Source organism: Crinia signifera, unplaced genomic scaffold (assembly GCF_055691185.1).
Source record: "Crinia signifera unplaced genomic scaffold, ASM5569118v1 HAP2_SCAFFOLD_76, whole genome shotgun sequence".
Classification (NCBI taxonomy): Eukaryota; Metazoa; Chordata; class Amphibia; order Anura; family Myobatrachidae; genus Crinia; species Crinia signifera.
This window is the reverse complement of record NW_028142664.1, coordinates 300,002-372,090: the sequence shown is the minus strand read 5'-3', so window position 1 is coordinate 372,090 and position 72,089 is coordinate 300,002. Positions and strand designations below refer to the sequence as shown.

The 72,089-nt window shown below is 47.0% G+C and overlaps 1 protein-coding gene across 1 annotated transcript; it reads left to right on the top strand.

Annotated features, from left to right (window-relative positions):
• The first annotated feature begins 41,456 nt into the window (after window positions 1-41,456).
• LOC146056230 (tyrosinase-like) lies at window positions 41,457-61,327 on the top strand. Its single transcript, XM_083168363.1, has 3 exons — window positions 41,457-41,623; window positions 45,457-45,580; window positions 60,761-61,327. Exons 1-3 carry the CDS (start codon window positions 41,612-41,614, stop codon window positions 60,976-60,978), a joined length of 354 nt encoding a protein of 117 aa, XP_083024489.1. The 5' UTR covers window positions 41,457-41,611; the 3' UTR covers window positions 60,979-61,327.
• The last annotated feature ends 10,762 nt before the right edge of the window (window positions 61,328-72,089 follow it).

Here is a 72,089-nt window from a genome sequence, read left to right as displayed (position 1 = left end):
TATGTGAATTATGTAGGAATATCACCCTCTAATTATAAAATTAAGTACAGATGTAAACGGGAAGCATGCATAAAGACCAAGTCTGACACAAGAAGACAATTTAAAAGGCTTACAGGAAGAGAACTCACAGTACCTAATCTTCGAAGAAATAACCAAATTACTTAATTATCCAGATATTTGGTCTGATTCATACCCTTAGAGCCAAAAACAACTTCCCTCCCTGTGTAAACATCTGAATTATACATTCTATGTATTTTATATGTTTAATATGCTCTGTATGTTCTGTTTGGACATTAAGTGCCCATGCTCTCTATGATCCTTATACTCCTACACTTTCACACTTGTATGTGTATACCGTCTATATTTTTCATTTACTGTTGATGTAAATTCATCTGTAATTCAATAATAAATAAAAAAACGTATTTAAAAAAAAAAAAAAAAAAAGACAATGTAACGAAATCTGCTGCACTATATAAGACACACTGTAATGGAATCTGCTGCGCTATATAAGACACTGTAATGGAATCTGCTGCGCTATATAAGACGCTGTAATGGAATCTGCTGCACTATATAAGACACTGTAACGGAATCTGCTGCACTATATAAGACACTGTAATGGAATCTGCTGCACTATATAAGACACTGTAATGGAATCTGCTGCACTATATAAGACGCTGTAACGGAATCTGCTGCGCTATATAAGACGCTGTAACGGAATCTGCTGCGCTATATAGCACACTGTAATGGAATCTTCTGCGCTATATAAGAAACTGCAACGGAATCTGCTGCGCTATATAAGACGCTGTAATGGAATCTGCTGCGCTATATAAGATACTGTAATGGAATCTGCTGCGCTATATAAGACACTGTAATGGAATCTGCTGCGCTATATAAGATACTGTAATGGAATCTGCTGCGCTATATAAGACACTGTAATGGAATCTGCTGCGCTATATAAGACACTGTAACGGAATCTGCTGCGCTATATAAGGCACTGTAATGGAATCTGCTGCGCTATATAAGACACTGTAACAGAATCTGCTGCGCTATATAAGACACTGTAATGGAATCTGCTGCGCTATATAAGATACTGTAACGGAATCTGCTGCGCTATATAAGAAACTAACGGAATCTGCTGCGCTATATAAGACACTGTAATGGAATCTGCTGCGCTATATAAGACACTGTAACGGAATCTGCTGCGCTATATAAGGCACTGTAATGGAATCTGCTGCGCTATATAAGACACTGTAACAGAATCTGCTGCGCTATATAAGACACTGTAATGGAATCTGCTGCGCTATATAAGACACTGTAACGGAATCTGCTGCGCTATATAAGGCACTGTAATGGAATCTGCTGCGCTATATAAGACACTGTAACAGAATCTGCTGCGCTATATAAGACACTGTAATGGAATCTGCTGCGCTATATAAGACACTGTAACGGAATCTGCTGCGCTATATAAGACACTGTAACGGAATCTGCTGCGCTATATAAGACACTGTAATGGAATCTGCTGCGCTATATAAGACACTGTAATGGAATCTGCTGCGCTATATAAGACGCTGTAACGGAATCTGCTGCGCTATATAAGACACTGTAATGGAATCTGCTGCGCTATATAAGACACTGTAACGGAATCTGCTGCGTTATATAAGACACTGTAACGGAATCTGCTGCTCTATATAAGACACTGTAACGGAATCTGCTGCGCTATATAAGACACTGTAATGGAATCTGCTGCGCTATATAAGACACTGTAAGGGAATCTGCTGCGCTATATAAGACACTGTGAAGGAATCTGCTGCGCTATATAAGACACTGTAATGGAATCTGCTGCGCTATATAAGACACTGTAACGGAATCTGCTGCGCTATATAAGACACTGTAACGGAATCTGCTGCGCTATATAAGACACTGTAATGGAATCTGCTGCGCTATATAAGACACTGTAATGGAATCTGCTGCGCTATATAAGACACTGTAAATAAATAACACCATGTTACGTACAGCATTAGTGATGTGCTAAGGTTGTTTGTACGCAGATATCTTCCACAGCTCAGCACAGGGTGGGGGGGATCTTAGTGTAGTCCTCCATATGCATCAGGGCATTACCCTGTCACCTTACCAGGCCCCTGTACTCATACCTAAATAACATAGTGGCGATTGGAACCAAAACCAGCATACATGGCAGTGGGTGCAAGAACGGACACAAACAATAACCACGCAGACACGATTGTTGATGTTATATTATGATGGTATATATTTGTTAGATGTTACACGGTTGGTATTAATGTTATACAGATGTTATACAGATGGTATTGTACGATGGTAAATAATTAGTACACAGATGTTACATACACCGGTAAGGTGGTGAGGTGATGTACGGTCAGACACAGCATTGTTCCAAGCCATCCCCAAGCAGATCTGGGCTGTGCCGCCATGTTTCTGGCTACCTCAGTGTCGACCTTCTTACACTTCCTGCCCAGCTTGGTCTGGACCCCGGTCTTCACATAGGCTTTGGTATTATTGTTCATGGAAACATCATTGGTGGCTTCATCTAGGATTTCATGGCCAGGAGAAGTCTTCTTGGTGGTGGTGCCAAGAACATCAGGGAAAACATTTTTGAGTGTCTGGATCTCTCTCATCAGATTGAGGCTGGGAGGTCTTTTTTTGCCTGAAGATGTCTCCTTGGTGTTATCCCCCCATCCATCCCTCACCTCTGGGTGGCAATTATCTGCATCAGTACCATGGATTACTATGACTTTGTCACCTTTCTCAAAACTGCAGAGATCTTCTCCTGCACTGACCTTATCCATATATCCATGGTCTGGGATGTTGGGGCTGGACATGTGGAGATGTTTCCCAGCATCAGATGTAACTGCGTCCCTGCCGTCACCTTCACCATTGGCATCGCCAGTACAGAATATGGCCGTTGGAAGTGATGTCTCTGCACCCTCTGGCAGTTCCTCTTCTATGTATGTCAGGCTGGGAGATCTTTCTTCCTCACCTAGAGACATCGCTGCGGTGACATCCTCCTCCTCTTCATCATCATTATCCCCTGTGTAATAGACCACCTTCCCTTCACCAGGGGAAGTGAACATGGTGTCATAAGTCACAGTGTGGTAAGTGACCATTTGTAAATAAGACTCTTCAGCCATCGACTCCTCTTCTATGTATGTCAGGCTAGGATGTTGGTCTTCCTCACAGAGATACATCTCTGCGGTGACATCCTCCTCTTCATCATAATCATCCCCTGTGTAATAAACCACCTTTCCTGCACCAGGGGATGTGAACATGGTGTCATAAGTCACAGTGTGGTAAGTGACCATTTGTAAATAAGACTCCTCGGCCATCTCCTCCTCTTCTGTGTATGTCAGGCTAGGATGTTGATCTTCCTCACAGAGATACATCTCTGCAGTGACATCCTCCTCTTCATCATCCCCCGTGTAATAAACCACCTTTCCTTCACCAGGGGATGTGAACATGGTGTCAAGAGTCACAGTGTGGTAAGTGACCAGTTGTAAATCAGGCTCCTCGGCCATCTCCTCCTCTTCTATGTATGTGAGGCTAGGATGTTGGTCTTCCTCACAGAGATACATCTCTGCGCTGACATCCTCCTCTTCATCATCCCCCGAGTAATAGACCACCATTCCTGCACCAGGGGATGTGAACATGGTGTCATCAGTCACAGGGTGGTAAGTGACCAGTTGTAAATAAGACTCCTCGGCCATCTCCTCCTCTTCTGTGTATGTCAGGCTAGGATGTTGGTCTTCCTCACAGAGATACAGCTCTGCGGTGACATCCTCCTCTTCATCATCCCCCGTGTAATAGACCACCTTTCCTTCACCAGGGGATGTGAACATGGTGTCATAAGTCACAGGGTGGTAAGTGACCAGTTGTAAATAAGGCTCCTCGGCCATCTCCTCCTCTTCTATGTATGTGAGGCTAGGACGTTGGTCTTCCTCACAGAGATAAATCTCTGCGGTAAAATCCTCCTCTTCATCATCCCCCGTGTAATAGACCACCATTCCTGCACCAGGGGATGTGAACATGGTGTCATAAGTCACAGGGTGGTAAGTGACCAGTTGTAAATAAGGCTCCTCGGCCATCTCCTCCTCTTCTATGTATGTGAGGCTAGGATGTTGGTCTTCCTCACAGAGATACATCTCTGCGGTGACATCCTCCTCTTCATCATCCCCTGTGTAATACACCACCTTTCCTTCACCAGGGGATGTGAACATGGTGTCATAAGTCACAGGGTGGTAAGTGACCAGTTGTAAATTAGGCTCCTCGGCCATCTCCTCCTCTTCTATGTATGTCAGGCTAGGATGTTGGTCTTCCTCACAGAGATACAGCTCTGTGGTGACATCCTCCTCTTCATCATCATCATTCCCTGTGTAATAAACCACCTTTCCTGCACCAGGGGATGTGAACATGGTGTCATAAGTCACAGTGTGGTAAGTGACCATTTGTAAATAAGACTCCTCAGCCATCTCCTCCTCTATGAGTAGAGGGAGGCCGGGAGGACTCTTCCCACCTACAGACATTTTCAGTCTCAGGATGAGAATTGTAGGTCTTCTTTTCTAAGTTTTTTTTTTCTCTATCTCTCTCTCTCTCTAAAAAGCTCCTTCCACTGGCAACTCGTATTGAGAAGTGAGGTTGCTGTGGCAGCAGCTGATTATTCTATGTGTGTGATGTCACAATGCACTGTCTAAATGACTGTGACATCACCACTAGCCATCAGCACTGGCCTGGAGAAGGGTTCAGCTGGTTTACAGTATGTAATTAATCCATACAGGTGCAGATATCAGTATTACTGTATGGTGTCAGGCCCATAACTAGGCGCAATCTTCCTACATTATATCCTTCTCTGAAACAACACGTAGAGCCGGATGTACTAAGCTTTAAAAAAAAAGTGATAAAGCAGAGAGTAATAAACTGCCAGCTCCTAACTGTCATTTTTCCAAACCGAGTCTGTAACCCGGCAGGTAGAAGCTCATTGGCTGGCACATTATCTCTCTCCACTTTATGTTTTGTGTGTAAATTGTAACCTAGGTTCTGCTGTATGTAATGTATATGCATTGTTATGTAGGGATGAGTAGAGCACAGATGTGTGTATGTGCGTGAGTGGGCACTATCTGGGGGTGTAATAATTTTTGGGGCGCGGCGTTATGATATCCGGGGGATTATTGTAATGAGCTCTTCCTCTGCTTGATGGGGGTTTTGGGGACTGTGGTCAGTCTCTTATCTGTATTAATGGTGAAAATATACATTTTTGCATTTTTCAGTCTTGACACAACAGTCGCCATGTCTGACCTACTGGTGATTACAGTCATTTAGTGTCCTTCCATGACGGTAGAGACTTCCTTGGGCCGGGTATGGAGGGAGGTGTAGCCAAATTCAGGAGGCGTAACCCAAGCAGAGAAAGCAATGTAAAATACTATGCATGTCACTGCGTAGTGTGCTGCCAAGGGGGACCCTCATGAACCTGCCTGGGAACTAGTCAGTAAGTGGACACAGAGCTAGTGTTCACTCTAGCACCCGCCAATTTTGAAAACCCATGCAGTTCCTTTTCCCTGCCTGAGGTGTCGCTGTCTGCTGTAGTGCTGCTAGCACAGTGTGGTCTGTATATCAGCACTGATATGCAAACCAGACCTACTGCAGCTCCCTAGTACTTCCTACTGTGTATTGTTCAGCCCTACATGTCTTAGCTAAGCCAACAAGCCACTGTTGGTTGCAGGCCCATAGATCCCCTCCCCCACCACTGGGCCCAATGTTGTTTTAGAATATAATCCTTCATCTTGGATCTGCAGGTTCCGGTAGATGCTCCGTGTACCACAGACCGGCATTCCCTTCTAGAGGAGGAGAAAAACATCTTCCATCTGTTACCATATATAATTTTGTTCGCATAGAAATTGAATATTATTTTGATACTATAAAGTAATGTAGCTATAAATTGAATATGTATATCATTTAAACGTTTACAGAATGTAGCAATATTTGTATTTAGGTAGTCTGTGCTGTAAGGAGTAAGCAATGTAGACACTATAGGCCAGACACCAGCCATCTGGAGAATGTAGCTGCTAGTACATCATCCAAGTTACTTTGCAGGACAGACAGGACACTATTGTGTATTTTGACAACAAGAGTGTAAAATAGATTGATGCACAGGGAGAGACCAGAACAGGAGATCTCGCAAAGGAGATTACCACTAGAGTCCAGACAAGCAGGAGACCCTGTCACCATTAGCATCCATAAATTCAATAACGTCATGAGAACAGGGAACTTCAATTCATGTATTTGGGATATAAGGAGAGAGATAGAGTAGACATTGACTCTCACACTCACAGACACACACGGACAGTCAGCAAAAATCCATTCAGAGAGTCAGGAGGAGAGATGTGAGAAAGAAGCAGGAGAAAGAATGGAATAAATAAGCAATGGGCAGGAGGTGAGGTGAATCATAGGTAGCTATACCCATGTAACTTGTAAGTATGTCATTTTATGTTAGTTTTGTAGCAATCTAAGTTTGTCAATTGTTTAATGTAATATAAGCAAGGAGGCGTATATATATAAATATATATATAATAGCATATACATCAATTACTGTGTTAATCTATTCTGTATGGTTTGTTTTGCCTATAAATAAAATCCTCCAATTGGAGCTAAAATTACAAGTCTTGAACTCTCATATTTGGGGAATCAAATTATGACAAGTACTCTGCATATTGTATTGTAAAGTCTATTAGAATATAATTGCAGATGTTAAATATATGTGTTATATCAATACAAGATATAATAAATATATTTTATATAATAATATCTCAATCTCAATAACTATTATTGGGCTAAGAGAGATATATGACCCCTAAAATAAAACTCTACAATGGCGACCGCAGCAGGACTTGTGAATTTTGGTATCTGATTGTATGACTATAATATTTATAAGGAGTAGCAGATGCGTGAAGCTGGCTACCTAACCTACAGAATCACAGTGAGGATGTATCTAGGAAAACGTAATACTATTGTGTATTTTTATCTTGCATTGTTTGTAGACCTAGAATAACGTATTGGTGAAACAGAACTGATATTCCATTGTTACCATTATCTGGGAGTGCACGCTTAGATATTGATAATATGGCATTATTCAGAAACATTTTTAACTAATACTACATTTACTAGGCTCAGCACAAGGGCTGGTTAGCCTGCTGACACATTGCAAGATCACAGTGGGGTATGTTACTAAATAGGCACTTCATAATGGTAAAGGCCTAGAATAAATAAACAGTGGAAATGAGCATTTCCAAATAAATGATAATTAGTACCAGATATTAGAGTTAACTTTGAGAATCCGGACACTCTCATTGGGAGGATATCTTGTGTACAAAAGTATAAATACAGCATTGTAAAATAAGTGCAATGTTGAAAATGAAAAGAGTTGCTGTAACATTTAGGAAAATGCACAGAGCAGCGACTTTAGAAGTTAAGCAGGAATGTATAGAGAAATCAGGTTCACGTCTTAAGAGCGCATGCCTTAAAATGAATGCAAATGTGAATTCCTTCTTAAAATCCCTAAAGGTTAAGAAGTGTACTCAGAAGAATTCTGAGACAAAAGTAAATTTTCTGACAGATTGTGAACAAACTGTCCAGATCTCTCATGAAGGGATCACAGAAGCACCCAGCAAAGGAGATGGGAGCAGTGATGAGACCACAGAGGGGCTCATTCACAAACAGACTACAAAGTCTGAAATGGTCACAGATGCTAATCAGGGCTCTGTAATAGAGAGAGAACGTAATACTGTGCACGATGTACCTATACTCAAAGCACACATTACTACAAATAAGGCAGGAGCAATGAGAGATATCCCCTGCACTGTTTTGATTAAGGGGGGAGATCAGTACATTGAGAAGGATAGTGATTCTGCAGAATCCACTCTCACAGCCCCCATAGTGACAAAGAAACTTGTGTTGCCCTCAGGGAAAAGGGAACTGGCAATAACCTTGTATGCACACACTCCAATTGTAGGTAAAGTTGTCACAGAATTAAACGAGCAAATGTATTCAGCCACAAATATGTCTGAGCTGAGCAATGGCATGAATTTGAGCATGCATGATCACACAAAAGGTTCCACCATCTCTGTAACCCCCACACAGCAGTTAGAGACATCTAGTGGTGGAGCAAATGTCCACAGTCTCTTAGAGAGACCACATGCAGAGTGTCAATCTGTGAACACCACACAGAAGTACAGGAATGCTAAAAAGCATCACCAGGATGAGAATGTTTATATGTCCTGGAGTCCTAACCATTTTATTTTAGGTTTGGTCAAAAATGAAGCCCAAAATCCTACCAAGCATATATGGCACAGACTAACGAGTTTTTCGCCACACAAGTATATTTTTCAGAAGCTCCAAGTTTCCAGACTGAAGAAACTCGCAGGACCACCAAAAGCAAATCGAGAAAAGATGCATCCTGGCAATGACAACAGGGAGTATCGTTCATTTACTTTATAGATTAAATCTAGTTATTGGGTGGTGTAAGGAACTGCCACATGTTTAAATGTATACAAGATCCAGATTAAATGTAACCTGCATCATACCTGCAGCAAAGTTTATGTTGTCAGTGACATATACTATTACATAGAGGAGAGAAATGGTACAAACCAGAAAACATGGCCAGCAATGTTGGACCAGTAGATAGCACAAAAGATATAGCAGCATTGTCACACCAGTTTGTAAATAGCAATAATAGTAATTGTATTTCTTTTTGTTTCAATTTTGGGTTACAAGTTCTACACAGCAGCTTCATACTAATGGACGCAAAGTTTTAAAGAAAGCCCCAAGTCGCAACAACAACCTCTACTAAACCTTTTATTGCTGCAATTATGCAAAGAGCCAGTACCTTGCACAGCTTGTGTTTGTCATCTAAGGAGAATCCAAAAACTGTCACATGGACAAAAATCAAAGGACTTTTTTTTTATTATTAGTTTCTTTTTCTTTCTTCAGTCCTTCAGAGAAGGAAAAAGTTTAACTACAGCAACTATTATTTGTTTTCTGGACACATGGACTTTAAAATCCCCTTTTCTCTTCTTCAGGAGAAGTTCATTAACCCCCGCATTACAGCAATCATTGTTTGTCAGGACACTGTGACACATGCACATTCCATTTACAGCGTGCATCATTCTCACCACCAAGTATGCAGAATCCTTTTGTACATACGTTTTTTTTAATCGCCGATCAATTCACACATATGATCTTCATTCTTATGTCACTGTATATACCTTGTAAATATTTTATTTTTTCTTCATATTCTTCATATGAGTATATGCTGATTATATATATACGCTTCCTTCTTAAAAGGCTTCAAACTAATTTAAATATCAGACAAAGAATGGTATGCCTTACATTGTAAAAGAGAAACGTTTTGTTAGTTGTTGAGATGGACCATTCTCTTAATACAGACATAACCAAGTCTAAGAGAATGAATAATAGCATAGACGGAATATTGTAGTTATTGTATATGCACATGGCTGCATATCACACAATATTGGATGGAATTCGATATAGTCAAACCCATTCTTAACAGATATTTGGTATTACTTTGAAGCAAAATCGTAGTCATTTATTGTATTGATAGGATGTTCTCATAGATACGTCAAATTAAAATATTATTGTGAGTTATTGGATTTAGCTGGTGTATGGTTATTTTAGTTTAAGATAAGATAGTATATAGGAAGGTAGGTAAGAGATCAGAGACTGAATGGTAAATTATTATTCAGTGAGGAAATTTAGTATAGACGGAGTGGATCCTTTAGAATCTACCCCAGACATTTACCTGCCAATGCCTGAAGATAAATGTTCTTATCAACAAGTAAAGCAAAAATACTTGGTTAAAGTTTCAACTGCTGTATTCAATGTCACAAACTGTTTTGTTCAACACAACAAGGTTGGGGTTAAAGAGAGACATGGACACTTATCATGATTGCAGCGCGATAATCTTAAAGGACGCACAAGGACACTTGTCACGATCACAGCGATAATCGTAAGGACATACAAAGCAAACTCGCTAAGGACTGCATTAATGAGGCTTATCGAAGGCCCCGTGTTTTTGCAAAACTGTGGTGAAGAAATTTATCAAGACCACAGCACTCCAAGGGCCACACAAGTAAAGCAACATTTCAAGCAAGTCAACAGCCTCTATACATGTAAAGCAACATTGCAAGCAAGTCAACAGTGTCTATGAAGAATTCTACTTCTACGTCCACCATACTGCAAATGTAAAGTGTTTTCAAGAACTGCAACCCACACAGGTGACAGCCCTCAGCCAGGAAATCACTGTGAGAAACAGTACAAGGAAAGTGTCCTCACACATCGACCAAACAACATCTACAAGGCAAGCTGCGGCGTGGCATATAACTGTCTGTAGCAATGAAAATATTTTCCTCATGAATACTGAATATAAATAACCTCTGTCCCTGGTCAAATTTAGTTATTATTGGGTAAATCAGGTTAATTAAGTTAGGATATTTCACACTAATGGTTAATGTATGGTTAGGAGAGTTGGGAAAAGAATGTTTGAAAATATATATGAAGCAATTATGGAAATTTACTGTGTGACCAATCAAAATAATTTCTCATGGTCACAAGCGGGGGACTGTTACCATATATAATTTTGTTCGCATAGAAATTGAATATTATTTTGATACTATAAAGTAATGTAGCTATAAATTGAATATGTATATCATTTAAACGTTTACAGAATGTAGCAATATTTGTATTTAGGTAGTCTGTGCTGTAAGGAGTAAGCAATGTAGACACTATAGGCCAGACACCAGCCATCTGGAGAATGTAGCTGCTAGTACATCATCCAAGTTACTTTGCAGGACAGACAGGACACTATTGTGTATTTTGACAACAAGAGTGTAAAATAGATTGATGCACAGGGAGAGACCAGAACAGGAGATCTCGCAAAGGAGATTACCACTAGAGTCCAGACAAGCAGGAGACCCTGTCACCATTAGCATCCATAAATTCAATAACGTCATGAGAACAGGGAACTTCAATTCATGTATTTGGGATATAAGGAGAGAGATAGAGTAGACATTGACTCTCACACTCACAGACACACACGGACAGTCAGCAAAAATCCATTCAGAGAGTCAGGAGGAGAGATGTGAGAAAGAAGCAGGAGAAAGAATGGAATAAATAAGCAATGGGCAGGAGGTGAGGTGAATCATAGGTAGCTATACCCATGTAACTTGTAAGTATGTCATTTTATGTTAGTTTTGTAGCAATCTAAGTTTGTCAATTGTTTAATGTAATATAAGCAAGGAGGCGTATATATATAAATATATATATAATAGCATATACATCAATTACTGTGTTAATCTATTCTGTATGGTTTGTTTTGCCTATAAATAAAATCCTCCAATTGGAGCTAAAATTACAAGTCTTGAACTCTCATATTTGGGGAATCAAATTATGACAAGTACTCTGCATATTGTATTGTAAAGTCTATTAGAATATAATTGCAGATGTTAAATATATGTGTTATATCAATACAAGATATAATAAATATATTTTATATAATAATATCTCAATCTCAATAACTATTATTGGGCTAAGAGAGATATATGACCCCTAAAATAAAACTCTACACATCGTATGAGGACAAAGCAGCGTCATAGGTGCCACCGCTGCAGACTATGCTCCTGGTGTAAGTCACTGATACCCAGGTCTCTGTATTATGCCAGGACTTTTAGAACTACAGTATTCAATGATTTTCTTTGGAACGGATCTGGGTAATAATATAATTACAGGTTGAGTATCCCTTATGCAAATACCCGTTCTCCAAATTATTCCAAAAACCATAATCTCCAGAATGTAAAGTTTTTTTTTTTTTTTGTGTGTGTGTGCTAAAAACCTACTGGGTACATCTGTAACTGGCACTACTGGGGGACATGATATGTAACTGGCACTACTGGGTACATCTGTAACGGGTACTACTGGGGGACATGATATGTAACTGGCACTACTGGGTACATCTGTAACGGGTACTACTGGGGGACATGATATGTAACTGGGGTACTTGTTTAGTTTCACGGTGGCAGCACGAGTCACTCTAACTTGAATATTGGCAGCTTACCAAACTGTCTTAAGCTGCGCTATCAGTGTAGCTTAGTTGTTGGCAGCTTAGTTGTTTAGTTTTAGGGCGGCAGCCCGTGCCACCTTATTTCTGTAATGTACCGTAACTTAAGATATGCGATGGGTCACAATGGGCGCCGTGCTAGGAAACAAGTACCGTCTTTTCATACACTGGATACTGTATTGATATTTAACAGTACAGATGGTCTATAGTATAGGCTCTTTCAAACCTTTAAATACAATAAGTAGTCAGGAAAAAGTTAAACATATAATAATAAATAAATAAATACACAAACATAATAGAACCAGTGCTGCACTTTCTAATTTCACAATCTCCCACTTCATGGTAAGGCTCCTGTCTCTTCCTCCTGGCAGCTGCTCTCTGGTCCAGTGCAATGTTTGAGGGCTCAGATCCACACATACAGTAAATGTGGTAGAAGAAGCTGGAACACTGCATGATGTGGTGGCAGCTATATTGATCATATTATATACCATCTATTGTTGTCACAATTTAAGGCAGGGATGGGGAACCTTCGGCCCTCCAGCTGTTGTTGAACTACAAATCCGAGAATGCTTTTGCTGCAGTTTTAACATGGCCAATAGCAAAACATGTAGCAGTGCATGCTGGGATGTGTAGTTCAGCAACAGATGGAGGGCCAAAGTCGTCCCCCCCGCGTTTGCATAATCATTCATGAACACCTCCTTCATTAAAAAATGTACTAAGCTTTGAAAAGTGATAAAGTAGAGAGGTATAAACCTCCAACCAACCAGCTCCTAGCTTTCATTTTTCAAACACAGTCTGTAACATGGCATTTAGAAACTGATTGGCCGTTACATTATCACTCTTCAAGTTATCAAGCTTAGTACATCTGGCAGGGTGAGGATGTCGGCTACTGTATATGACAAAAGAAATGATTGATACATTTGTCTCGCAGCATTTGTTGCTCATAGAGATCTCAGTGCATTTGTGCATTCACTGTAGAGTATGGTATAAGTAAAACACCATTAACATTAAAATAATGGCACCTATACAAATGTGTCAGTAACAAAATAAAATAAAAGCTAAGTTTGCATTGCTAATATATTTCACATCAGAATAACTATTACACCTATATATTATACACAGACATCATTGTCTATCATACATAGCACACAGACATAAACCTCATTGACCGCCATATATTGAACAGAAATCAGAACCCCCCCCCCACCACCACCACTATTGTCGTCAAACATTGTCATTCACCACATTCTCCAGAGACAGAAGATTCTTAAGGACAGAATTGTTGGTAATTCCTCATCTTTGCGGCCACAGCTTACGCCAGTTACATTAGCCGCTTTCAGAATAGCATCATTGTCCCCTTGCAGGCTCGCTTCGCTCGCCACAACTTTACTAAAGGTAATGGATGGTGGCGTGGACACAGGAGGGTGGCGTGGACCCAGGGTGGTGCGGGTTACGATACGTAAGTTCCGTAGCGTAAGCTGTGGTCCGCAAAGATGTATGTATGTATTTGTGTGTGTGTGTGTGTGTATATATATATATATATATATATATATATATATATATATATATATTGGTAGAATAAGAACAGGCGCTCCATAGTGCGGGTAAAAGTTGACAATTTTATTGGTGAAGAATAAAAGCACACAGAGTGGGGATAAGATCACGTACCAAGGGTGGCGGTATAGGGTACCGCAGATAAATCAGCATGAGAAAATGGTGCCCAGCACCTAGTGGTTTCTGGAGCCGATTCACAAGCGTACTCCTTCGTTCAATTGACGTTGCTAGGCCACGCCCCAACGCGTTTCGTCATCGACTTCGTCAGAGGGCTGGCCTAGCGACCTGTATTGCAGGACTGGTCCCGGTCCCTCCGCCGAACTGACAGCGTGTGGATGCTCATACCCTGTGCTGGCAAGCTGTTAACCCCTAACCTTTATGTATGTGAGCTTTTATTTTTTTTAAGTAAAAATATTGAATTTATTGCTCATTGGTGCGCTCTTTCTCCTTACTTCTTTTGTGTATATATATATATATATATATATATATATATATATATTAGGGATGGCCATCGCCCATCGATGATTCGAAATCATCGATGGTTCATGGCCGATGTCGAATACTTTTGCCATCGATGGGGGAGAACCAGATGGTTTCCCTCCATCAATGGAACAGCAAAACAATGTTTTGCTGTTTTTTGTCAAAGCGCCGGGACACGATGCATAGCTCCGACACCCGCTAAGCCCCGCCCCCTATATTTTGATTCGCCCACAGGCCAATCAATCAAACATAATGGATGACCATCAATATGTAAAAATATCGATGGTCATCCATTGCATAATTTAGCACTATCGATGGCCAGTTGCAGAATTGCCATCGATGGCAATCCCTAATAAATATATATATATATATATATATATATAGATAGATAGATAGATATGTGTAGAAATATAGATAGATATGTTTGCTCCTCAGGAATGGTAGCTGTCACAACAGTGGAGAGATGGCAGAGGCAATGACAGATTAAAAAAACTGGGTCCCCATGCCCAAAATCCACCCTGCCCTTGGTGTGGTGACCCCTGAGCACTAATCTGTCACTTTTCACTGATTTCCCAAATGTGTTACTGTGTAATATCAGTGGGAAGATGATGTGAGGCATGGGACAGAGAGACCAACTGCCATTTCCAACTGCCGCCCGCATGCCACATGCCAGGTGTAAAACCTCAGTGTGCTGGCCTCTCACTGGCATTTCTTGAGCAGGAGCAGAGGTGAGCACAAGAATAAAATACCCCCCTAGAGAGATCCAGCTTTTACAGCGAGTTTCCTCCAGGTATTATCAGTGATCAGCGCACATTAACATCTGTGTTTTCTTTTCTTTTTTTTCTTTTTTTTCGTGCACCTTTGGTGCAATTTACCATCGACAATGAGCCGGAGGGAACTGGCCCAGTTATTTGGAACTGGGCCATATCCGAACACCTCCTGGCTACGATCTGGACGCCGCAGACCATCTTCAGGCGTACCATCTGCAGCAGACCAACCAGCAGCGGCACCGTCCTCAGGAGCACCAGCAGCGGCAGCACCATCCTTGGTAGCACGGAGACCAGCAGTCATCCTTGCCCGCCTTCCATCCTACAGGAGATGCACCTTTACAGGAGGCGGCGCTGTAGAGTCCTGCACCATCTGCATCTCCCAGTTTCGGGTTTGTGAGGAAGTGGCGGTCACATCCTGCAGGCATGTTTTCCACGTCTCATGCCTGACACAGTGGCTGGACGTCAACAGCATCTGCCCCCTGTGCCGCGCCTGATGCTTTGACCTGAGCAGATTTCCCCAGCGTCATCTTTAGAGGAAATCAAGAACATCATTGCCCCCAAACATCCAGGGGTGCAATCCAAGGACGTAAGTACTATTCTAACTGGTCATGTCCTTGTTGTCTTGTCTCCCCCTGTCTACCCTACTCGGGGATTAGCTACTTGCTGCTGTTGTCAGCAGAAGTCTTGAGGGATTTTACCTTTTTTACCTGAACTGACGGACTTAATTTGGCACATTAAAATTTGGCTTTCAATTTCAAATTCTTCAGTCCCTCAGCAGGATTTTGGTTTCACCTCTTGCCGAGTTCTACTTGTGTTATCCTTGCTCTCCCCCAACCCCCTATTCCCTCACGTGTCTTTATGTTGCTTCTGATTGGCCCTGAAGCTTGTCATTATTCAGCTAATTGGCATTCAATTAAACATTTTTTATTTTTTTTTGGCAGATCATCCATTTTACTACATTTTAATGCTTTGGGAGCTATCCACGAAGCAGTGAAAAGAGGGGAGAATTTTGATTGGTTGCTATTGGTAACATCTCTACTGGCTCCTCCCTCCATTCTTCTTACTGCTTCCCCAATAGATACCTTTGCCACCAATCTTAGTTTAACCATATTTAAATATTTTTAATGTGCTTCAAATAAATTCCACCTTTTATTCTGCCAAATACATGTCTCTGAGTCTTTATTTATATTATGGTTACTTATGATTGTGTGATTATATGGTATATACATGGGACACCCCTCAGATGGTGGAAGGTAATGGGCACCATACATTTCCTAAATGATTTAGTTCTAATAAATAAATAAATAACCAATGAATGGCAATCACTGTGTCTGAGTCTTTCTGTTATATAATTTTATTAATGATATTTTATGGTTATATTATTATTTTGTGGCTGGCGTGGGGGTCAGATAGAAGATGTTAATCCTATGTCGCATAATGCATGTGCAAGGGTGATTAGCGTCAGAAAATGCAAATGGATCATAAACACAAACTGTCCAGACTCTGGGCCAGATGCACTAAGCTTCAAAAGTGATAAAATGGAGAGTGTTAAACAACCAACCAATCAGCACCTGCCTGACATTTTTTAAACACAGTCTGTGACATGTCAGGTAGGAGCTGATTGGCTGGCTGTTCATCACTCTCCATTTTATCACTTTTGAAGCTTAGTGCATCTGGCCATGCGACTGACAGGAAACTGGCGTTTGGGGGGGGGGGGGGGAGGTGGAAACCTGCCATATTCCAGGTGTTTCTGAAAAATGCAGTCGTGCCCAGGTATTTCACAGAAAGAGTAGTGGTGGTAGCGGCAAATACAGTAGTACAATGTAAACATGCTTGGGATAGGCATATTGATATCCTTACAAAAAAATAAGCATCAAATATGGTTTGAGGTAACGGGGGAAATTTACTAAGAAAAATTAGTGGGAAAAAAATCGTATTTTCATACGAAAATACGATTTTTTGGGGGGCTTATTCGTATTTTTGGCATTTACTATGCCAAAACTACAAATTTTCGTATTCGTATTGATGGGACATTCGTATTTGTATTTACAAATACGAATGAATACACCATCGATAGAATACGACAGAAATCACCATTCAAAAGAATGGTGATTCCTGATTTACTAAGCGGCTGTAATGAAAATACGACCGCTAATTAGTGTAAAACGGCCGCGAATGGCCGGGCAAAAACGGCAGGAAAACACACTTTATTTTCCTGTCGTATTTGCAGCCTTCAGTGTTAATAAAATAAGAATTAAAAAAAAAAAACAACAAAAAAACGGCGTGTGGTCCCCTCCACAGCTGTAACCAGCACCAGGCTGAAAGAGCCGGGGCTGGTAATGAAAAATCAGGAAACACGACAAATAGGGGTTCCCCGATTTTTTAAAACCAGCTCCAGGTCCAGGGCTGGTTCCCAAAATACGGGGGACAAAATGAGTAGGGGTCCCCTGTATTTTAAGAACCAGCCCCAGACCAAACCAGCCAGCAGGGTAATGTCACAGCCGGGGTACACTTATTATATAAGGTCCCGCGGCCAAAACATTCATCCCTACTGACCAGTCAGCCTGGCCAGGGGCCCTGGGGGAGTGGGTACCCCCCCAATAAAGGGGTCCCCCTCCGGGACTTACCTGAACAGGCTGAAGCCTGGTGCTGTCCCCGGTGCCCCTGGGCAGTGGGCATCGCGCTGATTGCAGTGTAAAAAAAAGGAATAAACTATTGTTTAATACTGTGGAACTATGAGTCCCAGCAAGCGTCCCCTGCAAGCTGGGACTTGGAGAACCACAAGTCCCAGCATGCGGGGCATTAAAGGGCCCGCTGGTACTTGTAGTTCCACAGTATGAAAAATAGTCAAATAAATACACACTGACATATGAAAAATAAAACTTTAATACAGCCAAAGCCCACACATACTGATACTTACCTATCTTGAGCCCGTTGGTTAGGTCCCGGGGCTCCATGTTCCAGGGTCTGGTGCCTTGGTTCCTGGGTCTGTGGCTGCAGAGTCCTGGGTCTTGGTTCCGAGCTGGTCTGGGTCTCCAAGGCTGAAGAGTCCAGGGTCCAGGATCAAAAGAAATCCATTTGGGGACCTGTGGAAGGAAATCCTACTCACCAGGTCCTCTGGCGAAGATCCCGTCTTCTTCTCTCTGCCGTAGTCCAAGTCGCGCATCACCCCGCTCGGACTGAGGACAGACGCAGAGAACATTCATCTTCCACGCCTCTCCTCCGAATGATTCTATTGGCCGCCTAGCAGCCAATCAGGAGCCGACTTTCTCGGATCCAACATATCTAAAAAAGGGGCAGACTAGATGGGCCAAGTGATTCTTATCTGCCGTCAAATTCTAGGTTTCTTAGGGTCACAGTTACTCACATTTGTACAGACAGCAAAAACCTCTTGAGGGTTGGGGAATTGCATATGGACTTGCGATAGAATAGCAATTAGCGATTCATACACAATTCTCTCACAATTTAGCAAAGGGTGTATTCTCTTTCTGCCTGGACGGTCAGGTAAGGGCCTGCGTCCTTTGTAAATATACCATGCAAATCGGTGTGGCCCAGAGGCATATTTACCACAAGTAACCCCTGCACCTGCCTAGGGCCCAGCACGTCCCAAGGGGCCCCATAAAGATATCCTGGCCATCCAAAACATTCCCAGAGGAGCATTGCATGACTACTGCCTGATGTCATGGCATCACATGGACCAGCGCACACTCCCAAAGTCCCTTTAATAGGATATAAAACATATGGTGTCATCCACTGTATGTGGGAAACCAGGTTACTGTACATGTGACCCAGGTAGTCAGCTACTTCCATAAGACCTAGAGCCTGATTCAGATTTGTACTTAATGCCGATGTTCATGCAGCTGAGCATTTATAGGTAAACCCTGCATGCGCCAAGGTACTTTATCTATGGCGCCTGCAATCAGCAGCAAGATTATAGTGCTATGGATTGTTTGAGGAGGGCCTCAAACCGGTATCTTCCCTTGGGCACCGTGAGGTTTAAATCCGCCTCTGGTGTGACCAACTGTAGGTGGGTGCAGTGGCATTCAGAGGGGGGAGCCAGTACTTATTACCCGGGCCCAGGTCTGCTGGAGGTTCCTCCTCCCCTGTTGCAGAGAGTCGGGCAGTCGGGAGAAATGAAAGGCTGCCACAGCACAGCCTCTCTCTTCTGCTCAGGACATGCTGCTCAGTGCTGTGTGCGGAGCTGGGGAGAGAGGCAGATGCTGCAGCCCTGATGCAGGCGTGATCCCTCCCTGCCACCCACCTGTAGTGCCCACTGCCTGTGCAAAAACATTTTTTTTAACAAGGTCCGGTAACCATAGCGGGGCCCATGCACCCCGTCAGTGCCCCTGGATGGGTATGACTACCCGTCACCTGGTGCAGACACATGCTTGGAGAGCTTGGGCCAGGGGATGTGTTGGCCACCTCTACTTACATCTCTTCCTTCAGTAATGTCAGGTAGTTACACCAACATGTTTATAAATCGTGTCTGTGTAAAACCCCTCCGTGCAAAGTGACCGTACTGACATCCAACACTATAACAATGGAGATTACCATCATTTTACCAAGTCAGCGTAATGGCATATGTGTGTTGTTATTTTTTTTAACCCTTTGAGACCAACATCTCTGTGAGAGATGTTCAAAATATCTGCTAAAATTGCCAGGTTTGTTATATCAATTCCAATAACAAAAGTGTAAAAACAGATTATATTTCCTATATAAGGTAACATTGCCGGTCGTTATGATGATGTTTGCTTGGCAATTTTCACACCTATTTTGACAAATTCATTGGCACTCAAAGGGTTAAAGCACCACAAAGCCATTCCCCAATGAAATGCAATCCAGTAAAGGGCTTGTTTTCTATAACCACAAAAGGCCTGAAGCAGCGGCATCTCATATGTACCACCCTGCGCATGTTGTCCAAGTCAGACATATTCATCTCTATGGATCTGTGGCCAATATGGGCTGTGCACAACTGAACTTCATCCCCTCGTCTGGCTACATGGGGGACACTGGATGGCAACGGGGCATTTGCACGTAGAGTATAAATCAGGTTGGCATGCAAATGCATACACAGCTGTGATTATCTAGTTTATGTAACCACCAATCATCACAGGAGAAGCTGCCATCCAAGAAAGAAGACAGACACCCGCGGAGCCATCTCAAGTCACTATTGAGGAACATCAACTCCTAGGGTTAACCTATGGCCCTTCAGTCTGGGCGACGCAGTGGTGAGGCTGGTGACATGGTTCTCTGCATGCAATATAGCAGCTAACGAGGTAATGGGCAAGTACTAAGGGGATGTACTAAAGCCGTGTACACACGGTAGCGATATGGGCTATAATCGCTGGAAATATGGTCGCTGGTGACCATATTGCCAGTGATGGGAATGTGCCCCTGCTATACATCGCTCCCGTTTTCAGCCCCATTCTAATCGCTGGTCGCAGGAGTTTGCTGCTGCGACCAGTTGATTACCTCTGCGGCTCCCCCGGCAGTGGTTCCTTTTCTTCAGCGACCATCTCTGGTCGCTGATGAAAAGGAGACACTGAGCAATATATCTCCCCGTGTGTGCGCACCTTTAGTTTGAAAAGTGATAAAATGGAGAGTGATAAAGCACCAACCAATCAGCGCCTGTCATTTTTCAAAACAGCATGTAACATATGGCCTAATTCAGACCAGACCACTGGGCTGCGAGTCTTCGGGGCCCACATCCATGGTGACGACATTAAAGAGTATTCTTTCCTGATTATGAAGCTGTATAAATGCGCCAATATCTACCTTTTAGGTTGGTCATTTCTGTCACTGGTGTTAGTGTTAGATCATATCGCTGTATACATACTGTGCGTGTACCTGAGGAATTACACAGATGGTAATAGATAAATGTGTTTTTCTAGTAGTACATCAGTGTATGCGCGCGGGGGGTGTCAGTTGAATACTGACCAGGCGAGCGGTGACAACAAGCAGACAGCCCTGCTCCAGGGCCGGTGTAAGGCTTCTCAGCACCCTAGGCAATACTTCAACCTACTCCCCCCTCCCAACCCCCACATAAAAAAAATAACTAAATCATGTACCACCCACAACAGAGTACAAGGAGGAGGTGGCAGCAAAGTAGGGAAGTATGTCTCAAGAGAAAGTATGGGGTTGAGGTCGTAGAAGTTTCACAGCCCTTATCTGCATTAAGTACAACATGAATCCTCATAGAAATCCTTGATTTTTATATTTTCCGACTTGGTGGCGCCCCCACGGATTCCAGCGCCCTAGGCAGCTGCCTAAAGCTGCCTAGTGGTAGAGCCGGCCCTGCCCTGCTCGCTGTCACCACTCGTCCACGGCATTGAATACACCCCAATGAATTCATCACCGATAATTGCTATGATTTTATCACTTAGACCAGTGGTTCCCAAACTGTGTGCCTAGGCACCCTGGGGTGCCTCAGGACACTTGCAGGGGTGCCTTGGGTTGGTGGGCTAGGATCAATTCATATTATTAATGGACAAGGTAACAGGCAAAACCAGTGCTGGTGGCTGCCAACAGGGGCGGATTGGCCATTTAAGTCACCGGGAACTTTCCCGGGAGGCCGGACGCATGTGAGGCCGATAGCTGAACATGGCTCCACCCACTCGCGGGTGTAGCGCCACCCACACAATTCGCAGAGGACCTGACAGTGGACACCACAGGAGGAATACAGCAGAGGCGCAGCGGAAGGTCAGGTGCGCTCTAGTAATAATGCTGTGTGCCTTAGCCTGCGCCTGTCATACTGTATGACAGGCAGCAGCACCAGCAGCAGGATCCCCTCACCTGCTCCTTCCCTCTCCTCTCCTCTGTGCTGCCCTGTCCTGTCAGATATTTCAGGCAGCGTATGTCCCCGGCCCCAGCTTCCTGTAGGGATGGCCATCGACCATCGATGATTCAAATCATCGATGGTTCATGGCCGATGTCGAATACTTTTGCCATCGATGGGGGAGAACCAGATGGTTTCCCTCCATCGATGGAACAGCAAAACGATGTTTTTTTTTAGTTTTGTTTTTTCAAAGTGCCGGGACACGGAGCATAGCTCCGCCCCGGGCACCCGCGAAGCCCCGCCCCGGTGTTTTGATTGGCCCACAGGCCAATCAAACAATGGATGAGCATCGATATGTAAAATTATCGATGGTCATCCATTGCATAGTTTAGCACTATCGATGGCCTGTTGCAGAATTGCCATCGATGGCAATGGCCATCCCTAGCTTCCTGATCTAACAGGAAGTCACATGTTGCACACTGTGTGCACTGGAGGAGCCCTGCCCAGCCTCGAGGCTCAGCCCAGTCACTAGTGAGGAGAAGAGCAGCAGCAGCAGCAGCAGCCACCCCTTCGTGTTTTGGATCAGTATTTATTTGCCAAAAACCATAAAAATCACTAAAATCACAGATTTGTTTTTTTTTTGCCTCCTATGCTATTATTAACCTCTATATCATTAATTTCCACCCATTTCCAGTCTATCCTGAACACCTCACAATAAATCCTGAACACCTCACAATAATTTTTTTATGCCAAAAGTTTGCACCGAGGTAGCTGGATGACTATGCAAAGCGACACAAGTGGGCGGCACAAAAACTGGACTGATATGGCACACTTAGCATCACCCATGGACTGATACGGCACAGGTAGCATCACCCCTGGACTGATATGGCACAGGTAGCATCACCCCTGGACTGATACGGCACAGGTAGCATCACCCCTGGACTGATATGGCCACTTAGCATCTCCCCTGGACTGATACGGCACAGGTAGCATCACCCCTGGACTGATACGGCACAGGTAGCATCACCCCTGGACTGATACGGCACAGGTAGCATCACCCCTGGACTGATACTGCACAGGTAGCATCACCCCTGGACTGATACGGCACAGGTAGCATCACCGCTGGACTGATATAGCACACTTAGCATCACCCCTGGACTGATACAGAACATTTAGCATCACCCCTGGACTGATACGGCACAGGTAGCATAACGCCTGGACTGACATGACACACTTAGCATCACTGCTAGACTGATATGGCACAGGTAGCATCACCCCTGGACTGATATGGCACAGGTAGCATCACCCCTGGACTGATATGGCGCAGGTAGCATCACTCCTGGACTGATATGGCACAGGTAGTATAACCCCTGGACTGATACGGCACAGGTAGCATCACCCCTGGACTGATACGGCACAGGTAGCATCACCCCTGGACTGATACGGCACAGGTAGCATCACCCCTGGACTGATACGGCACAGGTAGCATCACCCCTGGACTGATACGGCACAGGTAGCATCACCCCTGGACTGATACGGCACAGGTAGCATCACCCCTGGACTGATACAGCACAGGTAGCATCACCCCTGGACTGATACAGCACAGGTAGCATCACCCCTGGACTGATACAGCACAGGTAGCATCACCCCTGGACTGACATGACACACTTAGCATCACTGCTAGACTGATATGGCACAGGTAGCATCACCTCTAGACTGATACGGCACAGGAAGCATCACCTCTAGACTGATACGGCACAGGTAGCATCACCCCTGGACTGATACGGCACAGGTAGCATCACCCCTGGACCGATACGGCACAGGTAGCATCACCCCTAGACTGATACGGCACATTTAGCATCAACTCTGGACTGTTATGGCACAGGTAGCATCAACTCTGGACTGTTATGGCACAGGTAGCATCACCTCTGGACTGATACGGCACAGGTAGCATCACCTCTGGACTGATACGGCACAGGTAGCATCACCCCTGGACTGATACGGCACAGGTAGCATCACCCCTGGACTGATATGGCCACTTAGCATCTCCCCTGGACTGATACGGCACAGGTAGCATCACCCCTGGACTGATACGGCACAGGTAGCATCACCCCTGGACTGATACGGCACAGGTAGCATCACCCCTGGACTGATACTGCACAGGTAGCATCACCCCTGGACTGATACGGCACAGGTAGCATCACCGCTGGACTGATATAGCACACTTAGCATCACCCCTGGACTGATACAGAACATTTAGCATCACCCCTGGACTGATACGGCACAGGTAGCATAACGCCTGGACTGACATGACACACTTAGCATCACTGCTAGACTGATATGGCACAGGTAGCATCACCCCTGGACTGATATGGCACAGGTAGCATCACCCCTGGACTGATATGGCGCAGGTAGCATCACTCCTGGACTGATATGGCACAGGTAGTATCACCCCTGGACTGATACGGCACAGGTAGCATCACCCCTGGACTGATACGGCACAGGTAGCATCACCCCTGGACTGATACGGCACAGGTAGCATCACCCCTGGACTGATACGGCACAGGTAGCATCACCCCTGGACTGATACGGCACAGGTAGCATCACCCCTGGACTGATACGGCACAGGTAGCATCACCCCTGGACTGATACAGCACAGGTAGCATCACCCCTGGACTGATACAGCACAGGTAGCATCACCCCTGGACTGATACAGCACAGGTAGCATCACCCCTGGACTGACATGACACACTTAGCATCACTGCTAGACTGATATGGCACAGGTAGCATCACCTCTAGACTGATACGGCACAGGAAGCATCACCTCTAGACTGATACGGCACAGGTAGCATCACCCCTGGACTGATACGGCACAGGTAGCATCACCCCTGGACTGATACGGCACAGGTAGCATCACCCCTAGACTGATACGGCACATTTAGCATCAACTCTGGACTGTTATGGCACAGGTAGCATCAACTCTGGACTGTTATGGCACAGGTAGCATCACCTCTGGACTGATACGGCACAGGTAGCATCACCTCTTGACTGATACGGCACAGGTAGCATCACCTCTGGACTGATATGGCACATTTAGCATCACCCTTGGACTGACACGGCAGACTGGGCTCACCCCAGGAATTATACAGCAGACTGGGCTCACCCCAGGAATTATTCAGCACAGATGGCGGCAACCCTGAACTGATACGGCACACTTGGCAGCACATATGGAATTATACGGCACACATGACAGCAATCCTGCAATTAAAACAGAAAGAGAAAAAGGGTTTTATTCGGTACTTGTGTAGTATCACGTCACCCATCGCATCGCAGACCATAAGGCATGCGATGGTATGCGATGTGATATCGCACAAAGTTCCCCAATGTCATGCAGTTTTAAAATTGTATTGCATTGTATATATGGCATACAATGCCATACAATGCGATGGGATGCGATTATAACTTGTATAATCACCCTAATGGGTGCTTACAATGTTAAATGCAACCCCACGCCACCCCCCAGTATAAACGTGAACACGAAGCGTGGCGAGCGCAGCGAGTCCGCGAGGGGCGGCGGTACGCGTCCTCCAACCTTTTCATACTCCCACTATCCACGTCGGCGTGTAGTTGATTTTATAGAGTGTGGCGAGCGCAGCGAGCCACCGAGACCGAAGCGTGGCGAGCGCAGCAAGTCCCGCGAGGTATACGCGTCCCCTCGCGGGGCTCGCCGCGCTTCAGGCTCGCCACACTTTATAAAATCAACTCCACGCCAACGTGGATGGTGGGGGAATGAAAAGGTCGGAGGACACGTACCGCTGCGCTCGCCATGCTTCGGGTTCACGTTTATACTGGGGGTGGCGTGGGGGTGCATTTAACATTGTAAGCACCCATTAGGGTCCTTATACAAATTATCATCGCATAGGGGGCTAAAATCGCATTGCAGTGCATCGGGTGTATGGCATGCGATGAAAAATCGCGCGATCACATATCGGGGGCGCCGTGATAATACACAAGTACCTTTTATTCTTTTAATAAAAATGACAGCTCCCCAGGTTTATCAGCACCCCAGAAATTATAGTACACACTTCGCTCACCCCAGAAATTATATGACACACTTGGCTGACCCCAAGAAATATACAGCACATTGACTGACCCCTGGACTGATACAACACTTCTGGTATGATATGGCACACTTAGCAGCCCTTAACTATTTTATTTTAATTTAAAAATGTGTGGTAGCTCCCCTGGACTAATGAGATACTGGGCAGCACAGCTGGACTTATACAGGACACTGGGCAGCACAGATGGATTGATATGGGACAGTTAACACCCCTTGCAGGTATAAAAAAAAAAATATTTTAATTAAAAAGTAGGGAGTAGCTCCCCTGGATTGATACGGGACAATGGGCAGCACAGCTGGCCTTATACGTGACACTGAACAGGACAGCTGGACACACTTGACACCCCTTGCAGGTAAAAAAAAAAGATCAACACATTTTTTATTTTAATAAAAAATGGGAGGGGAGCAGGACTGATACGGGACACTGTGCACCACTGCTGGACTGATACGGGACACTGAACAGGTCAGCTGGACTTATATAGCACACTTGACACCCTTTGCAGGTTAAAAAAGGGATTTTTGTAAGAACTTACAGTTCAAATCCCTTTCTCTGATATGGTCCTGGTGACACAGATCAACATTGGGATGTAGGAGGGTCCGTAGGAGCAGGGCCGGCAATAGAAATCTTGGGGCCCCATACACTTATATCTCTGGGGCCCCATTCTTCCCCAAATACCCCATTCTTCCCCAAATACCCTCTGAGGGGTCCCAGAGCTGCCAGTCCATGTGGCACAAGGTACATCCTCCCCCTATTCCGAGTAAGCGTCAGCGACCGCGTCTCAGTGCAGGGGAAGTGGCGGGTATTACACTCTGAGACAGTCAGTGCAGAGCCCGGGACCCCTTAGCATTAGCAGCCGCATCTCCCTGCTCCAGTCATTACACCCTGCTGTCTTACCCACACGCTGCACCACCCGGCGCTGCACTTCTCTCCTCTGGCGCTCCCGGACAGTCACGGCATGAAGATAGCTGAGTGACCCCTGGTGCTGCACCGCTCTCCTCTGGCGCTCCCGGACAGTCATGGCATGGAGGGCAAACCCCTCCATGCCGTGACTGTCCGGGAGCGCCAGAGGAGAGAGGTGCAGCACCGGGGGTCACATAGCTATCTTCTTGTTCGGCGAGCAGCGTGTGGGTAAGACAGCAGGGTGTAATGACTGGAGCAGGGAGATGCGGCTGCTAATGCTAAGGGGTCCCGGGCTCTGCACTGACTGTCTCCGAGTGCAATACCCGCCACTTCCCCTGCACTGAGACGCGGCCGCCGATGCTTACTCGGAATAGGGGGAGGATGTACCTTGTGCCACATGGACTGGCAGCTCTGGGGCCCCTCAGATCGCTGGGGCCCGTCACAACTGTCCCCTTTGACCCCCCCTGTCGCCGGGCCTGCGTAGGAGCCAGGCACCTATCCTAAAGCTTTTGGAGGGTAGGCTCCTCCCTTCTGCATCCCAGACTCCTCAGTTCAATCTTTCAAAGCCACTGGAATACATTAACTCAGTACAAACGCCTGCACATATTATATGCACATTTTCAAAATAACTTTTAACCATATATAACATGAAACATCATGAACCTGGCATTCTTACTGAGCGTAAGGGAGGGATCGCTGTGTCACCAGGACCATATCAGAGAAAGGGATTTGAACGTTAAGTTCTTACAAAAATCCCTTTTTCTCTTTCAATGGTCCTGGTGACACAGCTCAACATTGGGACGTTCCAGAGCCGGTCCTTTGGGTGGGTACGCTCAGGTCTGCAGCTCTCATCACTGCTCGCCCGAATGATGCGTCCTCCGACGCGAACTCATGGAACCTATAGAATTTGGCAAAAGTATGAACAGATGACCAAGTGGCAGCCCTGCAAACCTGCTCGGCTGTTGCCCCATGTTGAACCGCCCAAGAGGTGGCGACCGACCTGGTGGTATGCGCATTAATCCTGGCCGGCACAGGCCTACCAACTTTAGTATATGCAAAAGCAATTACAGAACGCAACCACCTAGCAATGGTCTGCTTAGAAGCAGGCCAACCAATTTTGTGTAAATCATACAAAACTAGCAAAGTATCAGTCTTCCTGACACTCTTTACTCTGTCCACATAAATGCGCAAGGCGCGCACAACATCCAAATTCCTCAATTTGTCCCTTTTCCTTGAACCCTCTGGGGGTTAAAACACAGGCAGAACTATCTCCTGATTTAGATGAAAAGCAGAGAATACTTTTGGTAAAAATTGGGGTACTGTCCGAAGGACAGCCCTATCATCATGAAATATAAGGAAGGGAGACTTGCAGGACAATGCTCCCAACTCCGATACTCTTTTTGCTGACGCCACCGCCAACAAAAATACCAGTTTCCATGTAAGGAATTTAAGGTCAGCCGACCTTAACGGCTCAAAAGGCGCCTTTTGATGGCACTCCAGAACCAGAGATAAATCCCATGGCGCTACTGGTTGCTTGTAGGGAGGTTTCAATCGAGAAACCCCCTGTAGGAAGGTCTGTACTTCCGGTAACAATGCTATCCTTTTTTGGAAATAAATTGACAAGGCCGAGATCTGTATTTTGAGTGACTGAAGGCTTAACCCAGAGGAAAGGCCATCCTGCAAAAACTCCAGCAATTTCGCCAATCTAAATTGCGATGTGTATGACTTCTGCATTTCACACCACCGAATATAGGTCTTCCAGACCCTATAATAATTTGCAGAAGACACTGACTTTCTAGCTTTAATCATAGTGTTAACCACAGCCTCTGAGAACCCTTTGTTCTTCAAGATGGCAGTTTCAACAGCCAAGCCGTCAAATTGAACCGAGCTGAATCCAGATGGTTGAACGGTCCTTGGTTTAGAAGGTCTGACCTCAGAGGTAGACGCCACGAGTCCACAGACAATCTCTGAAGCCTCGAGTACCAGGACCTCCTTGGCCAATCTGGGGCCACTAAAATCACCGGGATTGCCTGGGCCTGTATCTTTTTCAAAACTCTTGCCAGCTTCGGAACTGGCGGAAAAACATAAAGTAGATTCCCCTCCCAGGGGATGGTCATAGCATCCACTGCTTCTGCCAGTGGATCCCTCGTCCTGGCATAGAACCTGGGTACCTGATGGTTGAACCTGGATGCCATCAGGTCCACATCCGGAGTTCCCCATTTCAGAGTAATTTGATGAAATACTTGTGGGTTCAGGCTCCATTCTCCTTCCATCAGCTCCTCCCTGCTCAGGAAGTCGGCCTCTATATTCTCCACTCCTGGTATGAATATCGCTGATAACGCTGGAACATTCTGTTCCGCCCACAAGAAGATCCGGGACACCTCCCACATAGCCAGTTTGCTGCGTGTGCCTCCCTGGTGATTCAGATACGCCACAGCTGTGGCGTTGTCGGTCTGAATCCTTAAAGGGAGCCCCTGTAATCTTTCTCCCGCCAGAGAAATCACCTTCCACACAGCCCTCAGTTCCAGGATGTTGATCGGTAAGGCAGACTCCTCTGAAGTCCACAAGCCCTGCAGACACAGGTCCAAGACTACTGCCCCCCAGCCCCTGAGACTGGCGTCGGTGGTGACTACCAGCCAGCTCCAGGACTGCAGAGACCGACCCCACTGAAGGGAATCCACCTCCGTCCACCATTTCAGGGAGGACCGAGCTTCTGGAGACAACACTATTTGTTCTGACTTCATGGTCTGAGTATTCCCTGACCAGGCTGTCAGAATGTTCCACTGGAACACTCGCGAGTGGAACCTGGCGAACTGTAACGTCTCGAAAGACGCCACCATCTTCCCCAGCAGTTTGAGGCACCTCCATACTGATGTGCTCTGAGACCCGAGGATCTCCTGGACCAAGGCAGCCAGATCCCTGGCCTTTGCCTCTGGTAGAAATACCCGATGTAGGTGGGTATCCAGAACAACTCCCAGGAATTGGAGTCTCTGTGACGGCACGAACTGAGACTTTTGTCAATTTAAAAGCCAGCCGTGAGCCTGCAAAAACCCGATGGCTTCTGCCAAGTGACTCTACAACTTTTCTGCTGACTCTGCTTTGAACAGCAGGTCGTCCAAATATGGAATCACCGTGATTCCCCTCAATCGAAGCACTGCCGCCATTACTGACATTATCTTGGTGAATACCCTTGGCGCTGTAGCCAGACCGAAGGGCAACGCCTGGAATTGCAAATTCAGGTCTCCTATCGCAAACCTCAATAGAGCCTGATGTTCTGGGTGGATAGGAACATAAAGGTATGCATCCTGGACATCCATGGTTGCCAAAAATTCTCCCTGGTCCAGGCTTAGCAGCACAGACCGTAGAGACTCCATTTTGAAATGGTCTACCCACAAATGGATATTTAATGACTTTAAGTTTAGGATCGGTCTGAAAGACAGTCTGGTTTGGGCACCAAAAACAGAGTGGAATAAAAGCCTTTCTTCCACTCCGCTCTGGGGACCGGGACCACCACACCCTTCTTCAAAAGAGAGTGAGCCGCTCCCAAGAGAGCCGTACGGAGCCGAGCCTCCTTTGGTAGTGGTGTGGGAATGAATCTTCTCGGAGGAAGACCCTTGAAGGGAATTCTGTAACCCTGGGATATAATTTCTAACACCCAAGAATCCCGGTCTAACAGTGCCCATGCGTCTCTGAACAGTGTCAGACGTCACCCCACCTTGACCACCGCCGGGCAAAACCCCTGGCAGTCATGCGGAGGGTTTGTCCTCTCCTTTGGTGTTTGGTTTCTTATGAAAGGAACCAAATTTAGACTTTGGGGCCTTGCCCCTGGAGGACTGAAACTTTCCCCTAAAAGACTGTCCTCGAAAGGACGCACCTCCTCTAGGGGAGGGCCGAAAGGACGGCCTGAAAGCAGAAAACTTTGATGTCTGCTTGGCTGCAGGGGCTGGCAGGAAAGTACTTTTGCCACCTGTGGCCTGCTTAATAATCTCTTCCAGTTCTGAACCAAATAACAGCTTTCCTTTAAAAGCTAATGCCTCTAAGGCCTTCTTAGACTCGTTATCTGCCTCCCAAGCCTTAAGCCAGAGCACTCTCCTGGCATTGACAGACACTGTGGAAACTCTGGCAGCCATTTTGAGAGCTTCCTCCTCAGCCTCCAGCACATACTCTGCAGCTGCTTTAAGCTTCTCCGCAAGCAATAACACACAAGGGTCAGCGTGTAAGATAGTGCACAAATCATTGGCCCACACAATCATGGCCTTAGAGACCCAGGCTGAAGCAATCAGAGGACGTAGGGTGTATCCCACCCCTTCAAAGATTGCCTTGAGGTTACCCTCCATCTTCTTGTCTACTGGGTCCTTAAAGGCTGCTCCCCCCTGCACTGGTAGCACAGTGGCTTTTGACAACCGTGCCACAGAAGCATCTACCACTGGAACTTTCTCCCAGAGATCTGCATGAGCCTCAGGCATGGGGTATAGACTTAAAAATCTCTTTGGCATTTGCAGCCTTTTATCGGGCGTTTTCCAAGCCCCTTCCAATAAATCCTGTAAACCTTCATCTGCAGGGAAGGTAACAGCTTCCTTACGCTGCCGTTTAAACACACCTTTTGCAGGAGTTTTATCTTCCACAGACAAATTCAAAGCCTGTTTTACAGCAGTAATCAAATCCTCCACCCCTGCGGCTGAGGAATTCTCAGAATCATCACCCTGCTCCCAGGGGATGTCTGTATATGCTCCATCCTCTTCATCAACAATTAAAGGCACTGAGTAAGACCTTTTAGGGGTCCCCACAGCATCAACATCAATCTTGTCTAGCAATTCACTAAACCTGTTAATCCCTTTAGCAGTATCCTGCATTACTTGAATAAAACCAGGATCTGCCTAGGTCAGAGGCAAGGAGCCAGAGGACTGCTGAGATGATGACATAGGTCTCTGAGAATCTACCAAGACATCACTCTGTCTGTCCAGCAATTGCACTAAAGCATTTACAAACCTGCACAGGGCACTGGCCCACGCAGGTTCCAATTGCTCTACCCTCTGGGGTTCACTCCCCATGGGTCTCACAGCCGTGATGCACAAGCCCCCCTTGGCCATCTTCTCAGGGACAAATTTCAGTGCACAGACACTGCAAGCGCTCAATGTATTAAGGGCTCCCTCCCCCAAAACCACAGCCTGTTGCTCAGACATGATGTAAAGTAACAGTCACAGTGCATTCAATGTACAAGCGTTTATACAGAGTCAATGCACCCAGCCACTTATCTGTCTGTTGGTTTCAGATGTGGGGAAAAAGATGCCCAGGAAATCCAAACACTCTGCCAGGATCTGTCAGCCAGCTCAGCTCCGCTGCAAGCGTTCCGAATGGCGCTAAAACAGAGTGAGGGAAGAGACCAAGTCCCTGCTGCTGCAGGGTCCGTGACTTTTGGCGCCAACCACCCCCAGACAGCCGCTCCCATTGCAGGATCTCCTAGTTCCAGTATCTCCCCCTCAGCTGGGGACCACTTGGAACATGCCTGTAACACACTGCTGTCCTCTTATATAGGAGCTCAGTGTGTAAGCTCCGCAGAAAATGGCCGCCGCCATCACGGAGCGCCTGTCCCCCATGATCCCCACCTAGCGTGAAGCTGGTTTCAGAGCGCTCCGGAGCCCAGGCAGCTTCTTAAAAGAAGCTGTAAGCGCTGCACAGGGAGGCCAGACAGCGTCTCCCCTGTGCACAGCGAGCTGACAGGACGCGCTTCTGTCAGCTCCTGCTGCGCTAGCAGTGTGAGGATTTACTAATGAGAATCCTCACACTGTGCCTACCTAGCTAGTGTAAAAGTTAATAAAATAATAAAAACCCTAACTAACTCTAATCCTTCGGCTGCTCCGGCAGCCCTTTAGAATAGCACCCACTCCAGTGGGCACCTAACACGAACTGAAGAGTCTGGGATGCAGAAGGGAGGAGCCTACCCTCCAAAAGCTTTAGGATAGGTGCCTGGCTCCTACGGACCCTCCTACATCCCAATGTTGAGCTGTGTCACCAGGACCATTGAAAGAGAAAATTACATGTAATTATTACTGAACAACGTCCCAATCCAAGCAGTCACCTTACTGGTCACATCCCGGGTGTTACTGTGGGCCAGATGTACTAAGCTTCAGAAGTGATAAAATGGAGAGTGATAAACAGCCAGCCAATCATCTTCTACCTGCCATGTCACAGACTGTGTTTGAAAAATGTCAGGCAGGAGCTGATTGGTTGGCCGTTTATCTCACTCTATTTTATCACTTTTGAAGCTTAGTACATCTCACCCAGAATATCGTCCCATTCCCAGCAGTCACCTCTCCGGTCACATTCCCCGGTGTTACTGTATAATGTCCCATTCCCAGCAGGCACCTCTCTGGTCACATCCCCCGGTGTTACTGTAAAATGTCCCATTCCCAGCAGTCACCTCTCTGGTCACATCCCCCGGTGTTACTGTATAATGTCCCATTCCCAGCAGGCACCTCTCCGGTCACATCCCCCGGTGTTACTGTATAACGTCCCATTCCCAGCAGTCACCTCTCTGGTCACATCCCCCTGTGTTACTGTATAACGTCCCATTCCCAGCAGTCACCTCTCTGGTCACATCCCCCTGTGTTACTGTATATCGTCCCATTCCCAGCAGTCACCTCTCCGGTCACATCCCCCGGTGTTACTGTATAATGTCCCATTCCCAGCAGGCACCTCTCTGGTCACATCCCCCGGTGTTACGGTATAATGTCCCATTCCCAGCAGGCACCTCTCCTGTCACATTCCCCAATGTTACTGTATAATATCCCCATACCCAGCAGTCACCTCTCCAGTCACATCCCCTGGTGTTACTGTATAATATCCCATTCCCACCAGTCATCTCTTTGGTCACATACCCGGTGTTATTCTTTAACGTCCCATTCCCAGGAGTCACCTCTCTGGTCACATCCCCCTGTGTTACTGTATAATGTCCCATTCCCAGCAGTCGCCTCTCCGGTCACATCCCCAGTGTTACTGTATAATGTCCCATTCCCAGTAGTCACCTCTCCGGTCACATCCCCCGGTGTTACAGTATAACGTCCCATTCCCAGCAGTCACCTCTCCGGTCACATCCCCAGTGTTACTGTATAAAGCCCCATTCCCAGCAGTCACCTCTCTGGTCACATCCCCCTGTGTTACTGTATAATGTCCCATTCCCAGCAGTCACCTCTACGGTCACATCCACCGTTGTTACTGTATAATGTCCCATTCCCAGCAGTCACCTCTCCGGTCACATTCCCCGGTGTTACTGTATAACGCCCCATTCCCAGCAGGCACCCCTCTGGTCACATCCCCCGGTGTTACTGTAAAATGTCCCATTCCCAGCAGTCACCTCTCCAGTCACATCCCCTGGTGTTACTGTATAATCTCCCATTCCCAGCAGTCACCTCTCTGATCACATACCTGGTGTTATTCTTTAATGTCCCATTCCCAGCAGTCGCCTCTCCGGTCACATCCCCCTGTGTTACTGTATAATGTCCCATTCCCAGCAGTCACCTCTCCGGTCACATCAAACAGTGTTACTGTATAATGTCCCATTCCCAGCGATCTCCTCTCAGGTCACATCCCCCTGTGTTACTGTATATTGCCTCATTCCCAGCAATCACCTCTCCGGTCACCATAGGCGAATCTAGAATTATGGTAATGGGTGGTCCCAGATACAGACATAACAGCAGGGGGACCTTTGCGCGGCGTAGCCGCGCGTCAAAAAGGGGGTGTGGCCTCATGGGAAGAAGGCGTGGCATCACAAAAAGGGGTGTGGTATTACACTTTAGACCATACACAGTAATTTCCATTACACATTTTAGCAAACTCCCTAATACCCATTACACATAAAGCCACACGCCGTAATGCCAAATACACATTGTGCCACACATCATGATGCCCATTACACATTGTGCCACACATCATGATGCCCATTACATACTATATAACAAACCAGAATGCCCATTACATATTTGCCACGTAAGTGCTGCTTACCTACGTGCTCATTGCTAGGGGGTTCTTGCTTGATGGCACCATAGTACCCATTACACATGATGCCGCACACCATAGTACCCATTACACATGATGCCGCACACCTTAGTACCCATTACACATGATGCCGCACACCTTAGTACCCATTACACATGATGCCGCACACCTTAGTACCCATTACACATGATGCCCGCACCATAGTACCCATTACACATGATGCTGCACACATAATGCCCCTTACACATGATGCTGCACACATAATGCTGCTTACACATGATGCTGCACACCGTAATGCCCCTTACACATTAAGCCACACATTATGCGTAATGCCCCCACATACCGCCACTTGTAGCATCCCCCAAAAGTGCCACTTACTGCAAATTTTTATATAAGCCTTCGCTGCTGCTGCTGCAGGGAGAGATGGAGAGGGGTGCAGCTGCTTCTATGGGGAGAGGAGAGGAGCAGAGCGCAGCGCAGAGCACACTCCCACTCCCCTCCTGGTGTCCCCTCTAGCCGAGTGGACATTTGAAATATTGTGTGCGCTGTTGTTGTGCGTGATGTCGGGGGAGCATGCCGGGCGCCGGCACCACGTGATTAAAGGGGGGGGGGGGGGGCTGAGGTGAAAACAGGGAGAAGAATTGGAGCGGAAGCTGCAGGGGTGACAGTTATTGACAGCTGGGCAGAGAGCAGGGGGCTCCCCGGCTGTATTCAGAGCACTGCAGGTCACGGATGTTTGAAATAATACCCCTTTCACAACAGAAAATGCAGGGATTTACCCAGGAATATGGTCATAGGATCATGCAGGGACATTCCCATGCTGACCCCTTATACACCAGCCTAGTCCCTGCATTTTCTGGTGTTAGTGGGAGAGACAACCACTCCCCTCTCCCTACCCCCCTTTAACCAACCAACTATATCTTCGGAACCAACTGACCCATTTACATGAGACCAGTATCATATTGAAGAACTTTTGAGTTGGCGTCGAATGATTTTGGTCCCGTGAAACTGGGCTGTTTGGTTCAGTCATGAAATTACATTTAAGAAATGAAAAAAACAAATGGTTTAACCTTAATATCCCTGGAACCAATATAACCCATATGGATCCAGCCTGGAATCAGATTGAAGGACCAGCGATTTGGGTTCGACTGAGATCAACCTCGAGCTTCAGTGATGCCTAAGGGGGAACTGGCAGCCGTTGAACTGGGTGGGGGTTGGAATTAGGGGGTCCCATGTTATCCTATAGGGAAAACGTTCCAGGTTTGCCTGGCCGTATCTCTGGTTCCCAGGGGGCTAGAGACACGGGGCTGGGCTCGTTGGAAAGCCCCATCCCTCAGCTACAAAATGGGCTAATGGGTGGTCCTGTGCACCCCCGGACCACCCCCTAGATTCGCCTATGCCGGTCACATCCCCCGGTGTTACTGTATATTGTCTCATTCCCAGCAATCACCTCTCCGGTCACATCCCCCGGTGTTACTGTATATTGTCCCATTCCCAGCAATCACCTCTCTGGTCACATCCCTCGGTGTTACTGTATAACATCCCATTCCTAGCAGTCACTTCCCCAGTCACCTCCCCCTGTGTTACTGTATAATGTCCCATTCCCAGCAGTCACCTCTCTGGTCACATCCCCCGGTGTTACAGTATAACGTCCCATTCCCAGCAGTCACCTCTCCGGTCACATCCCCGGTGTTACAGTATAACGTCCCATTCCCAGCAGTCACCTCTCCGGTCACATCCACCAGTGTTACTGTATAATGTCCCATTCCCAGCAGTCACCTCTCCGGTCTCATCCCACGGTGTTACTGTATATTGCCCCATTCCCAGCAGTCACCTCTCCGGTCACATCCCACGGTGTTACTGTATATTGCCCCATTCCCAGCAATCACCTCTCCGGTCACATCCCCCTGTGTTACTGTATAATGTCCCATTCCCAGCAGTCACCTCTTTGGTCACATCCCTCAGTGTTACTGTAGCTTCTTATTCCCAGCAGACACCTCCGCGGTCACATCCTCCAGTGTTAAAATATAACGTCCCCTCACTCACCTCCCCAGTCAGGTCCCTGTGTTAGCGATAGATAAGACTGATGTCACTGTGACGCTCCCAGACCCCCTCATCTCCCCAGTCAGGTCCCTGTGTTAGTGATAGAGATAAGAGTGATGTCACTGTGACGCTCCCAGACCCCCTCACCTCCCCAGTCAGGTCCCTATGATAGTAATAGAGGTGAGAGTTATGTCACTGTGACGCTCCCATACCCCCTCACCTCCATAGTCAGGTCTCCCGTGTCAGTAATGGAGATAAGAGTGATGTCACTAAGACGCTCCCAGACCCACTCACCTCCCCAGTCAGGTCCCTGTGTTAGTAATAGAGATACAAGTGATGTCACTGTGACGCTCCCAGACCCCCTCACCTCCCCAGTAAGGTCCCTCTGATAGTAATAGAGGTGAGAGTGATGTCACTGTGACGCTCCCAGACCCCCTCACCTCCCCAGTCAGGTCCCTCTGATAGTAATAGAGGTGAGAGTGATGTCACTGTGACGCTCTTAGACCCCCTCACATCCCCAGTCAGGTCCCCCGTGTCAGTAATGGAGATAAGAGTGATGACACTGTGACGCTCCCAGACCCCCTCACCTCCCCAGTCAGGTCCCTGTGTTAGTAATAGAGATAAGAGTGATGTCACTGTGACACCCCCAGACCCCCTCACCTCCCCAGTCAGGTCCCTGTGTCAGTAATAGAGATAAGAGTGATGTCACTGAGACACTCCCAGACCCCCTCACCTCCCCAGTCAGGTCCCCATGTTAGTAATAGAGATAAGAGTGATGTCACTCAGACACTCCCAGACCCCCTCACCTCCCCAGTCAGATCCCTGTGTTAGTAATAGAGATAAGAGTAATGTCACTGTGACGCTCCCAGACCCCCTCACCTCCCCAGTCAGGTCCCTGTGTTAGTAATAGAGATAAGAGTGATGTCACTGTGACGCTCCCAGTCCCCCTCACCTCCCCAGTCAGGTCCCTGTGTCAGTAATAGAGATAAAAGTGATGTCACTGTGACTTTACCTCCCCAGCAGGCAGATGATCTCCAAGGTTATATTCAATAGCTTATTAGCGATGTGATTCTTCTCCTCCATTCCGTTCTCCATTCTCAGTAAATCAGATAATCTAGATGGAAGTCTTCTCCTATGTGTAAGTATCGCAGTTATGCGGCTTCTGGTTAGGAAACGATTCTAGCAGGTACAGTTTTCATCTATGAATGAAACAATGACATTAATAGGGGCTAATGACTTAGTGCAGAGCTCACACTGTGATTCCTTGCCCTCAGATTAGTCGGAGACACAGTGCACAGAACATCAGAGTCTACGATGGAATCGCAAATCATCCCGAATCCCCACTTTGCACAGGGATAGAGACTGCGCGTGCGGCTGGATATGGGCTCTCTTATATGTCTGTTATGGGTGTAACCCAGGACAGTGCCAACCTGGGTATCAACCCTTAACATATATACAGATATCCAGCTGGCATTGACACCAAAAACAAACAAAACCATACCCCTTTCGCATCGCACCTTAAACCCGAATTATTGCTGGGTTGATGTTAGAGCGACCCTGCTTGAGGTGCGGTGTGAAAGCTCCCAACCAAATAACCCGGGTCGACCAACTCGGCCATTCGACCCGGTTATTAGAAGGGTTGCTACGCCCGATGGGGGTTATTCAGACCTGATCGCTCCGGTCAGTTTTAGCAGCACCTTATGACTATACTGCTATTAGTTATAGCGACAGAGTGTAATCCCACCCCGTGCAAGCCTGCGAATGGTTTGCGCTTAGGGATGACAATCCCTGGGCATTTTTCTAATCCGGAGATATGGGATTGTAAAATGCTCAATCCCAGGATTGGTTTACTTAATATAACAGATGCCGGGCGGGTGGGCGCTGCGGCCCTGCGCAGCCTGACCTCTGACTACATCACGCTGCGCAGAGCCAGGGACGGGAGAAGCCGGGCAGCATTTGAGTGGGTGCACAGCCCAAACTAGAAATCCGGCCAATGTTGGGGCCAAATCCCGGGATCCCGCTGTTCCTGGGATTGGCCACTCTACCTGCGAATAGCTAAATCCATTCGCAACTCACTCACCACTGAATGATTTTCCCAGTGTGTGCAGCCTGTGCCAAGCCCAGAACTTACTCGGTGCTGCAATCGAGGCCAGAGGGGATGTCCCACGCCTTCCCAGACACGTTCAGAAAACGGACGGGTCATACCCCCAAACACTGGGTCCCTGTCAATCATCTTGCTTATGGAAACTGATTATAAAAAAAAAAAAAAAAGAGAGACGCTGTATTTCATCAGTGGATGGCCTGAGCACTAGGACCTATATGCATGTGCAGACATTCCTTAATCGCCCGGCCTCCACATTTTTAGTCTTGCAATCAGGAGTGAATTACCCCCTACATCACTGACTATGCGCACTCCCAAACATAGTCAGCAACATCCTCTGTCGGCTGTGCTTGAGGACATCGTTAGCAAGATCAATGCTGTGGAATGCAGAGAGGAGGAGATCTGGCCAGTAATGCGAAGGAGAAGTTGGCCTCAGCAACCAATGAGCTGCATATTGTCACATTATGGACAGTGCTAGATAAATGTGACGTCCCATGCACACGTTAGGATTTAAAAAATAATAATAATATCGCTGACAAGGGCTCGTGTACACTCAATATCGTTATCGACCACCCCCATAGGCTGAAAATGCAGTCCGATTTTGGCTACATAACCAAATGACCTGCACGTTCACTGGGTCCTGGTGACGTTGCAGTAAAAGCAACATGGACGCACACTCAGCCCTTCTTCATGCAGGCCGAGGGGTAGGAGCCTCTAAAAGCGCTACTGAGTTACTCATTTTTCAATGAGTGATAACAATCGTCGTGACTGATAACACTTGTTGTGTATGATAATTGGTACACCAGCCAATCCGCCCCTAACAGTCATTTTTTAAAACAAATGACAGGGGCTGAAAACATGGCGGTTGGGGAGGATTGGTTGGAGCACTATTTATCATACGCAACATGTGTTATCATTCACAGTGAGTTTTATCACTCCTTGATAAATTAGGACCTTTGCATGCTTATATTAACACCTTCAATTCCACTCAAGTTTAAGTCCCGCTATAGTCACCCTCCCACACGTATGCCAATGTAATAATAGATAAGGGTAAGTTCAGGAAGAACCCGATTGGTCGATGGGAGCCAGTCCAAAATGCCAAAAACATCTCATCCAAAGTGTGTAATTGTGTACATAATATATATATATATATATATATATATATATATATATATATATATATATATATATATAAAATTGTGAAATACCTGCATTACTCTTGCTCTTGCACTTTAGATAGATCACTAATAAAACAACCTGCAATATGACACACGTACCTATTAATATATGGGGAAATATCAGGAAGGAGGGCCACAAGCACCCGGGATTAGGGGAGTACTCACCGCCACTGCATCACAAGTCCCTCTGGATTCGCTACACAGCACGCCCGGGATGCTGCGCTCCGCAGTTGCGGTGTAATGGCTGTGGCTGCTCCCAGAGGATCTCTGTCTTGTTGTTGTGTCCTGTGTCATCGGCTCCTGCAGCAGGAGGTGCTGGGTCGTCCATGGCTCCGCCTGTCGTGCTGTTCTGGGTAGGCCTCTGCTTCCACCCCCGGCTCCTATCAGGCTGGGGATCTTCCTCTGTCCTCTCCTCTGCTGGGCTGTCTCCTGTCCTCTGCGTGGCTCTTGTCCTTGATGTTGCCTAGTGTTCAAAACACACTTTCGGACAGGCAACTCTAAGGGCAGCTCCGCACCACTGAGGGGGCTTCTACAGGTCTCCAGCTAGGAGTCCTTTGCATGTCCTTCCTAGAGAGCGGGTGTCCTCCGCGGTGCCTGCAGTCCTTGGTCTCCACTTGCTGCGTCCTCTATCTTCTTCGGAGCAACCCCGGGAGAATCCTCCGGCTGGGTGTGCTCCCAGGTAATTTACCCCCTCAGCACCTTCTTCCTCGAGGTTCTAGTCTTCACCCTCTCGGCTCCCCCACGGGCAGGCACTATGTAGGACACCTCGGCAGCACACATCATTCTGTTCTCTCCGGGTTTGGGGCTCCTCCTGTGGTTGGCAGCTAGTGGGGGCAGCGCGGTTCCCTTCCCTCTGGCAGGTGGCAGCAGTAGGGGACTTGGAGGAGCCTGGCTCTCCTGGCGCCATTCCTGGTCACACAGCTGCGCAGCCTCCGCTCCTTACAGGTCAGCAGCTCACAGCACGGCATAGGCCCTTGTCCTCTCCAGGGATCACCCTTCCCGGTGCCGGCTCTCTCTGCTGTGGGTTATGCATCGCTGCAGGACCGCCTCTGCTCCCCCTGCCCTACTCTCTAGTCTATATAGTCCCCCTCAGGCATACCTTGCAGCCAACGACTCCTCTATTTCCCGCTGCAACCGCCTGCGCAGGGGGATTCAGTATTGAATCCCGGCGGTCGGGATCCCGGCGTACAGAATCCCGACGCCGGAATCCCGACAGCCGTAATGCCGACAAGGGGGGTACGTGGATCGCCCCCTCTTGCGGGCTCGCTGCGCTCGCCACGCAGCGGGCCCGCTGCCTCGCTACGCTCGGCACACTAATTTATTCTCCCTCCAGGGGTGTCGTGGACACCATAGGAGGGAGAATGTGTCGGCATTTCGGCGGTCGGGATTCCGGCGTCGGGATTCTAAACGCCGGGATCCCGACCGCCGGGATATTAACTGCATCCCGCGCAGGGTCCCACAGGCCTACATCCCACAAGAGTTGTGTACAGAAGACAGAGTGCGTGACACCTCGTGGGATGGGACAGACTGGCCAGAGGAGGGCATGTATGACCGGGTAAGTGGCTGTCTGTCCATAGGGAAGCAGTATGAAATCCCAACGCCGGAATCCCGACCGCCGAAATCCCGACAAGGGGGGGACGTGGATCGCCCCCCCTTGCGGGCTCGCTGCGCTCGCCACGCAGCGGGCCCGGTGCCTCGCTACGCTCGGCACGCTAATTTATTCTCCCTCCAGGGGTGTCGTGGACACCCACAGAGAAAGAAAGTGTTGGGATTTCGGCGGTCGGGATTCCGAACGCTGGGATCCCGACCGCCGGGATTTTAAATGCATCCCGTCCGTAGAACACAATAGAGCTCAGCACAAAAACCTACTTTTTATGACTGTCTATTTATCAGGACGGTGAAGTCAGACCGTGCCTAGTGCTTTGCAGCTAATCACTGGGTGCGCAGGTATACTAGCACGCACTCCACCGTAGAACACAATAAGCAACGAAGATAAAAGATAAGGATATTAAAATCCACAACCCTTCTAAACCTCCTTTAAATGAGGCTGCCTGTGGAAGTGACCAATCAGTGATCAGTGTTGGTCAGGGTAACAAAATCAGGATTAGCTGTTAGCTAATTGTATCCCTTCTTATGTAACTTGTCTCTAATGCCGCTTTCAAATCGCAAATCCAGGGTCGCACCGGGACTTTTAACTGGTTCAGTCCCAGTGCGACCCTGCATGTGCATGTTCACACTGCAACAGTGTCAGCGCGTCATCGGAGAGCTGGCGCTGCTCCAAGCTCTGTCTCCTCCATAATGTGAACGGGAAAAGGGTCGCTCGACCCGTTTAACCCATTCATACTGCACAGCAACACGAAATGGTAAGAACCCTTCTTTTTTACCAGTTCGTATTGCCGTGTTGCAACCCGATTGCGGGACCCGGAAACCCCTTTCATATCACCCTAATTACCGGGTCGAACCGGCAAGAAAGCGGCTTGTACCCGGTAATTAGGTGCGATGTGAAAGGGGTATTATAAACATGAACCTTCTCTTTGCTGCTTATTTTTTATCTCCTCCACTCTTACTGCACCCGACAATGCGCCTTATGTGCAGTGTAACTTATAACGTCTACCCTTTCCCACCAAAGTCCCGGGTCAGATCTGGAACTTACCTTGTTCACACGGTGGGCTGACCCGAGATAAGATGCCATCTCCAAGTCACAGGAAACTAGTGATCTCCCCTAAATGCCAGGCTGGAGACCTACAGTGGGGAAAGGGCTGTCTGCAGACACAAGTTGTCACTGGGGATAGAACGCAAAATCTTTCTCAATTGGGAAGAACCCTGCTGCACTGCAGGTGGGGCAGATGTAACATGCAAAGAGAGATACATTTGGGTGGGGTGTGTTCAAACTGAATTCTAATGTGCAGTGTAAATATAAAGCATCCAATATGTACCCTGCACAGAAACAAATAACTCACCCAAATCTCTCTCTCTGCACATGTTACATCTGCCCCACCTGCAGCGCAGCATGGTGTTACCCAGGTCTCTCTGCACATGTTACATCTGCCCCACCTGCAGCGCAGCATGGTGTTACCCAGGTCTCTCTGCACATGTTACATCTGCCCCACCTGCAGCGCAGCATGGTGTTACCCAGGTCTCTCTGCACATGTTACATCTGCCCCACCTGCAGCGCAGCATGGTGTTACCCAGGTCTCTCTGCACATGTTACATCTGCCCCACCTGCAGCGCAGCATGGTGTAACCCAGGTCTCTCTGCACATGTTACATCTGCCCCACCTGCAGCGCAGCATGGTGTTACCCAGGTCTCTCTGCACATGTTACATCTGCCCCACCTGCAGCGCAGCAGGGTTTTACCCTTTTGAGAAAGATTTTGCTTTTGTGATCAACCCTGAATCCGGCCCTAAGTATCCAGGGAGCTTGGGGTACTTAAGATAAGGGGAGACCCACTAAGGATAAAAACACACACACCATACACACAGCATATATACATACACACAGCATATATACATACACACACAGCATATATACATACACACAACACACATACACAGCATATATACATACACATACACACAGCATATATACATACACACACAGCATATATACATACACACAGCATATATACATACACACAGCATATATACATACACACAACACACATACACAGCATATATACATACACACAACACACATACACACAGCATATATATATATACACACACACAGCATATATACATACACACACAGCATATATACATACACACACAGCATATATACATACACACAGCATATATACATACACACAACACACATACACAGCATATATACATACACACACAGCATATATACATACACACAACACACATACACAGCATATATACATATACACACACATCATATATACATACACATACACACAGCATATATACATACACACAACACACATACACAGCATATATACATACACACACAACATATATACATACACACAACACACATACACAGCATATATACATACACACACAGCATATATACATACACACACACCATACACACAGCATATATACATACACACAGCATATATACATACACACACACAACATATATACATACGCACACAACACACACAGCATATATACATACACACAACACACATACACAGCATATATACATACACACACAGCATATATACATACACACAGCACACATACACAGCATATATACATACACACATACACACATACACAGCTTATATACATACACACACAGCATATATACATACAAACAGCATATATACATACACACACAGCATATATACATACACATACAGCATATATACATACACACACAGCATATATACATACACACACAGCATATATACATACACACAGCATATATACATACACACACAGCATATATACATACACACACACACAGCATATATACATACACACACAGCATATATACATACACACAGCATATATACATACACACACAGCATATATACATACACACACAGCATATATACATACACACACAGCATATATACATACACACACATATACACACACACATCATATATACATACACACACAGCATATATACATACACACAACACACATACACAGCACGCATACAGTAAGGAGCAGATGTGCCTCTTATCGTGGCCCCTGTGCATAGATGGGGACAAGCCTGACTCTGTCTCTTAAAACATATTTGGTGCATCGCTTGCCGGCAGGCACAGGGGGGGTGGGGGGGGGGGGGGTAATGTATCTCCCTAGGGTAAAACTGGAGTGGTCAGGACCATAAAGGGGGCTGTAATCTCTCCCTCCCAGTAATAGCTATTCACACAAAACGTTAGGTAAAAAATGGCAGAGATCCAATGACCATTATCAGTGCTTTCTGGCTACAACCCTGCAAGCTGTGCAGGTTGTGTTTTCTGGTCACTGGACCTGGGTTACACTGGGATACTAGCATACCTCCCAACTTCTTGGCTGCTGGAATAGGGGGCGGGGCCTATGCAAATGACCCCATTTTCAGCCGCGAATAGACGCTGTGCGCATGCGCACAGTGTCTATTCAATCAGCTTGGGGGGGCTCCCAACTGCCACCCTCCACAGTGGGACAATGCAAGCCGCGGATGGGACAGCGGGACAGGACCCGAAAATCGTGACTGTCCCGCTGAAATCGGGACACTTGGGAGGTATGTACTAGAGTGGATGTCACCTACTGTATATCTCCCTAGTGTTTCCTCCTGTGTGTTGTTCAGCCCCTGCATGTCTTAGCTAAGCCAACAAGCCACTGTTGGTTGCAGGCCCATAGATCCCCTCAACCACCACTGGGCCCAGTGTTGTTTTAGAATATAATTCTTCATCTTGGATCTGCAGGTTCTGGTAGATGCTCCGTGTACCACAGACCGGCATTCCCTTCTAGAGGAGGAGAACAACATCTTCCATCGTATGAGGACAAAGCAGCGTCATAGGTGCCACTGCTGCAGACTATGCTCCTGGTGTAAGTCACTGATACCCAGGTCTCTGTATTATGCCAGGAATTTTAGAACTACAGTATTCAATGATTTTCTTTGGAACGGATCTGGGTAATAATATAATTACAGGTTGAGTATCCCTTATCCAAATATCCGTTCTCCAAATTATTCCATAAACCATAATCTCCAGAAGTAATTTTTTTGTGTGTGTGTGTGGGGCTAAAAACCTACTGGGGACATCTGTACCAGCACTACTGAGGACATGATATGTTACTGGCACTACTGGGGACATGATATGTAACTGGCCCTACTGGGGACATGATATGTAACTGGCACTACTGGGGACATGATAATGTAACTGTCTCTACTGGTGACAGCTGTACCATCACTACTGGGGACACGATACGTAACTGGCACTACTGGGGACATGATACGTAACTGGCACTTCTGGGGACATGATATGTAACTGGCACTACTGGGGACATGATATGTAACTGGCACTACTGGGGACATGATATGTAACTGGCACTACTGGGGACATGATATGTAACTGGCACTACTGAGGACATGATATGTAACTGGCACTACTAGGGACATCTGTAGCAGCACTACTGGAGACATCTGTAACTGGCACTACTGGGGACATGATATGTAACTGGCACTACTGGGGACATGATCTATAACTGGCACTACTGAGGACATGATATGTAACTGGCACTACTGGGGACATGATATGTAACTGCTACTACTGGGGACATGATATGTAACTGGCGCTACTGGGGACATGTGTAACTGGCACTACTGGGGATATGATATGTAACTGGCACTACTAGGGCTATGATATGTAACTGGCACTACTGGGGCATAATATGTAACTGGCACTACTAGGGCTATGATATGTAACTGGCACTACTGGGGCATAATATGTAACTGGCGCTACTGGGGACATGATATGTAACTGGCGCTACTAGGGACATCTGTAACTGGCACTACTAGGGATATGATATGTAACTGGCACTACTAGGGATATGATCTGTAACTGGCACTACTGGGGACATTATATGTAACTGGCGCTACTGGGGACATGATATGTAACTGGCGCTACTGGGGACATGATATGTAACTGGCGCTACTGGGGACATGATATGTAACTGGCACTACTGGGGACATGATATGTAACTGGCACTACTGGGGACATGATATGTAACTGGGCCTACTGGGGACATGATATGTAACTGGTACTACTGGGGACTTGATATGTAACTGGCGCTACTGGGGACATATGAAACTGGCACTACTAGGGACATGATATGTAATTGGCACTACTGGGACATAATATGTAACTGGCGCTACTGGGGACATGATATGTAACTGGCACTACTGGGGACATGATATGTAACTGGCACTACTGGGGACATGATATGTAACTGGCACTACTGGGGACATCTGTAACTGGCAGTACTAGGGATATGATATGTAACTGGCGCTACTGCGACATGATCTGTAACTGGCACTACTGGGGACATTATATGTAACTGGCACTACTGGGGACATGATATGTAACTGGGCCTACTGGGGACATGATATGTAACTGGGACTACTGGGACATAATATGTAACTGGCGCTACTGGGGACATGATATGTAACTGGCACTACTGGGGACATGATATGTAACTGGCACTACTGGGGACATGATATGTAACTGGCACTACTGGGGACATCTGTAACTGGCAGTACTAGGGATATGATATGTAACTGGCGCTACTGCGACATGATCTGTAACTGGCACTACTGGGGACATTATATGTAACTGGCACTACTGGGGACATGATATGTAACTGGGCCTACTGGGGACATGATATGTAACTGGCGCTACTGGGGACATGATCTGTAACTGGTGCTACTGGAACATGATCTGTAACTGGTGCTACTGGAACATGATCTGTAACTGGCGCTACTGGGGACATGATATGTAACTGGCACTACTGGGGACATGATATGTAACTGGGCCTTCTGGTGACATGATATGTAACTGGCGCTACTGGGGACATGATATGTAACTGGCACTACTGGGGACATGATATGTAACTGGCACTAAATATGTGCATGAAAATGATTGCTTGGCATTCAAAGTCAGTACCTGAGATAGTACACAGACTTTGTTATATGTTTATAACCTTGTTTCATGCACAGATATATTATTTGTGTGTATCACACGTGTTTGATGTGCATATACAACATAAATGCAAGATATCTCATTAACCCCTTACCGCCGCAGCCTGTTTTTGCCTTCCTGACAGAGCCCTTTTTTTTTCAAATCTGACATGTATCACTTTATGTGGGGATAACTTTTTATTGCTTTTACTTATCCCAGTGATTTTGAGATTGTTTTCTCGTGACAAATTGTACTTTAAGTTAGTGGTAAATTTTGGTCGATACAGTCTGTGTTTTTTTGTGAAAAATACCAAAATGTCGTAAAAAAATTGAAAATTTTGCAATTTTCAAAATGTAAAATTTTCTGCTTGTGAGACAAATAATCATACCACTCAAAATAGTTAATAACTAACAAAGACCATGGGCGAAATGTAATAGGGTGCGATTTTTGGACGAGTTCCAAACTCGCCAGAAATCGCACCTTTAAAAATCGCGTTTTTTGCCGCGAATTCGCATATGTAATGAGATGCGAATTAGCGGCAAAAAATGTGATTTGCCGCGATTTGCCGCGATTTTTAGTCATGAAAATGTGCGCATTTTCAGTCATGAAAATGTGCGCATTTTCATAAATGCGATTTTGTTCCAAAAAAAAAAAGTAAAAAAAAAAACGGCGTGGGGTCCCCCCTCCTAAGCATAACCAGCCCCGGGCTCATTGAGCCGGACCTGGTTCCAAAAATACGGGGGGACAAAAAGCATAGGAGGTCCCCCGTATTTCTGAAACCAGCCCCGGACTCTTGGACCGGTCCTGGTTCCAAAAATACGGGGGACAAAAAATCTGGGGGTCCCCCATATTTTGAAACCAGCACCGGGCTCCAACAGCCCGCGGTGTCATGCCACAGCCGGGGGACACTTTTTATACAAGGTCCCCCGGCCAAAACATGAGCACCGTGGCTGGTCAGCCTTGGACGGGGTACCTGGAGGAGTGGGGACCCCCCCAATAAAGGGGTCCCCCCCCCAGGCACATACTTTTTGTACTGTGCGATGAGGTGCCGCGGGAGCGCGCACCCCATCACATAGCATCGCACCGCCGGGATCGGTGCGTGTATGGGCACCATTAGTGTAGCTGTACAGATCCTCATAGCCCACAGTACTGCCCCAACCTACCATATACTTTAATTACACATTACATTCCCACAGCTATTTACCACATGGATACGGGTCAGACCAGTACAGTAGTACAACGGGAAACACTCACATTAGTGGGAAATAACACATCAGACACTGATCGGCTTGTCAGGCTTTTTATTGTTGACAACAACAGATTCATATAGAGGCCGCTCAGCGACCAAATGACTCCATAGACAGTGACAGCAAAATGATGTTTCAGACTTGCTGGATATGGAGAGAGGGAGTTGTGAAGACAGAGATTGGGGGTAGGGGGATTACCCGTCAACGGGACAGGTTGGGTAGGGGGATGAGCCGTCAACAGGACAGGCTTTAACAATGTTGCACAAACTTTAATGATTAAGTTTGATGCAATTAACTGACACAAGTCAAATCAACTGTAAACTTTTTTTAAACAAGTTCCCAGGTTACGGGATAGCTGATGTTAAGGGCTCAGTGAGTCCGATGTCCAGGTTATATAATCACGCTGGGCATATCGTCTTCCTCCTCCTCCCCCTCCTGCCATAGGAAGCTGACATCCACCTGCTTCTTGTAGATCATCCTATAAAAACAAACGTTGATCAGTGACTGTTCTTGTAAAGACACAAACGTTTGCCATGTACAAGTCATCTCATTATTCCCGGGCCTGCTGCTATCTGGCGCCTGCACCATGTTACTGGCCCTTACTGACTACATTTATCTGTGTGATTCCTCTTTGGACCAATAAGAGCGCTGATGCTGTGGGTGTGACATGACAAGGACGGCCCCCTACAGGAAGCCCAGTGTACAGTGATGTGAGATCCCTCTAATGGGGCCACACACCGAGCGATTGTGGCCTATTTTCTAAGTGATCTGACTAGATTGCCTAGAAATGAAGCACGCATCACTGTGTGTGTGGGGCCCATGGCGATGCGTGGCCCCATATGTCGCTATCACCGGGAGATGCAGATACTGCACGCAGTATAAATCTGGTCATCTCCTGCGTTCTCTCTATTGAGAACATGGGCAGTGACAGATCACTGAGGTCTGCTTAGAGTGAGAGATCTGTGCTTAGTGATCTGTGCTGAGAGATCTAACCTCACTACGTGTGTGTGTAGGCCCCATCATTTACATGGCTTCATTTCTCCTATTACATTGTTACACTCCCTTAGTATAATGCAGGGTTGCCTACCCTCCTGGAATGGCCGGGAGAGGGGAAACCCTCCCGGGGAGCTGTCTGACTCCCCCCCCCCCTTTGGCGGAGAGGGCAGCCAGCAAGTAGACAAGTATGGTATAATGATATATACATGTCATACTAGTAGGATACCGGCCCATCAGCGCTGTGTGAGAGAACTTGTGTAGCGGCCCCGGCTGCAGCAGATATGGAGATACCATATATACATCACAGCATGTGTGTAAGACGGGAGACCTGAAATCTACCCCAGCGACCAGAGCAGGGAGGACGCGCGGATTGTGCCGGCAACCTACCCTGGAGAGGAGTCTCTGCTGCTCACTTCTTCCATGCTCCCAGAAGAGGCAGTGCTGCTATCAGTGGCTGTTTCCGAACAGTAACAGCTGTTATCGGATAGGTCCTCGCGCTCAGAACAGTCACTGCTGTTATCGGATAGGTCCTCGCGCTCAGGACAGTCACTGCTGGTATCCGCCAGGTCCTCGCGCTCAGGACAGTCACTGCTGGTATCCGCCAGGTCCTCGCGCTCAGGACAGTCACTGCTGGTATCAGAGCGCTCAGTAGATGTAGTATCATCTGAAAATGAGAGACAGAATCCAATTGGTTGCTATGGGCAACATCACCTCTTTTCATTGTAGTATTAGTACCCAGTACTGTCTATGGGCTCTATGTAATAGGGTGTGAGTTCTGTGCGGAGGCGCAATCTCCTCTGTAGTGCGTCCGAACAAAGCAACACTAGAATTAGTAATGTGATCAGTAACAAGCAGCCCATACATGACACCAGGGGGAAACTTACCATCAATCGGGAAGTAGGAGGCCACCACTTCATGAATAGCTGCTGCCACCGCTGCTGCCACATAAGCCTCTCGCGCCACTTTAGCGTCCAACTTAGCAGAAGGTTCATCACACACAATGGCGCAAGGCACGGGGTGCTGCACGCTGGTGGGGTGCTGCACGCAGGTGGGGATCTGCACACTGGTGGGGTGCTGCACGCTGGTGTGGGGCTGCACATTGGCTGGGTACATGGTCATTCCCTTCAGCCTCGCAGACTTGCCAGGCTGTAAGGAGCAGAGGAAGAGACATCATGAGCTGTGACTACAGAACTCTCCGCAGTACAAGCACTTTCTACCATGGAAGCAATAGAACAGATCAGGGAAGTGGAACCAGCTGTAACTTCACCATTGTGATTTATAATTTATTGGTACAGGTTGAGTATCCCGTATCCGGATATCAGTTATCCGAATTATTTCAAAACCGTGGTTTTTTTTTTGGGAATAGTTCAAATACCCACCCCCCACCACCACCCCCCCCCCCCCCCCCCCCCCCCCGGGAACTCGCGCAATGCACTCCTGGGACTGCTGGAGACGCCGGAGATGATGCTGAAGGCCTGCCATGTACGCCGGAGGACTCCATGGACGCCGACGGACCATCGGAGACCCACCAGGGGACAGGTAAGTATGTTAAAAAAAAAAATAATATTCCAAAAACCTTAAAAATCCCTTATTCGGATTGCTTGTGGTCCCGATCATTTCGGATAAGGGATACTCAACCTGTATAACTATTAGTACCGGCGTCAGCAGTTATAATAAGTTTATAGCAATGTATAATGACTGGGAGAAGGTCCGCTCAGCTTTCTTACTGTATATTCAATAAGTTTTATATAATGTCTGTAATATGTAACCATTGTGAAGCTGCCCATACACGGTCCGTTGTGGACCGGCTCTGTTCTGTACTATGTATGTACAAAAAGTATGTGCTGCACATACTTTTTGTACTAGCTACGCATCGCATGGCATGCAAAAAGGCATGCGATGCGCGCTATTGTAAGTCCCAAACGGATCCGTTAAACAGACCGTGTATGGGCAGCTTTAGTGTTATATTCGCTGGAGAGGGGAAGTGACCATGTCCCTAGGTACCCGGGGGTAGGCACTAGTGCACAAAGGGGGTACCCAATAACTAGAACACCACCCACCCCCTGATTTTCTGTTAAACGTGTGCTTGGGTCGGTAATCAAAGCCCCGCCCCTCACAGCATAACGTCATGAGTAGCGGGTCTGTGGTGAGGGGACCTGTTACTTCTGGCATTATGCCGAGAATGGGCGGAGCCTAATAATGCAGACTGTCTGGACCTGACCATCTTCACCTGCGCTGCAGTAACAGTGAGTGTGTGTGTGTGTGATCTCTTTATCTCCCCTGACCCACTTCAGAATGCACAAAATGCTCTGTTCTTGGACTTCTCTCTTAATTAGGGATGACCATCGGTGTGGTTGCCATCGATGGAGATATTGCATGTAGTCATTGATGGTAGCTATCTACAGTATGTAATTGTGGTTTCACCAACCGATGGTCATCCCCTTTATACGACAGACTGGCTCATGGACCAATCAGTTCCAGGGGCAGGGCACCACAGGTGTTATGTTGCACCATCGATGAAGGCAAACCATCTGATTCTCCCCCATCGATGGCAATAATGTGTTATTCTAAATCAGCCATAAGCCATCAATCACAATGAATCATCGATGGTTGTTGGCCATCCTACTTATATTTTAGGATAACTATCACCTTTCTTAACAAACAACTAGTTCAACCCAGGTGACAACAATCATAATATCAGAGGGAATTCCAGGAACAGAGCATTGTGTCCCTCCTGGAATGGGTCATGTTGGGAGAAACCCCCCTCTCACATGCTGCGTTTCCCCTGGTATGAGGGTCACCAGCAGGGGTGCCAGATCATCACTTTAATAAGTGCACATATGAATTACACAGGTCCCGGGGTCAGAGTTCATACCAACAGTCATTACATCAAATCTGCAGTTAATATTTTTGTAACACAGGTTCTGGGGCTAAACATGACTGTCCATTGGACATAATGACACCTGGGACCTGTGTAATTCATATGTGCGCTTATTACAGGGATGATCTGACAACACTGGTCACCAGGGCGCATGGGCAGTTAGTGGCAGTTAGTGTCAGGCAGGAGGAGAACGGGCAGGAGGCAGCTACTGGCAGGAGAAGGAGCACACTGCACACAGCCAAATATGGGAGAGGGGGTCTCCAGGGGAACCTACATGTATGACAGCAGCAGAAGCGCTTGCAGAACTACAAAGCCCAGCAAGGTGGGGAGATGGACGCTTCAGTACTGATAATGTGAGAGCCTGAGAGGCTAATGATGAAACGTGAGTGTAACTACACAACATGCCCACATTATGTGACACTGCTGCCTGGGAATTGTGCAGGGGAGGGTACAGGACAGATACAAGTAATACACCTCAGGCCCTGGGCTGGGGAGGACCTCGGACTGGAATACATCTGTTTGTGAATGAGTCTGTGCCCATGTTACTGTGATACCCATAAGCACTGCACCCCGCTTGAATCCCCCCCCCCTCCACCCCTTAGAGGTGAAGAGCAGTGTTACCCTTTTTGTTACATGGATGTTCAAAGAAACCTATTTAGGCTACAGAACTGGACAAATCACCCTAAAATCTGCCCAGAAACGCCCAATATTGGATAAGCTCCTCCCTATTGCGGCCTCTGTATCCTCTGTATGTGCAATGTACAACCCATAAATATAACCAGGCACTTACCTTCCTGCTGGGTGCAGGGATGCACATTTTGCTGCAAAGACAGCCCATAATTTCGCAGGTAACTGCTAAAATTCAGAGTAATACAGTAGGAGCAGGAGAGAAAATATCCGCTTCTTCACCTGATGCTGCCAGAAAGTCCTCTGACACAGAGCCTTTGTGATGTCATAGTGATGTCATGGGACAAGATGGCCGCCATTCAGCAAAAATGTAGTAAAAGTCTCCAAATTGTGTTTAGGGATAAGGGGGGCAGAACAGCGCACATCCTAACTGTCCTGAATTAAAGGCCTCAAAGGGGAACGGGGAAATGTACAAATAATCACCTTTTGTCTGCGGATTTACCTCCAAACCTATGGATTTACTATTCAGCGGTTTGGAGAGTAATTGGCGGGTGGATGAAGGGGATATGGAGCAATTTTAATAAAAATTAGTTTCTTATAATGGAGGAAAGTTTTATGTCCTATTGACATATACACAATGTTATTTTGCATGTTGGTAATTTTGATATATTTTGTGGGTAAAAGGTAATTTCCAATTCTTTCTCCAGTGTTAGAAGATACTGAGATATATCCAGTAATACCCACTAACCATAACATAACACTCATCCACTCACCTCTATATACTGATACAACATTGGGATCTGTGCAGCAGTTTTACCATTGGCAAACGCAGCACAGAAGTAGTGATAATACAGTTACTATGAGGGTGATGGAGAAAGGGGGCATAGCGCGAGGCCTAGACCCCGTGACTGCCTCCATGAGCCATGACCCCGCCCCTATGAGCTGTGCCCCATCCACCCACCTTTTTTTTTTGTGCGCAGTTATGTTGTTAAGGAAACGACAAATCTTATTAGTGGGGGCCCAAACTCATGGCCCTCCAGCTGTTGTGGAACTACATGTCCCAGCATGCCCTGCAACCGTTTTAGCAATCCATTATATAAAATCTGTGGCAGAGCATGCTGGGATATGTAGTTCCTCAACAGCTGGAGGGCCATGAGTTTGACGCCACTGTTGTACTTGAGAGATTAATTGCTGCTTTTTATGTCGGGCCCTTTCTGTGTGTGGCCGATCCTGTCGCTGAAATTATTTGTGTATGTCCTGTTTACTATAGTACATGAGGGTGGGTGGGAGCATCCAAGGACATTTCCATCTTGTACCCCCCCCCCCCTTTTTTTTTTCCCTCTTCTATCATGTGCTCTTTGGGGCCTAGTATTCAAAACAACTGCAGTGTCACTCCAGCAGGGGCGAATTAATATTCTATGCAGATGTACACAAGGGGGTCCGTGGGTCAAATGATGCGAATAGTGCCATTTTAGCCCCGCCCCCGCAGTGCAATGCCTGAAAAACAGCATTTCCTGTCGGGGGGGTCGTGGTTAAAATGGAGTGATCACTCTGGCCATGCCCCCAAACAAGTAGCCACTGCTGTGGCCCCTGCCCCCCTGAGCTGGGTAAGTATCTTATCTCTAGAGCCATGTTGTGCGGGGAGAGTAATTTCCAGCTTTTTTTGTGGGGGCCCAAACAAACTACAGACGCTGTGACCTAATCTCACACCTGACTGCATGGTTGGAAATTTTTTTTTTTGGGGGGGGGGGGGTCTCCCTTCCAATGTCGCCGTGCAAGTGACATCATAACGACAACGTCTAGGGAAGAGCGGGTGGAGAATGGGGCAGGCAGCCACAGCAGCAGCCGCAGGAAAGGGAGAGGCAGTAGCTGGGAGCCGCAGCACTGGCCAGCAGAGCACGGTGAGTATGAATGGGGACGATGTCAACGTTATGACCTATCTCTGGGGGCCAGATTCTCTAAGCTTCAAAAGTGATAAATTGCAGAGTGATAATTAGCCAGCCAATCAGCTCCTACCTGACATTTTTCAAACCCAGCCTGCACTGTGACATGTCAGACAGGAGCTGATTGGCTGGCTGTTTATCACTCTGCATTTTATCCCTTTTGAAGCTTAGAGAATCTGGCCATGGGGGAGAGCTCCGCAGAATCTGTGTGGCCAGATAGATTGAGTTTCCCTGCCAGGCTGCCATTGCTATTACTGCTGGAAGGATTTGGGGAGGAAGGAGATCTGGTGCTGATGATGGTGGGAGAGGGGGGTGGGGTCTGTCATCTGAAGGAAGGGTCCTGACTGCCAGCTCCTACTATGACGCAGTGACACGATCTGTAGAGCCAGTTTGTACAGGGAGAAATTAAATGCTCTCTTTGTGGGGGCCCAAACAAACCAATCATTTCAACCACAGTCATGTGGCAGACCCTGGCACTGAAATGATTGGTTTGTTAGTGTGTATGTCCTATTTCCGCAACATAATGGTGGGCGGGAGGGCCCAAGGACAATTCCATTTTACACTTCCTTTTTTTTTTTTGGCATTATGTGCTCTATGGGGCCTAGGTTTCTAAAACTGCCATCCTGTCTGCCACTGCAGTGCCACTCCGAGATGGGCCACTTGTTTGTGCCGCATACTTGTGTCATTTAGCATAGTCATCCAACTACCTCGGTGCAACCTATTGGCCTAAAAACAACATTGTGAGCTGTCAGGTATTCAGAATAGATTGGAAATTAATGTTATTGAGGTTAAGGTACTTGTGTATTTGCAGGGCACCCAATTTGCATACGTACGGCACCGTAGGAATATTTTCCTTAGTTAATTTTTAGTGCACCCCTGCCTGCGCATCGCATGCCATTTGCAGTGCGGTGCGATGCGATTTTTCATTGTATAAGCAGCCATGCGATGAGATGTGATGGTACTTCATTTTAAAAGCACCCATGTGATTTTATTGCGTGCTATTTTACACACCCCCACTATCCACGTCACCCCGAAGCGTGGCGAGCGCACACTGTTACCCGTCCTCCGGACCTTTTCATACCCCCACTATCCACGTTGGCCTGGAGTTGATTTTATAAAGTGTGGCGACCGAAGCGAGCCACCGAGCCCCGCATGGGGACGTGGAATACATGTGAAGTATCTGCGTCCCCTCGCCAGACTTTATAGAATTAACTCCACGCCGACGTGGATATTGGCAGTATGAAAAGGTCCGCCACACTTCGGGTGACGTGGATAGTGGGGGTGTGCAAAATAGCACGCGATAAAATCGCACCCATAGAGGGAGAATAAATTAGCGTGCCAGCTGCATGGCGAGCGCAGCGAGCCCGCAAGGGAGGGCGATCACGGCTTGGATGGGGACCACTGCTTTGAAGTCAGATATCTCCGGTTCCCAAGGGCCGATTTTTACAATTCTTATGCCCCTGGAAAGAGGAGACCCTCAGCTTTCAGCTAAGGGCCCTTAGACTCCTGGGGGGGTTTCTGGGTACTCAGAAACCCCCCCTGCGTGCGCTACTGCTACCTGCAGCAGGTAGGATCGGATTCGGATCCAATTCAGATCCAACCGAACGATTTTGACCAAATCTGCATCCAATCAGTCTGAATTGGATCCAGATTGATGGGATTGTGCCAAAATCGTTTTGGTGTGTACCCAGCATTACACACGCCCTCTAATGTTTGTCCTATCCGGGGCTGACCTTAACATTAGGCCGCTGCCTAGGGTGCCAGGATCCAGGGGACTCGTCTGAATCAGAGTTAAGGGTGTCTCTAACATTCATCCTTGTTGTTCTGAATGCAGGCAGCGGCAGCGACTGTTCAACTTCTAAGACGCCAGCTACTGGAAAGTAGACATTGATGTGTGGGTTGGGGAGGAGTGAGGCAGTATACCAGGGATGGGGAACCTTTAGCCCTCCTGCTGTTGAACTATGCATCCCAGCATGCCCTGCAACAGTTTTAGCATGGCCAAATAGCAAAACTTTTGCAGGGCATGCTGGGATGTGTAGTTCAACAGCCGGAGGGCCAAAGGTCCTCTCTCCCTGCAGTACACTGAACATTGACGCATCTTCCATCGATGTTTCCCATCGATGGCAGTTTATCCTGGAACCATCTATGGCTATAAACCATTCTATCGGCAGCCATCGATGGTTCCCACCATCGTCTACTTGCGCATGCGCAGAGGAAGAATGGGGCGGCCGCTGGGAGGTGCGCGCATGCGTGATAGAACTATACCTGACACGCTGGATAATGTCTCTTCTGCGTATGCGCGCGCCGCGCACGCACCCGGCTCCTGCTCCAACTTGGACTCGGAGAGGGTAGTATAGCCGGGCAGCTGGCCAGCAGGGGGGAAGAAAAAAATCGCCATCGGATGCCATCCATCGATGGCATCAAACTATTCGACCCTCGCCTATCGATGCCGAAAACATCGAACACTAGGTCCCGACCATCGATGTTTTGGGAACATCGATAGTCGATGGCCATCCCTAGCATCCATACTGTATATCATATGGCGTTATCGCTGCAGAGGTCTCTGGAGAAATTGTTACATTTTAAGCTACCGTACAATATAATTTTCAGGGATCTTTTGGTTTCGTTTACACTATTGCATGTATTTAAATGTCAGATCTGTTAAGCGCTTATGGATTCTATAAACACACTTGTCCCAGAATACGATCAATGCAACGTATAGATCAGCTGTTACTGATACGCTCGCAAGATAAACGAGACTCTTTAAACATGGCAGGGAATTGCAGCGTCCCTACAGGGATTGGAGGATCAGGCAATTGTCTTGGGCCACAAATCTTCCAAGATAGGATGGTCAATAGGAGACGAGTCCGCTGTGTTTTCCCAACAAACGAGGCGCTGTGTTAGAATTCAGGCTGCGATCGATACATCAAGACTTAGAGGCTGCATCAGTAATTAATACAGGGATACTGATCTATACAATGTACAATGTATAGCCAGAACCTGGAGCCTCTTGTATGTGTTTTGTTAAATAGTGAAGTTGCGGTAATCTCATGGTGTTGCGTATACCACCTAGGAACATGAGATAGGCATGTGGTAGCTGGGGTTTTATAAGGTGGGGAGAGGGGGGGGGGGGGGCTTAATTTTCTAAATTGCACCATGTATCTTTGTATCTGATGTGATGGATTGAATTGGAGAGCGATAAAGTAGCAGACAATCCGCTCCTGCCATGTTAGGGGCTGTGATATAAAAATGACAGTTTGGTTGGTACGGTTTCGCTCTTCACTTTCTCTTTTGTACACTTGAAATTTGCTAAGATGGGATTTCTATTTTTCACAGGGGATGTTGCTCTGGGCAACCAATTAGAATCTATATGTTTAGCACGGTATAGAAGATAATAGATGGGATCTGATTGGTTGCTCATAGCAACATCTCACGTGAAGTATAACTCCCATCTTAGTAAATTTCCCCCATTACCACTTTGGGGGGGGTATTCAATTTGTGCCGATATTTCCTGATCGGGGAAATCGCATCAGTCGCCTATTCGATGTTGTCGGTAACAACTGCATTGAGACTGTCAGATCCCAACTTTAGTTTTTTTTTTGTTACAATGATCGGTTTTGTCTGCAACGGCTGCCGATTATCAGTCACAGGTGTTTTTCAACAATCGGCAGCCATTTTCACCGATCCATGGACTTTCCGACACTCGGAACATTGGATTCCGTTATCGTCTGATCAGACGAAAACCGCCCGGGACACCGGCTGTCGGGACATTCAGACTGTCGGAATCTATGATTGAAGATCCCCCTCCCCTTTGGCTGTATTACTTAATTAACCAAAATAGTCTTCCATCGCTGGAAAAAAAGGAAAAATATATATATTTTTCCAGTGATGGTGATATTTACGGAGTAATACATTTACCATTGGACACACCAAAATGATTTGCCAAGCTGTATTAGCTGATCTTGGAGAAACTGCCCTATTTTACACCCCTTGTTGTAATATGTAATATCTATATCTATATATCTATATCCTCTAAAGCCCCGTACACACGGGGGAGATATATTGCTAGCAATATATGGCTGAGTAATATATTGCTCAGTTTCTCCTTTTCATCAGCGACCAGAGATGGTCGCTGATGAAAGGGAACCTCTGCTGGCGGTGCCGCAGAGGTAATCAGCTGGTCGCAGCAGCGATTAGAATGGGGCTGAAAACGGGAGCGTGCACCCGGCGATTTATCGTTGGGGCACACTCCCATCACTGGTAATATGGTCGCCTGCGACCATATTCCCAGCGATATCAGCCCCTAACGCCCCCGTGTGTACACAGCTTTACTGGGCAATTTGTATAGTTACTGGGATCTCTGGCAGCCAGACAGCAATTCCTAGGAACAGGGTTAGATTATGATATTTGCCAAACGTCAATGGCAAATGATGGCCATTGTTTTTTTCCATTGATGGCTGAGAGGGATTCGGTATGAAATCCCGAATGGGTCAAAATCCCGACATTTAAAATCCCGACATTTAAAATCCCGACAGGGTCAAAATCCTGACATATATAGAATGTACAGGTGAAACAGTCTACATGACTTTCAGTCGACAGGTGTGAGGTCGACATGGGTTTTTTCAGTTTTTTTTTTTTTACCCGAATGTCGACACCGTCGACATGGACACAGTTGCAAGTGAACCGCAGCCCCTCGCTACGCTCGCCACACAATTTTATTCTCCCACCACTCCCTAGTGGATGGTAGGGCATGAATACCGCATGCCGGCGCATGTCGGTTCAAAAAACAGTGAAAAAACCCATGTCGTCCTCGCACCTATCGACTGAAAGTCATGTACACGGTTTCACCTGTACATTCTAAATGTCGGGATTTTGACTCTGTCGGGATTTTGACCCTGTCCGACACTTGACAAGTCGGGCAAACCAATCAGAAACAAAAAAGTTGGTGGTTGTCGACACCAGGTCCAAAGGGCAGCTTTCACCTCGTCAGCACCTGCAGTTCAAGGAGGTTCTGCCACACCCGTCGTACGTACAAGGAGGCATTACTTTTCAATCGAGCCTCACATTTTTATAGCAACTCTTTTTCTACAGAAGAGAATAGGACTAGCAGCCCCATCAGGTTATTAGTAGGTACTACACCTACATTATAGAAAAATGGGTACTATGCATAGCTTTCCCTCTGAGCCGATGGTCCGGATGCAAAATAAAGTCGGATAGTGACATAGAAGTTTAAACTGTAACTGAGCAATGGACTTACAGTATATTTTTAGAGTAAACGTTGTACACTCTACTAAAATGTCTAAATGTAGAATCTTATACTGTAAACATTTTGACGGTTTTCTCTTTTAACCACTCAGGTTCCATCCAAGACTTCCTGACGCCGTATCTGGAGCAGGCACGACAGATTTGGCAGTGGCTTCTGGGAGCCGCGGTAGTAGGAGGCTTACTTACGGCAGTGATAGCCTTGCTGGCGCGCTTGGTGTGTCGGAGGAGAAGACGGCCACCGGCTGAAGAGACCAGGCCTCTTCTCATGGAAGCCGAAGATTATCACAGCACCTATCAATCCAATATATGATGCGAGAAAGATATTAGTACGCTGCTTTTTTAAATGGGACTTTAATTATATTGTGATACACAATGTGTGTAAAACAAATCCCCCCACAGGCGGTGTCATACTCCAAAAAAGCAGGATCTATTTTTTTTTTTTTTACTGGGTTTTATCCTTCCAATATTTTTGAGAATCAATATTGGTCCTTTTTTATTCCAGGTCGGGTACAGTGTTTTCGTCTTTCAGTGACGATGGGTTAAATATGCCTTAAGTGTGTAATGCATATATATATATTGCTATTGATTGTAAAATATCCAGTAGCTTATACTGAGCCGTGTGGATTGTCGGTAATTGTCTACAATGTGTCCAAACATTAAACCCAGTCTTCTCTTTTTTTTTTAAATTGTAAGGCAGTTGTTGAAAGGTGTGTCCTATTCAATATGTTCTGCGGGGGGGGGGGGAGGGGGACCTTGTGGTTGAGGTACCATGCTATCAGGGTGTAATGTAGCTCTGGCCAATCCGGTCCTTGATAGTGAAAAGTTTTCTAGATCACTCAGATGGTACCCAGGTGTAGTCATTACTGTTTATTTTTCAAATGTGCTGCATTTGGGCTCGGTGCTATAAAGGGTGTGATCTCATAAAGAAGGGGCAATAGTACCACCAATTTCATTACACCATACAGTAGCACAATCTTATTTACATTACACTGCAAATATTGTCGCTGATTTATATTACACCCCACAGTGGTGGCCCTTATTCACCATGGCATTGCTCTAAGGTGTGTGAGGAAAGCAGAAGAGTAATAAGAAAGGGGAAAGGTAACCAGAACAGTGAATTCTGAGGGGAACGAGGGAAAAGATAGTAGGGAGATGGTAAGGTACTGGGCAGAGAGAGTGGGACTTCCAAATGCCGTGCAGATAAAGGGGGAGATTCTCTAAAGCAGAAATGCGGTAAAGACCCTGTTATCTGGGTTTTTACCGCATTTCTGTATGCTCTGTCCCCCTCCGCAGTGGCAGCGCTGTGGAGGGAATCGCTAGCAAAAGCTGGCGATTCCCTGCAGAAGCCTATGGATCCCTCCCAGCATGCCCTGCAGCCGGCGCCGCACTCTGCACATGTGCAGATGGACTCCATTGTCTCAGACCCATAAGTCCAGCGCCGCATCGCAAGGGACAACTCTTAGCGCAAGAGCTGTCCCTTGCATTAATGATCGCATATGTTAGAATGCGGTGTCCGGCGAAGGGGGAAAAACAGTGCTGTAGATGTTAGAACATCCCGCCCAAAGGATTAAGAAGCGAGATTCTGGGCAGAGAAATGGGAAACCAACCTGATTCTGGGCAGAGAGCACGGTGGCAGCAAGATGCCGGACAGAGAGGAGAAGCGGGGCATGAAAAATGGGAAAGCAGACGGATTTTGGAAAGAGAGGAGGGCACAGATGGATTGATAGGGGTGGGGGGGGGGAGACTACAGCTGCTGGACACAGAAAATAGAAAAGAAACCTATTAAAGAAGCTACATAGATAGATATAGCTAGAGAGAGAGAGAGATCTAAAAAAAAAGCTAAAGAGGAGGCAAGGTGCATTCTCGACTGGCCATGTTTTGCGATCCACAGTGTTCCAGGGGTCAGAAAAGCCTGTGACAAGCTCCTCCAATCATCATGTGCTGAGCTCCACAAATCACAGCTCAACAGATGCTGAGATCAGGGGAAGAGGTTCGGCACAGAAGTGAGGGAGGTGCTGGGAGTCGTGCCTCCCCCCACACACACCCATCTACTGTCGGCACCGCTGCCTCTCATGCATTTTGACTGATGCTAAGGTTTGGGTTCCTAATGTAATCACAATCTCCTATTCTCCTACCAATAGGTGTGATGCTACACACTATACGATTTGCGATAACTATTTGCATAATAGTGATATTTTTAATAATATTTTGCATATCGTTCAGTGTGTACCCACTAGATCACCATCGCTAACGGTAACACCTATTGTCAGGACATGCAGTCAGATCTGACGATATCGCCAGTGACTGCATGTTCAGCGGGAATCCCGGTGATGTCACCGAATATCGGTTTGTGACGCATGAACCATGAAAACTTGTGTCAACCATGTCGACCTTAATGTGACCCTATCAGAAGGCAAATGTGTCCGTCTTAGGCACCTTCCAAATATTTTTGATATCAGATTTTAGGATATTGGAGGCTCAACCTTTTTACCTCTACTGCTAAAGGTTTCGTATAATTGACTTAAAACCACATAAATTGCAATGCACTGTTGTCTATACCAGAGGTTCCCAAATGTGGCTCTCAAGGCACCCCAACAATCTAGGTTTTTTAAGTATATCCATGGCTTAGCACAGATGGTTAAAAGAAAATGACTGAGGTACTAATAGTCACCTGTAGCCAAGCATGGATATCTTAAAACCTGGACTGTTGGAGTTCCTTCAGGACTGGGTTTGGTAAACCCCTGGTCTATAGGACTATTAGGACTTTCAGCTGCAGCCTAGACATCTGGGCTGCAATATATGCATTGTGTAATACAGTACGTGGATCATTAATATAGCAACTGGTCATTTCAGCAGTCGCATACAAACGCCTGTAGCGCACTTCCTGCGCTCGACATAGAGCATAATTATCAGTTATTTGATGTTCACTCGTGTTTCAAAATAAATGATATCAGAGAATTGTGCTGGATTTTCCAATTGCCGACTATTCCCACATAACGGAACTGGGACCAGATGCAGTAAGCTTCAAAAAATGATAAAATGGACAGTGATAAACCACCAGCCAGAGGCGTAACTCTGGGAGGCAATGGAGTCATCTGCCGCCGGGCTCCTGCTCCCAAGGGGGCACCTCTCCTCTCCTGCCAGTTTGAATCAGTTCATTGAAAGCCATCCATTTTACTTCTGTGGCTGACTCCCCCTCATAACATCATTTTTGCAAGTGTCAAAACCTGTATTCCTGTATTAGAACCCATGACTTGTCTTACTGGAGACAGACACCTTACTGATTGAGCTATATGGGGGGGCACCAATATTTATCTTGCCTCCGGGCAACTGGGGCGAACTTACGCCACTGCCACCAGCCAATCGGCTCCCACCTGCCTGTCACAGACTGTGTTTGCAAAATGTCAGGCAGGAGCTGATTGGTTGGTGGTTTATCACTCTCCATTTTATCACTTTTGAAGCTTAGAGAATCTGGCCCCTGTTTTCTATACAGAGGGATACTGTATATTATGCTGTGTGAGGAGATTAGTGGAGGATAGATCAGGCGTGCTTAAGTCAAACGTGTCAATTTAGAGAAAACCTATCCCAATATAAATGAGTTTAAAATATTTTTGTTATTTTAATGAATCCAATTTCTTTAAAATAAAAAAGCACCAATTTATGGATAAAAAAAAAACATATACACAGTCTGGATACTTTTAAAGATCAAGTTCACTACGTATCATACGGGGTGGGAAAAACACAGTTCGTACCTCCACTCCCGTAGTCCAGATCACTCTCTCCACCCCATGTGTGCCGTGGTACCGGCTTCCAGTCAGACAGCGAGCAGCTATCACGGCTGCAGCTAAGACAGGCGGCTTGTGCTGGAAACTCAATTACCACTACACACAAGGGGCGGAGAGAGTGATCTGGACTAGGGGAGTGGAGGTATGAACTGTGTTTATCCCACCCCGTATGATACATAGGACGGGATGTATTAATATACATTGCCGCCCTTCGCCGGCTGTCCGCCGCGATGCCAGCGCATATGTACTAACATATGCTGCTGGCATCGCGATGCGGTGACGGAGGCCCCCAGCGATACCTGGAATGTGGTGTGCGGGGGTCTCCGTCACCTCCCTGCCCCCTCCTGCATCCCTCAAGCGGGGGAAAGCTAAGCAGGCTGTCCCCGGCACCTCCTCCTCCCCCCTGCAGCCGGAAGGACGTCCGGCTGCGTCAATAGGGGGAGGAAGGTGTTACCTTCCAGGTCCAGGAGGACCTGGACCAGGTAAGCCAGAGGGAGGGGGAGAGGGGGGTCGGCGGGTTTTTCGGCGGAGGCGTCGGGCGGCGAAAAGAAGCCCATAGGCTTCTATAGGGTATCGCCACCCAAAGGTGGCAATACCCTAAAATGCGGTGACGTGGCGGCGGGGTTTTAATACATAGAAAAATGTGGTAAAACAGGGGTTTTACCGCATTTTCCCGTTAGTACATCCCGCCCTTAGTGAACTTGATCTTTAAAAGTATCCGGACTCTGTATATATGGTATTTTATCCATGCTTTTTATTAATTTTAACTAATTTCTATTGGGACAGATTTTCTCCAAATTGACACGTTTGACTTAAGCGCCCCTACTCCATCCTCCACTAATCTTTTCTCCTCACACTGTCTATCACTGGCTGATTGAACCAGTCATTGGAGGTACACGGGCTGCTGTGCTAGGTGTTCTTGAATTTAATCTACACACCACACTGTATACTGTATATTATGCTGTCAGAATCAGCATTGCACTGTGGAGGGGTGGCCATACCCCCACTCAAGGCTCAGTTGTTTAGCTCCGCCTCCGATCCCACCCCTTCGGGATGGGGGTCTTAATGGCAGTGAACTTAATTTGGACCAAATCAAGCCAACTTGCATTGGTTTCGATCAAACAGGTTTCCGGGAACATGGCACTCGGGGACAGCTCTAACATGTAACACATGCGCAAATCATCAATATAATGGCCACGGCTGCCACAGTGATTTCTGAAACCAGCGATGGTCCGACAGAGCAGTATATAGTATGGTTGTAGGGTGTGCTGTATGCGGGCCTGACTGTACCTAGGGGGTCCATGTGCACCACAAACCCTGCACCATTGCAAACAGATGCCGTTATTTGTAGCAGGCCATGTAGGTAAGCTGCAGGAAGGTCTCCTTTGTTTATTATTATAGAAATAGCTGAGTTTATATCATTCCGATTCCCTCAGACAAATAAAGCATTCAAGAGATATCTGTGGTCCGGGAACAGACCATCTAAGGACGACACATGAGGTATCCCACTTCATCATCCAACCTCAGTCTAAGGCAGGGCTGGGCAACACCGGCCCTCCAGATGTTAGTGAACTACACATCCCAGGATGCTTTGCATTAGTTTTGCTATGTGGCCATGCTGGGATGTGTAGTTCACTAACATCTGGAGGGCCGGTGTTGCCCAGCCCTGGTCTAAGGGGAGCGTCTAGACAGGAGAAGGCCCGTGTTAAGGATTGACATCGGTTTTCGATGGTTCATAACGATCTTTTTTTTTTTATGTTAGTGGTTTGACCATTCGAGGGCGGCTTTCTCATTTGATGGTGGGCTTCCAATGTCCATCCCTAGCCTGTGTGCAATCTCTGTCTGGGCTCTCCCCCCTCTCTAGCCATCAGCACTGTATGTAGACTCTGACCCTAGGGTCACTAGGGGAGCCTAGCGCTGTCCTAGAGTCTACTGCAGGGATGGGGAACCTTTGGCCCTCCAGCTGTTGTTGAACTACATATCCCAGCATGCACTGCAACAGGATTAGCATTGCCAAAAAGAAAAACTGTAGCAGGGCATGATAGGATATGTAGTTCGACAACAGCAGGAGGGTCAAAGGTTCGCCATCCCTAATCTACTGCATATGCAGGAAGTGCCAGGAAAATTGTTTGCCTTGCCATTTTCCCCATGTTAAGGATAGACATCGGTTTTCGATGGTTCCTAACGATCTTTTTTTTTTTTATGTTAGTGGTTTGACCATTCGATATAGGCTTTCTCATTTGATGGTGGACTTCCAATGTCCATCCCTAGCCTGTTTAATACTGTATCAGTTGGTTTGCAAAGAGATATTTTAAGTCCCGGTACATAGGGCATTACACATAGCATTATATGAATGAGAGGTCTTTACAGTTATTGTATAGAAGGGGATTGGTGACTCCTCTTGCTGGGGTTTATATCACTTAAAAGATGGCCACCAGCAGTAGGTATAACGGGGAAGAGAGGGAACACTGTGTCCCTGGTACTTCTGCGTTTCTCTGCTTTTCTTTATCCCTACAGGCAAAGACGACAGTTTCTTAGCATTCTCGTCTTTTAATAGTCTTTTAAAATCCAAATAAACTTTTCTGCGACCCAGAAACTCTTTCTCTCCCTGGCTCCCCGCAGAGATTGTTTTATTTTCCCAGTTCCACCGTAGCATCCAGGGGGAACTGTAATGTTTGTTCCCCTTTCATTCATATGTTCCAGCCTTGTGAATACTTGCTAGTCTCTGATCCATGCGGTGCATACCTGTGGGAGGCTGCTGAGCCTCCTGGTGAGAATTACTTTTAGTTGTCCCCATCTTTTAGCTTCTCCATTCACACCTGGAAGCGCATGAATAAATGATATCGCTGCTGCGTTACTGCAGGGACGGAACGCCTAATTGTACAGGCGACCAATTCAGCAGTGACTGCGCTAAATACTAAGGAAAGCAGAAGAAAGACAATGGCCCTTATTCTGATCGGTGCGGCCGGATCCGAATATGCGGTCAGGACCGTGCGTGCGAAACCCCGCCTTCCATACGGATCGGCAACTCCGTCCGTACGCGGTAAGAAGCTGGCCAAACGGACCGCACGTGTATTTTTCATGGAAGACGGAATGAAAGATGGAATAATTTGGTATGTTTTGTCATATGTGACCACAAACGGGGGAAATGTGTACCCTCGCTACAGTAGCTCTCTCTGTTACTGCTGCACTCGCTACGATCAATATTCCCAATTGTAGGCTACGTGTATAATAAATTGAGCAGAAAATGTAAAAATGTCATGTCGACCTTTTGGACCTGTTGACGTTCAGGCACATTGACCTGTTGACTTGAAATATTGTCCGGATACCGTCTGGAGTTTGGCCCAGCTGGAATTTGTGTGCACACATCGGTGGAGGCCTTGAACTACAAAGAGCCCAAATGCTTAACCAATGGAGGAGTCTATTGAAGGTAGAAGTAGTACAGCCGTACTCACTGTTATACACACCATGTGCAGGGCTGGTGCCACCACTAGGCAGGTCTAGGCATTTGCCTAGGGCGCCTCGCCCCCCGTGCAAAGGGGGTACCTGCTGTGCCATCTGGGGAGCGGGCAGGGGGGTCCATGCTGGATTCTGACAGAAGCCTGCAGTGGTGTCCTTGCCGCACGCTGTGTATAAAGCTGGCAGCAGCGGGGGGTCCCTGCAGTGAATAAGAAATAACTAGCGCTATCCGCCGGGCTAAGCGGCGGCGCGGGAAGCTCTGCCGGATTTGAAAACACTGGCCGCATGCTGATTGGCTGAGACACCACTGCAGGCTCCTGTCAGATGCCAGCATGGACCCCCCCTGCCCACTCCCCAGACGGCGCAACAGGTACCCCCCGCCCCCACCCCCGGCACCGGGGTGCCCCCACCCCGACTCGCCTGGGGCGCTCCGGTGCCTTGCACCGGCCCTGACCATGTGGAGCCGGGTGTTATACGGCTCACCAGCTGGTGTCTGTAGCAGGTAGCGATGCGGATGCAAGCGGAACCAGGCTCTGTAGCTGCAAAATTTCAAGGCGCCATGAGTTTTCCACTGTGACCAGATAGCTCGCCAATGAACAGTAGTAGTTTCGGTAGCCATCTTGGTTAGGGAATGAAGCCTCCCTTCTGTTTTTTTTTTTTAACACTTTGTAGAGTAGGGATCTGCTGCAGTGGAGAGGAGGAATCATTGGAGCCTGCAATCAGGAAACACAGCCATTGTCCTAATGAAGACACTCTCCATTATCAGTTTTAATATATGTTCTTTTATGTGCTCCGTTCTACTTTAAATGCATTGGAAATTCAAACTGACACACAATGAAGCTACAGCGGCCTACAGGGCCTAATTTCTCAGTGCGCTTTATCCTGAGTGTATATTTGCAGCTACAACCCATTATTTATCCTCATTTTCCTGTGTAATGTGAAATGATCCTCAGAGTCTGGAGTTTAAAGCCCTTTTGAGAGTCGAGCTTTCTGCTGTCTTAATCCCCTCTCTACATCGCATCTACTTTCTATGGGTGATGCGATGCTCCCCAATGTATCAATAGCGGGCAACATGACATCAGGTCCCTGAGCTACCACCATTCTGACATGGCGGTAGCACATTGCAGCCTATGGGCTACTTACCGCAACGCCGGCGGGGCAGTGCGGCCTGCGCTAACCACGCATACGGCACCCGGCTGAGCAGTTTGCAGGGTTACGGTGTACCACCTATAGTATCGCATATGGAGTGTAACTCACACTCCCGGAATGGCTGCGTCCCCCCAGAAAGGTGGACAAAGGGTTAAGAGCAGGGGTCAGGGAAATATAGTAGTACAATGGGGAAACATTCACATTAATAAACGGAAAATAACACTGACTTGCTGTTCTTCCTTTAACTGATCCATATATACATATGTATATAAATTTCTGTATGTGCTTGTATATTTATTACACATATCAAATATCTCTATATAGAAAAGGCTGAATACACCTCACCTCTAAGATGAAGTACCACCTCTGACCACTAGAGGCCACTAAACCGGCCCAATTACTCCTTAGAAAGTTAAAGCAAAATTATGTTTCAAACTTGGAAGAGAGGGAGCTGTGAAGAAAGAGATTGGGGGTAGGGGTATTACCCGTCAACGGGACAGGCTTGGGTAGGGTGCTGAGCCATCAACGGGACAGGCTTGGGTAGGGGTATTACCCGTCAACGGGACAGGCTTGGGTAGGGTGCTGAGCCATCAACGGGACAGGTTTTAACCTTAAAATAACAGTTGTACAAACTGTATGCGATCCTGTGTGGTATGATCCCACCCAGATCACATTGTATATGGGGCTAAAGGTGCCCATACACGCACCGATCCCGGCATGCGTTCTGTGCATAACTAGCACACATCGCATCGTATGCCTTGTGCATGCGTTGAGCATGCGATGCGATAAAATGCTAGTACAAAAAGTATGTGCAGCACATACTTTTTGTACTGTGCGATGAGGTGCCGCAGGAGCGCGCACCCCATCACATAGCATCGCACCGCCGGGATCAGTGCGTGTATGGGCACCATTAGTGTAGCTGTACAGATCCTCATAGCCCACAGTACTGCCCCAACCTACCATATACTTTTATTACACATTACATTCCCACAGCTATTTACCACATTGGATATAGGTCAGACCAGTACAGTAGTACAACGGGAAACACTCACATTAGTGGGAAATAACACATCAGACACTGATTGGCTTGTCAGGCTTTTTATTGTTGACAACAACAGAATCATATAGAGGCCGCTCAGCGACCAAATGACTCCATAGACAGTGACAGCAAAATGATGTTTCAGACTTGCTGGATATGGAGAGAGGGAGTTGTGAAGACAGAGATTGGGGGTAGGGGGATTACCCGTCAACGGGACAGGTTTAGGTAGGGGGATGAGCCGTCAACAGGACTGGCTTAGGGGGATGAGCCGTCAACAGGACTGGCTTAGAGGGATGAGCCGTCAACAGGACTGGCTTAGGGGGATCAGCCGTCAACAGGACTGGCTTAGGGGGATGAGCCGTCAACAGGACTGGCTTAGGGGGATGAGCCGTCAACAGGACAGGCTTAACAATGTTGCACAAACTTTAATGATTTAGTTTGCTGCAATATAAACTGACACAAGTCAAATCAACTGTAAACTTTTTTTAAACAAGTTCCCAGGTTACGGGACAGCTGATGTTAAGGGCTCAGTGAGTCCGATGTCCAGGTTATATAATCACGCTGGGCATATCGTCTTCCTCCTCCTCCTCCTCCTGCCATAGGAAGCTGACATCCACCCGCTTCTTGTAGATCATCCTATAAAAACAAACTTTGATCAGTGACTGTTCTTGTAAAGACACAAACGTTTGCCATGTACAAGTCATCTCATTATTCCCTGGCCTGCTGCTATCTGGCGCCTGCACCATGTTACTGGCCCTTACTGACTACATTTATCCGTGTGATTCCTCTTTGGACCAATAAGAGCGCTGATACTGTGGGTGTGACATGACAAGGACGGCCCCCTACAGGAAGCCCAGTGTACAGTGATGTGAGATCCCTCTAATGGGGCCACACACCGAGAGATTGTGGCCTATTTTCTAAGTGATCTGACTAGATTGCCTAGAAATGAAGCATGCATCACTGTGTGTGTGGGGCCCATGGCGATGTGTGGCCCCATATGTCGCTATCACTGGGAGATGCAGATACTGCACGCAGTATAAATCTGGTCATCTCCTGCGTTCTCTCTATTGAGAACATGGGCAGTGACAGATCACTGAGGTCTACTGAGAGTGAGAGATCTGTGCTTAGTGATCTGTGCTGAGAGATCTAACATCACTACGTGTGTGTGTAGGCCCCATCATTTACATGGCTTCATTTCTCCTATTACATTGTTACACTCCCTTAGTATAATGCAGGGTTGCCTACCCTCCTGGAATGGCCAGGAGAGGGGAAACCCTCCCGGGGAGCTGTCTGACTCCTCCCCCCCCCCTTTGGCGGAGAGGGCAGCCAGCAAGTAGACAAGTATGGTATAATGATATATACATGTCATACTAGTAGGATACCGGCCCATCAGCGCTGTGTGAGAGAACTTGTGTAGCGGCCCCGGCTGCAGCAGATATGGAGATACCATATATACATCACAGCATGTGTGTAAGACAAGAGACCTGAAATCTACCCCAGCGACCAGAGCAGGGAGGACGCGCGGATTGTGCCGGCAACCTACCCTGGAGAGGAGTCTCTGCTGCTCACTTCTTCCATGCTCCCAGAAGAGGCAGTGCTGCTATCAGTGGCTGTTTCCGAACAGTAACAGCTGTTATCGGATAGGTCCTCGCGCTCAGAACAGTCACTGCTGTTATCGGATAGGTCCTCACGCTCAGGACAGTCACTGCTGGTATCCGCCAGGTCCTCGCGCTCAGGACAGTCACTGCTGGTATCCGCCAGGTCCTCGCGCTCAGGACAGTCACTGCTGGTATCAGAGAGCTCAGTAGATGTAGTATCATCTGAAAATGAGAGACAGAATCCAATTGGTTGCTATGGGCAACAACACCTCTTTTCATTGTAGTATTTGTACCCCGTACTGTTTATGGGCTCTATGTAATAGGATGTGAGTTCTGTGATGGGCGCAATCTCCTCTGTAGTGCGCCCGAACATAGCAAGAAAATTGATCAG

Bases quoted from the DNA above. Each gene is read 5' to 3' on its own strand.
- LOC146056230 (XM_083168363.1), top strand. The intron at 45,581-60,760 runs GTAAGTCACTGA...TTAACCACTCAG, and splicing joins CTGCAGACTATGCTCCTGGT to GTTCCATCCAAGACTTCCTG.